Source organism: Manihot esculenta, chromosome 2 (genome assembly GCF_001659605.2).
Source record: "Manihot esculenta cultivar AM560-2 chromosome 2, M.esculenta_v8, whole genome shotgun sequence".
In the NCBI taxonomy this organism is placed as follows: domain Eukaryota; kingdom Viridiplantae; phylum Streptophyta; class Magnoliopsida; order Malpighiales; family Euphorbiaceae; genus Manihot; species Manihot esculenta.
The window spans coordinates 17,340,851-17,412,939 of NC_035162.2; the positions used below are offsets into that span (position 1 = coordinate 17,340,851).

The window sequence follows — 72,089 nt, forward strand, 5'->3', positions numbered from 1 at the left end:
AGCAGTAGTAGATGTATGTCATTATAATATTCCAGTCTAATTTTGTAAAGTCTGATTTTGTAATATATATTTGAACAATTATGACATATTATCGAAATTATGCTTTTAATTTCATTTGCGCAACTCCAATTTTATTCATTGTACATTTATAAGATTTGTTTGTACTTGATATTAAGTTATAGTTGAATAAATATAATATTATCACTCTTCTATTATTTTTAATTTTATAATTTTTTAGTTCATTTATTTAAATATTTAAAATTACTCAGTCCCTTAAGTTTTAAAGTTTTCAATTATTCAGTCCTTATATATTCAATTTCAGAACTATTCAGTCCTCCAGTTTTGAATAATTAAAATTGTTTAGTCCTCTATTTTAACCATTTACTTATAAGAAATCAATCTGCTAAAATTCCAATCGCCTAACTTAGATAAACGATAATAAATAATGTCCAAAAGAGATAAAATAGAGAAAATAGAATATATGCATATATAAAGAATAGAGAATACATAATACATTCTATGTTAAACTAGTATTCCATCTGGGTCAAAATAACTTTAACATTTTGCAGCTTTTTATAGTGCTTTTACAACAACTTTTTATAGTGTTTTTACAACAAACACTATCAACATAGTAAGAACATAATTATCACATAATTCTTCATCTGATTCAAAATAACTTCAATTTTCTATAGCTTTACATATAATTTTTTGGTCTCTTCATTCATCTTCATAAACTCTTCTTTAGTCTCTATAATCGTCCTTGATAAATTAGCCTTGAATACCTCTAATGCTTCACCTGTATTGTTTAATGTTGGAGAATTAACATTTGTTGGAATGCACCACTCAAGAAATGACCCACATTTGTTATCTCGACAATAATAATACAATTTGTTTGGATTACTAACAGATTCAGATATGTGAACCCCTACTCTTTTCCTGCAGAAGCAATTCACATTTATGTAACCACTATCCTAACTTCCCATCGATCCGCTCATATCAGACATTCTCGTGAAGATAGAGTGAATCCTTTCAGTGCTTAATCATTGAGTATTATGAAAGCGGGTGAGAAAGTTTAGATTTTATGGAAAATATATGTTTAAATAAAAATCAAAGAGGGTAAAATTGGATTTTAAAAATGTTATCTCTCCTTTTTCATTAGTTTTAATGGAAAGAAGAGTTATGATGGACGAAAGGACTGACTTGTTAATGATTTGATTATATAAGGACGTTTTAATACGTTTCTTAAAACTAAGGAACTGACTTGTTAATAATGAAAAAATTCAGGAATTAAATAGTAAATCTCTCTTTTAAAAAATACATTAAAGTATATCTGATGTTAGTTATTTATTTTAAAAATTTATTAGTTAATCCCTTAAATTTTTAAAAAGTTTACTCATTAGTTCTTTCATATTAGGGGTATTTTTATATTTTTTACAATATTTAATAACTAAAATTAATGGAAAGAAAATGTCATGATATTTTAATATATTTTTAAAAATAAAAAAATTAATTAGTGAGTTTTGCCTGGAACAAAATAGTTATTTTCTTTTAATTTTAATATAATTTAAAACTAAAAGTTACCCTCTAAAAAAAAAAACAAAACAAAGAAGAAGCAGAAACGCTTGGCCAGCAGCGGGGAAGGGTTTGGATGAAACAAAGATAAAGAAGGGAAGAAAGGACGGAGGAAAGAGAGGAAGGGAGCAAGAGAGTTTATGCACTCATTTTTCCTTTTTGGCCTTTCTACGTAAAACTACAAGTAAATCCCAAACATTTAGGTTTGTATAAATAAGTTCTAAAACTCCTTCATTCGGTACAATAATTTTAGAACTATATATTTTTTATTTTAATTTGGTGGATTTCTTTTGGATTAGAAATTTTTTTTAAAAAGAAACTAAAAATATATTTTAAATGCAATTTAAAATAATTTTTACCAAGACAAATAATTCAATTATGATTTCATAAAAATATGGTTTAGTCTATTCAAAGTAAGGATAATTTTATCTATAATCACTCAATTCTAATGTTTATTTCGTTTTAATCATTTAACTTTAATTTATTTTAATGAGAAAATTCAACTATCATTTTATTTAAAAAAAATTATTTTAACACAAGTTTTAAAATAAATAATCTCGCTCTCTATTATATTCATTCATTTTCATGATTTTTGTTAATTTTATATTTTTATAAAAATTAAAAAATAATAATTATTTTAAATAAAGGTAAGTAAAAATAAAAAAAAATAAAAATTAATATTCAATTATATTCAATTATTTTAAATAAAGTTAATAAAGGTAACTAAAAATATGCATGGAGTTAAATAATTATTATTTTTTAATTTTTATAAAAATATAAAATTAACAAAAATCATGAAAATGAAAATAAAAATTGAATATAATTTTGTTGGAATGAAAATTGAAGAGTAAAATTTGAAATCTTTCGCATTTATTTAAATACACTTACCATTAAATATGGTAAATTAAGCTTGCGAGTACATTCCATGCATCACTTAAAATTGTTATTAACTATCATCTTAATAATAATTAAGTATTAGAGATAATTTAATTAATTTTTATTTATTTTTTGACTTTAAACTTGTTTAAATTTTTTTATTTATACTTATTTTAAAATATTTATTTTTATAATAAAAATAAAAAAAATCTATCTTTCATTAAGTAGTCTATTAATTACAATAACTTTTGCCTCAATAAAACATATTTTTATGAACTTAATTAAATTTCAAGGCAAAAAATGAACATGAATATACTTTTTGTTTTTTCAAAGAACATGAACATACCTAGTAGCCATTGAATCCCACCTAGATATATTAGCTAAGAAACTCTACACCACTCCACCTTGTCTACTTTCTCTTGTTCATGTTTAGCAAATGCAGCTTCAAAGCTTCCACTTTAATATCTTCTTACATGCATAGGATCAACTCTATAGAACACTGGTATGATCAATTCTCCATTCAATTCATCAATAGCCAAAAAGTTAAATTCGCTTCTAAATTATATAATAAAGGTTAAAATTGATTGATTAAAGTGTGTTGAGAATCGATAGAATAGAATCTGAGATCTCTCAAATTTACTTAAATACACTTACCACCATGCTAAATCTGTATGATTTACATTTTTAAATTTTAATTATTAATGATTTTATTTAACATTTTAATGATAATATAAACTCATTGTTAAATAAAAAATTAAATTTAATATTTTAAGCAGATGTTGTATAATCATTAATCTGGAGTACATTTGATTTTTGTGCCATTGATCAATGGACCGAGTATAAAGACTATTCTTGCTCAATTGACCAAGGCAGCGAGAATTCTTGTTGAATTTCATCTCTGTGCTTATTATGGAGATTCGATTTATTTTCAAACTTTTATTTCCATTGATAAAAAAATTTTAATTTAAACTTAAAGTTAGGTAAAAAAATCTATTTTTTTTAATTTTAAATTAAATACTTTTATTTCATCCATTTTTTAATTTATTATTTTTAAACTAAATTAAATTTAAATAGAAAATTTTAAATTAATTTAAAAAAAAATAAAAATGAGACATAAAAAATTTTCAATTAGTATGGGTAAAATATATATAATAAATGTTATAAAGCTAAGTTTAAAAATAAGCTAATACAATATTTCAAAGTGTTGATCTTATGCTTTAAATTGATTAGTCTCATTATTACCATTTTTACTATCCTAATAATTAATGTAAAATTTTAAATTAATGTTCATCAATAATTTTTGAATTATTATTGTAAAAATATATATTGATTAATAGTAATAATTATAATAATAATAATAAATATTTTTATATATAATACAATTCATCAGTCTAATTAGCGTTGTTAATTAATAATAAATATTCATTAGTACGCTTATTCAATTTTTTAATTTATACCTGTATAAATATCTATATAAATTGTCACCTACATAAATATTATACAATTAAATTATTAAATAAGACTACATACTATAATTTAATTATAATAAAAAGATAAATAAGCTAATGACAAGTACAAAAAAATAAGTAATAAATATAATAATACTATATAAAAAGCAACAATCATGAAAATAGAAACATACAATAAATATCAATAAAAATTATTATGTTGCATAATATCCACCTAACGAAAATGAAGTGCGTGATAGGAATTTGATAAGTGAAAAATACAGTTTTATTACAAAAAAGAGACTCGAACACTTTTAACACTCAAAATATCGTTAAGGCTCACCCTCCTCTGATAAGTCGAGTTTGGTACAAAATTATTATTATTAAACACATTTCTATTTCGCCTGTGATCGTAAGACTATCCATTGCATTGGTTGATGATATCCATTATTGAGCAGCCGGCTAGCCACATAATAGAAAAAGGAGAACAATTTCAGAAATTGACACACGTTATTCTTTAACACAAAAATTATAAAAAAAATTCATTGTATTCTCTTCTCGTCACAATGATGATTTAGTGTCGGAGTGGCTAGGTATTCATATTTTTTTTTTTATAAATTCTAACTAATTATAACATAATTCTATTTTGACCGAGTTATACATCTACAATAAAAAAAAATCTATAAAATTTTTAATAGCACAAAGAAAATCTATATAAATCTATATTTATCATCAAACCTTAAAAGGTATTTAAAGATGATAAATGGAGTTCTAAAAAACATTTATTAACGCATATTCTCAAATTTGGATTTGTATATTTTAATATTTTCTAAATTTATATAGTATATTTTTATTATTTATTTTATAAATAATTTAAAAGTTGCCTTTCATTTCACGTCAAATAATTTGCCTCTCTGACTTAAAGAAAAAATTTTATCCTTTTAGTTTTATTTTTATTCAATCCATCTTTTTAATTTTTAATTTAAAAATACAACTCAATCTCTAAAATTGGAAGTTGATAGTATTTGCTTTTACGTTATTGAGATTAAGTTGTGTCATAAATTAAAAGTTGAAGGATAAAATATGACGGAAATGAAAACAGATTGAATAAAGGTATTTTTTGTGAAAATTTAGGAGTGAAAATCTGTTGGAATTATAAAACCACTACCTCTTTACTGGTTTCGTAGCAGAAGATAGAATTTGCATAGTTAGAGTTGTGGCTTTTTGCTGGACAACCTGTTTCAAAGGACTTCCCATTGTGAAGTAAATCAGAAGATTCAAGAACTTGCTATTTCCATTTGTTGCCCACACCACTGCCAAGGATTTAAACCACAAGCAGCAGTCCATCATGCAAATTGTTTGCAAACTTGCACCACTGAAATTGGGATCAGATTAAAAGTGGCTATTTGCATTATTACCTTGATACTATTAAGACACAGCTTGACAGTAATTTTAATGGCGTTTTTTATTTGTTTATGCTCAGTTACAGTTTTATAAGGCAACAATTTAATCATGCAAATCCTAGCTCAAGCAGGATTATAAACAAATTTAGTTTTTTGCAAATTTAGTTTACAAAACAAATTAATCATTAATTAATTATTGAATCATCATCAGTTTTTTGCCACTTTCATGAAGTTGAAAGCTGATTGTGAGTCCTCTTCACCAAATCCAGTAATGATATCCAAAATAAAGAAAAACAAAAAGGTCCTGATGATTGTATGTGAAAGATTGCTTCAAAAGAAGTTAATTCATTATTCTAATTGATTGATATTCAAATTGAGACATTACAGTGTAGCTGGTTCTATCCCTAATATGAGAATCATCCTAACCCACTACTTGTAATACTGCACACTAACAAAAAATGAGACATTAGCATCTCCCACCATAATGGTGTGCAAACCAGACGGCAAAACCTTGTAACCTTTTTTATCCACAATTGCTAAGCTCTTGCATACATTAAATCTAAACTTCGTCTTGGTTTCCCCTCCTGCTTGAACGAATACCCTTTCAAAACCAATCACTTGTTTGGCATGAGTTTCTGTGATCCCCTTTGGAGGCTTTGAGTAAACTATTACCACTTCACTCCCATCCATTTTACCTACATTTTTAACTGTAATCGCAACTCTAAACTCTTGTTCACAAGAACAGTCATCAACCAAAACAGCTGGACAATATGGCTTATCATCATTGTATTCATAATTCAAGTTGCTGCAATGTTGGTACTTGTTCAATTTTATCTTGATTAAAGTCTTAGAGGGTGCTATCTTGTAGTTGAAGTTGGTGTAGCTAAGACCATACCCAAATGGGTAAACTGTTGATCCATTGAAGAATTTGTATGTTCTTCCAGGGTAGCTCAAATTAGCAACTGGGTTAGCAATTGGCCTTAGTGTCATAGATGTCATGGGTACCAAATTAGCATATTCGGCTTCATACCATGTGAGTGGTAATCTTCCGCCTAACAATATAAATCCAAATGTTAGTTAAAATGAAAAAGAGAAATCCAATTGAAACATAAGATTCAAATTCTCACCAGGATTGTGTTTTCCAAAAACAATATCAGCAATGGCTCGACCACCTTCTTGGCCGGGATATCCAGCCCACAAGATGGATTGTATGTTTGTACTCTCCTTGGCAAAAGAAATATCAACTCCACCTGCTGTCATAATTACAAGGATCACTGGTCCTTTAGAGGCTTTAGAGACTTGATTGATCAAGAGATTCTGGTAACCTGGGAGGAGGAGATCCACCCTGTCCCTGCCTTCAGATTCAACAGACAAGTCCAAGCCCACCACTAAAATTGTGGCATCTGCTTCACGTGCAGCTTCCATTGCTGGAAAGATCAAACTATCATTTTTGCAAGCAACATCTCCGCATCCCATTTCGTATTTGACCTCTCCAAATGCAGAGAATCCTTCAATTGGAGAAACATACCGGCAAGGAACACCTATACATAAGCATGTCAAACCAAGAATATGAACAACATTTAAAAAAACAAATTGCAAACAGTATTTACTATTCAAATAATTAAATATGGGATGATTGGAAACCTGCATAATTTCCAATCATTGCTTTTGTAGCATTGCCATGTGGTCCAATTACAGCAAGTTTCTTGTATTTGGAAGAATTCAAAGGCAAAGTTTCATTGTCATTTTTAAGAAGAACAATTCCTTGTTTAGCTGCTTCCGCTGCTAATTCAAAATTCTCATGAGTGCAAATATCCTTCTTGCCAAGTGAATTGAAACGACTCCCATCAAAGTATCCTAGCCTCATTAGGACAACATATAGATATTTTAATGATTTGTCAACCTCTGCTTCACTAACTTGTCCTTGCATCACAGATTTCTTTAGAGACTTGGGATAATAATCTCCACAGTCAAGATCCAATCCTGAATAACACAAATAATTAATTTCCAAATCATAAAAAATATGAGGTTAAAATATAAAAGGGAAAATAGCAAGAAAAACATCCATTTTGTAACACTTGCCTGCCTTGAGGACTTGTGAAACAGCATCCTCTTGAGTGTCCCCAAGCCATTTATGGCCATCAACCATCACCTCAATTGAATCACAGTCTGAAACTATGTACCTATCAAGAGAGAAATAATGCCATAAGTGAATGGAGCTCAAACAAGCTTCAGTAATCAGAGTTTAGAAAAAATTTAAATATATACCCATGAAGATCCCAGTCTCCTCTAATTGTGTCTTGCATAAGTTTCTTATCAGCACAAACAGGGACACCATTAATACGATTAAAAGAGCACATAACACTGCTTGCATCACCGTCTTTAACACACATTTCGAATGGCTTTTGAAACGTCTCCAACATATCTTGCTCAGTCACCTTCAAAAACATTAGAAAACAAATCTAAGTAACTTTACTAAACATTCAAGTAAAAAACTTATTTTTTAAAAATGAAAAAAACTTTACCCTTGCATCAAAATGGAATCGATCAACTCCCATCCAGTCTTCGATATCATAAGCAGTATAATGCTTACAACAAGCAGCAACTTTGAGAGGTCTAGAGTTCAAATCTGTGATATTTTCGGTTCCTTCAATGTCTTGAAGCCCTCTTACATAAGTCGAGGCATATGTTCCAACAATATATGGATCCTCCCCTGGTGTCTCTTGAATTCTTCCCCATCTGGGATCCCTTACCACATTTATATTCGGGCTCCAATATGTTAATCCAGCTCTCCCTAAGTTGTACATTGCTCTGGCTTCAGATGAAACAACCTGCAATCAATATAGTAGGACTTAATACAAAATCAAGGCGCAAGTATTTTTTTTTTTTAATGATTACCTGGCCAATTCTTTTCCAGAGAGATTGGTTAAAGGATGCAGTTGTAAGTAAAACAGTAGGGAAACTTGTTGCACCGGGAACAGTTTCATCAAAGAAGGTCCCTGGACCGGTATTAGAGACACCATGCAAGGCCTCAGACCACCATTCATAAGCTGGTAATCCTAATCGAGATGCACCGGCAGCAAAATTTCCCAACTGTTGTACCTTCTCCTCTAAAGTCATTCTATCCACTAAATCTTTAGCCCTCATGTCAAATGATAGGGAAGAGTCACAATAGCCAAACTCAGCCATTTTCAGACCTTGTACAGCAAATCTTGTAGGCTCACAAACATGGGTGTAGTTAGTAGGGATATCAGTGATTAATGCGGGTCTAGCATTGCAAACAACTAAGAAAGCAACAAGAGAAAGCAGGGTATAAGCAGCTCTTGCCATTGTTCCTTTTCTAATACGACTCATGTAAATGTAAAATCAACACCCTTATTTATATGCATGGCACTGGATAAAAAAGTAACAGAAAGATTATTAAGATTTTAATGAGATTTTAAATGATCATCATCTGTTAAAAAAAGGTGAAACAAAGATGTCGAAAGATCCTTTTATCCAAATATAACAACGTTATACTCAATGGAAGGGCTGAGACTTCTGCTTACATTTTTTTTTTCAAAATTCAATATAATATTTACTATTAAATTTACAGACTTTGGTTAATTTACATTTTTTTATTTATATTCTTCTTTCTGTTTAATATTATATTATTTATTTTATTTTAATTTTATTTATATATTTTACTTAAAAAATTCATATAATTTTATATATTTACTCTAAATATTTATATATTTTATATTTTCATCTAATTATAATATATTTTGAATTAATATATATTGTTCAATTATAATATATGTGTCACTTTATTTATTCTATATAATATATTATTTAATTATTAATTTATTTATATTATTCTATATAATATATTATAAATAAATTAATTTATTATAAATATTATTTATAATTGTGAATATATTAATTTAAATTAAATTTCAATAATTATAAAAATATAAAATAAATTAAAAATATAATAAATTATGAGAGTGAAAAAAAAACTTAATTGAAAATATATATAAGTTTTGATTATATTATAAATTAAAAAAAAATATATATAATTTTAAATTATATTATAAATTAAAAAAAAAGAAAATAGCGCTATTTGGCGTGACACTATAGCGCAACACCAAAATCCCGCGGATTTTGGCACTGCATTGAAGGGTTATCTTCAATGCCAAAATAAAATTTAGCATAGCGTTGGAGATGACCTTACATATTGATGAATTTCTACATTTCTTTTTTAATTGAGTCAGCTTTGGATTGGACAAATAGGGTACGAGACTTTTTATATTTATTTCAATACGCTGATTTTAAGTTAAGTATGTACATGTTTGGAGAGAAAAATAAAAAAGTAAGAAAATGGCTTTTTGCCTATTCAAGACTAAAAGAAATATATTTCCATAGAGTTTAGTATAAAAAAAATTAAAATCATACTTATAAAATACAGTAATAGTTACCGCGCTTTATAAGGAGGTAATATTTAAAAGTTTAAAAAAAATTAAAAAAATTAAAAAAATTTACAGCATATTTGATATCCATTAAATTATATCTATATCCCCTTCAAGCATAATTAATGTGTAGTGTGGTAATATATTTTTAAATATTTTTAAATATTAAAATATAATTATATTATAATTCTTGTAAGTTTAATTTACAACTTAATTTCTATATTTTTTTAAATAGCATATAATTCAATTTTAAATTTTTATTTTATTAATAAAATATATATTCTCTTAAATTTTATTATTAATCATAAAAAAAAAAACTCTGAACTCTTAACTTTAATTTCTTTAATTTTTAATGCATATCAAAATATTTTATAGCACTCTTATATTAAATGTTTTCTTTGCTTTATTGAAATAAGTCAATTTGATACAACTCAATAAATTATTTTTATAAAACTTAAATATTATAATAAGCAAATGTATGAAATAAAAATAAAATACAAACACTTAAATTAAATTATTTATATTAACATAATGAAGAAAATACTTAATGGAATACTGATATAATATACAAAAGAATTTAGTTCTAAAATTTTATTTTGTTAATATAATAGTTATTTCATTAAAATTTATTGTTGGACTATAATAATTTAGTTATTTAAATTTTAGTTTTATGATAATTTAGTTTTTATAATTTAAAAAATTATATAGATTTTATAAAAGTAATCGTTACTCTAAATACGTCAATAAAATATTTAATATAAGTCTGTAATAAAATATTTTCATATATATTGAAAATTAGGAAAGTTAGAGGTTAAGGGTTTAGATTTAGATAGTGAAGAAAATATTTAACACACAATTGTTATAAATATTTTAATATAAATTAAAAGTTAGAGAATTTAGAGTTTGTACGTTTAGGGGTGTATATAGCATATAAAATATTTAATATAAAACTGGTATAAAATATTTTGATATATATTAAAGATTAAAAATATAAAATTAGTGATTCTTTTTCATAATATCCTTGCTTTCTTAGTACTTGTAAGGTCTAAGATTTTGTCTGACAAAAATTGATCCGAGTGATATAATAATACCTTGATGAGTTTTCGGACTCTTTCTAGCCATGGTTGTGTACAATGATCTTTTCCAGTCTTATCGAGCTTCCAGGCATTTTCAGTCTTGACGACTCCCGAGCATTTTCTTGTCTCGACTAGCCCTGATGGGCTTCTAGGCGTTCTCCCGCCTTTGCAAGCTTCCTGGCTTTTTATAGCCATGCGGACTTATGTGTATTTTTCTAGCCATGATGATCTTCTGTGCATTTTTCCAGTCTTAACAAGCTTTCGAGCATTTTCTCAACTCTGTCGAGCTTCTTGGCTTTCCACAGCCTTAGCAGTCTTTCTGGCATTTTACAGCTACGGTAGGTTTTTGCTTATTTTTTCAGCCCTAATAAGGTTCTGAGCATTTTCAAGCTCTTTGGCTTTTCACGGCCCTAATTGTAATACCCGGCTAGACTCCGGTATCAGAATTCCTACCGTCCGGTGGAATCTCGGATGTCGGAAGCCTCTAGTAGGGTAGAAACATGTTTTCATAAAATGTTTTAATGTATTTCATGATTTTAAGTAAAAAGGAAATGAGTTTTTGCATGAAAACAACCTTGGAGGAAAACTCAGGTTCGGCCGCCGAACCTCAAGTTCGGTCGCCGAACATGCATGCACTTCGGGAGTGCTTTAGGCCCCCAAAAGCATAAGTGAGGGAAGTCCAGGTTCGGCCGTAGAACATGGCATGCATGCGGAGGCACTTTCGGCTCCCGAACGTGGCCTGGCCAGCCACCTATAAAGGGGTCCCTTAGCCGAAAACGGGCGAGCTTTTTTCCCCATTTTCGGCCAAGGTGAGCTCTCTGCCGTCCCTCACCGATCTTGAGTTTCTTCCTTCCATTCTTCATGATTTTTATGAGTTTGCAACTTTGTTTTGAAGGTTTTGAGCTTTTGAGCAAGTTTTGGAGCTTGGAGGTTCAAGGAACTCTCTCTCTCCCATTTTCCGAGCTAGAGTCGTTCTTCTCTCGATCTTCAAGAGGTAAGGACCGATCTTGAGCTTATGGCATGTTTTAAGTAAGTTTTAAGTAGATCTATGGGGTAGAATGCATGTTTAGCTCATAGTTAGGTTTATGGGTTTTTATGTGTTTATGAGCAATGTGGATGCTTGATGTGTTGTAGATGGGGTTTAAGGTAGTTTGATGCCCCTAGGAACGTGCATGCTTGAGTATGTATGTTGTAGATTAGGAGAAATGCATGTTTGGATGATTCTGAGAGGAAAATATGCATGAGGAACCAAGTTTCTGCCCTTTGGCAGAAACCAGGTTCGGCAGCCGAAGGACTTTCGGCCGCCGAACCTGCCTGGGAGGCAAGTCTTTCGGCTGTCGAAGCCTGCCCCCGAAAGAGGACTTTCGTCTCTGTCTGGGAGTTTCGGCCGCCGAAAGTGCCGCCGAACATGCATGAGTTTCGTCTCTGTCTGGGAGTTTCGGCCGCCGAAGGTGCTGCCGAACCTGCCTGACTTTCGGCTCTAGAGGGACTTTCGGCCGCCGAACCTGCCGCCGAAAGTGCCCTGTCCAGCCTTCCTTTGCATGTTTTTGCATGGATGTTTTGAGGAGTTTTAGAGGGTTTTTGGGGGATGTTTTTAGAGTTATGTCCTAGTTGTTTGGTCCCTCATTTGAGTCCACCTGTGTAGGTTCGGACCCGAGGAACCGAGGACCTCAGCAGTGAGTCAGCTGCTTCAGTCAGTGTCAGAGCTAGCCAGAGGTGAGTAGAACTAAACTAAATCTTTTTATTTTACAAAATTAAATGCTTAAAGCATGTTCATGCATCATGTTTATATGTAATAGGTTGATTGCACTAGTTACACGAATATGTTGCATTGCATAATATGTTGTTGATGTGGATGAAGGTTGAATGATCCATTAGCCCTCATATGTTATGACGTGATGATATGATATGGAAGTCCAGGTGTGGCCTGCACTACGCCCCTGGCACTACGTAAGAGAAAGACCGGATGTGGCCTGCACTACGCCCCCGGCACCATTGGTTATGTATGTTATATTATGTATAAGAGAAAGACCAGGTGTGGCCTGCACTACGCCCCTGGCATGATTAGAATATGTAGAGGGCTAAATGGTGACAAGTTCATCCTTGATATGATTAGTTGTGATGTGACGCATTCCATGAACTTTTAATATAAATGTTTTATTATTCTGCTCACTGGGCTCTTGTAGCTCACCCCTTTCCCCTTATCCCCAGGGTTGCAGGTACAGGGTAGACCAGGAGGTCGGCAGGAGTAAAGTCTGATTCATGTAATAGTTAGAAGTTGTGGACATGATGAAATTGTAATGTAATGTCTTATGTAGTCATGTCTTGTAATAATGATATTGAGGATTAGAGATTGTGCTTGACTCTATGTGTAAGGTATCCCTTTTAATACATGATCTTAGATGTTTATGTCAACCAACTCAACATATATTGTATCGCCCATTGGGGTATTGATGAGATCCCACAGAGGGGTCATGGATATGATTATGATTATGTTTAGTGCATGCACAGGTTGAGTTTGGCGTATGAATGTAAGGAAAAGTTTTAATTTTTATGTATGTCGTTGATCATGTATGGGATTAAACAGGTTTACAGGTTGCATGTCAGGCTTGCTACGGGTCCCGGCGGCCTTAAGCCGACCTAGATCCTAGCGCCGGTAGCGGTCCGATTTTCGGGTCGTTACACTAATAGCCTTCCTGGACTTTTACAACCCTTCCGAGCATTTTTAAGCTCTTTGGCTTTTCACAGCCCTGATAGCCTTGTTGGACTTTTACAGCCTTGACGGGCTTTCGTATATTTTTTTAATCCTGACAATCTTCCGGACATTTTCCAACCCTTGCGAGTTTTTACTTGTTCACTTAGCTGCCCGTCTTCACCAATCGTTAAAAAGTCTCGCCCGCCTATAAAAATTGTTATGTTTTTTGGAGATTCAATGAGTTGATTATGGCCATTTCATGAGAACATAACTAACAAGAGTATGGTCATTGTACACAACCATGGCAGGTAAATATATTGCTGATAACGAAATAACCGGAACATAAAGTTCAATAGTGGTTTGGTGATTTTCCTATTCTAAAAAGTTTGTGGATTGGATTGTAATAATATTATTTGTCCTTCAAACTCTCTGCTAATTTTGGTGATGACAGTAATTGATGGGTTAGCAGGAAGGAGGTCTCACCAAGCTAACCAATTAATGATGTTGCTGTAAAAATTTCCTATATGAAAATATTTTTTATATTATATTGAAGCCTTTAAACTTTAAATGTATTTATCTGACAGTCTTGTTTGTTCTCTTTGAGAATTGGTACTTTTTTTTTTTTTGGTGCCTAATTATTCTTCACTTTTTGGTGTCTTTTTTTATAGCTTTTTTTAGTTGTAGAGGATGTCATTTTTCACTTTATTTTGAGCCTATTTGATATCAGCACTTCAAAAGTTTTAACCAATATCGTTTAGTTAAGACGATATAAGAGAAAAGATAGGCTGAAAAATAAACAGTATTATTGAAATTTTTCAAAAATTGCAAAGTGAGTTTCTAATAAATAAGGGAGACTATTTATAATTATTGAAAGTCATGCTGTAATACCCGGCTAGACTCCGGTATCGGAATTCCTACCGTCCGGTGGAATCTCGGATGTCGGAAGCCTCTAGTAGGGTAGAATCATGTTTTTATAAAAAGTTTTAAGGTATTTCATGGTTTTAAGTATAATGGAAATGAGTTTTTGCATGAAAACAACCTTGGAGGAAAACTCAGGTTCGGCCGCCGAACCTCAAGTTCGGCCGCCGAACATGCATGCCTTCGGGAGCGCCTTTAGGCCCCCGAAAGCACAAGTGAGGGAAGTCCAGGTTCGGCCGCCGAACCTCAAGTTCGGCCGCCGAACATGGCATGCATACGGAGGCACGTTCGGCCCCCGAATGTGGCCTGGCCAGCCACTATAAAAGGGTCCCTTAGCCGAAAATGGGCGATCTTTCTCCCCATTTCCGGCCAAGGTGAGCTCTCCGCCGCCCCCTCACCGATCTTGAGTTCTTTCCTTCCCATCTTACTCGATTTTAATGAGTTTTTACTTGGTTTTGAAGATTTTCAAGCTTTGAGCAAAGTTTTGGAGCTTTGGGGTTCAAGGACTCAAAACCTCCCACCTCCGAGTTTAGGACGTCTCTCCCTCGATCTACAAGAGGTAAGAGTCGATCTTAAGCCCATTTTATGTTTAAAGAAAGTTTTATGCAAGATCTATGGGTAGAATGCATGTTTAGCTCATAGTTAGGTTTATGGGTTTTATATGTGTTTTGAGCAATGTGAGTTGCTTGTGTGTTGTAGTTGGGGTTTTTGTTGGTTTGATGCCCCTAGGAGCTTGTATGTTTGCTTGTGAATGCTTGGGAATGTTGTAGAATAGGTGTATGCATGATTGGTTAGTTTTGGAGGCATAAATGCATAAGGGAGCTAAGTTTCTGCCCTTTGGCAGAAACCAGGTTCGGCAGCCGAAGGAACTTTCGGCCGCCGAACATGGCTGGGGAGGCAGGCCTTTCGGCTGCCGAAGTTGCCCCCGAAAAGGAGACTTTCGTCTCTGTCTGGGACTTTCGGCCGCCGAAGGTGCCGCCGAACATGCATGAGTTTCGCCTCTGTCTGGGAGTTTCGGCCGACGAAGGTGCCGCCGAACCTGCCTGACTTTCGGCTCTGGAGGGACTTTCGGCCGCTGAACCTGCCGCCGAAAGTGCCCTGTCCAGCCCTTTCTTGCATGTTTTTCTATGATTATTCCATGATGTTTTAGGGGGTTTTTGGGGGATAGTTTAGAGTTATGTTCATGTATGTTTGGTCCCTCACTTGAGTCCACCTGTGTAGGTTCGGACCCGAGGAACCGAGGACCCCAGCAGTGAGTCTGTTGCCCCAGTGTCTGGTCAGAGCTATCCAGAGGTGAGTGGAATAACTTATTATGTTTTAAAGCAAAGAATGAACTTTTTAGCATGTTTCACGCATCATGAATGCCATGTGATGAATTAGGTTGCTTGCATTAGAATTCACGAATATGTTGCATTGCACATTTTTATGATGATGTGGATGAATGTTGGATGATACATAGCCCTCGATCTATGATATGACGATGTGATATGTACGGTACGGAAAGTAAGACCAGTGGGACCCATTCTACGTTCGCTGGCACTATGTAAGAGAAAGACCAGGACCCATTCTACGTTCTGGCACAGTTGGACACTGTTATGTTATGATATGTAAGGGAAAGACCAGGACCCATTCTACGTTCTGGCACAGTTGGACCATGTAGAGGGCTATTGGTGACAAGTTCATCCTTGATGTGATTAGTTGTGATGTGATGCATTCCATGATCCATATGATTTAAATGTTTTTATTATTCTGCTCACTGGGCTCTAGTAGCTCATCCTTCTCCCATTTTTTCCCCAGGTTTGCAGGTACAGGGTAGACCAGGAGGTTTACAAGAGTAATGAAGTCTGGTTTATGTAATAGATAGTGTGGACATGATAAATGTATTAATGTTATGTAAAAGTATAGTTTCAGTCATGTAATGATATTGAGGATTAGATATTGTGCTTGACATTGTGTATGAGGAATCCCTTTTATTACATGATCAAAAATGTTTTATAATGTTTATGAAAGCCAACTCATCTCATGTTGTATCGCCCGTTGGGGCATTGATGAGATCCCACAGAGGGATCATGATTATGATCATGACTATGTACATGTATGTTCAGGTTGAGTTGGATGATGGAAGGAAAAGTTTTAAATTTTTATGTATTTTCTTGATCATGTATGGGACTAAACAGGTTTCCAGGATGTATGTTTGGCTTGCTACGGGTCCCGGCGGCCTTAAGTCGACCCGGATCTTAGCGCCGGTAGCGGTCCGATTTTCGGGTCGTTACAGAATGGCTAAATACTCTGTTCATGAGATCCATGAATGCTGCAGGGGCGTTGGTTAACCCATGAATGCCCATATCTGGTCCTGAAAGCTGTCTTTGGCACATCTTCATCCCTTATTCTTAGCTGATGGTACCCCGATCTTAGATCTATTTTGGAGAAACAACCCGCTCTTGCTAGCTGGTCGAATAGATCATCGATCCTTGGCAGAGGGTACCTATTTTTGGTAGTGACTTTGTTCAACTGCCTGTAGTCGATACAAAGTCTGAGGGACCCATCCTTCTTTCTCACAAACAAGACCGGAGCACCCCAAGGTGAGGTACTCTGTCGGATGAAGCCCTTTTCTACCAGCTCTTGCAACTGCTCTTTCAATTCCTTCAACTCGGCTGGGGCCATCCTGTAGGGAGGGATAGAGATCGGTCTAGTTCCAGGCACCAACTCTATCTCGAACTCTATCTCCCTAGCAGGTGGTAAACCTGGAAGCTTGTCTGGAAAGACATCCTGAAACTCTCTAACAACTGGCACCGAGGCTGGCTCCCTGACCTGACTGTCTAGCTCTCTCACATGAGCTAAGTACCCCTGACATCCCTTCCTAAGCAACCTACGAGCCTGAAGAGCTGATATCAGACCTCTAGGTGTACCCCTTTTGTCTCCTCTAAAGACGACCTCTGACCCGTCCTGATCTCTGAACCTGACTACCTTATCCCTGCAGTCCAAGGTAGCACCATGGGTAGATAGCCAATCCATCCCTAGAATGACGTCAAAGTCTGTCAAATCTAGAACCACAAGGTCGGCGGAGAGGCATCTTCCCTCAACAAAAACTGGACTGTACTGGCAGACTGACACTGCCACTGACGGGTCACACTTGGGTCCACTGACCCATAGGGGACACTCTAACCCAGAGACTATCAGACCCAACCTCTCAACGGCTCTCGGAGCAATAAAAGAATGAGATGCACCCGGGTCCATTAATGCATACACATCAGAACACCCAATGACGAGATTACCTGACACCACGGTGTTGGATGTGTTAGCCTCCTGCTGAGTCATGGTGAAGATCCTGGCTGGAGCTGATGGACCTTCACCTCGGGAACCAGAAGAAGAGGCTGCCCCTCTCCCTCTACCTCTGCCACTGCCCTGAGTTGTGGCTGGAGCTGCTGGCTGTGCCACACTACCAGAAGCTGTCTGCTGGGGCTGGCCCATAAAAGGTGCTCTAGGACACTCCCGAGCTATGTGTCCCTCCTGTCCACATCTGAAACATGTATTTGTCCCAGCTCGACACACTCCCCTGTGCGGTCTTCCACATCTCTGGCATTCTGTACCATCTGAGCCTGAGCTCGAGCCACCGCCAAATCCCAGACCGGACTTCAGCTTATTCCAAAACTTATTCTTCTTCGGCTTCTTGGTGGTGTTATCCCACCTCTTCTTACTTGAGCTCTGAGAAGAGAGACCTAGCCCTCCTCTGCCTGGGGTCTTAACCCCTGAAGACTGGGTCATTGACTGCTTCACTGACCCCTCAACTATAGCACTTGCCTCCATTCTTCGAGCCATATCCACCACAGTGTGGAAACTTTCCCTCTCAACTGACTGAATCAACGAGGAGTACCTGGAATGCAGCTTCATAACATACCTCTTGGCTTTCTTCGTATCTGTATCTAGAGCTTGCCCTGAAAAAGGCAATAGCTCCAAGAATTTATCCGTGAACTCCTCTATACCCATGTGCTCTGACTGCCTCAGTTGCTCAAACTCAATCATCTTCAGTTCTCTGGAACTGTCTGGAAAAGCCCATCCAGCGAACTCATTCGCAAATTCCTCCCATGTCATACCGTCTAGTCTTGGGTCCACATAACACTTGAACCATTCCCGTGCCTTCTTGCACTTTAAAGTGAACCCTGCCATCTGAATGGCTCTGCTATCACTCGCCCCTAGCTCATCAGTTATTGTCTTCATAGATGATATCTTAGTGTATTCTAGGAATGCAGAGGAGCATGCCCATCATCTGAGGTTGGTTCTACAGACCTTGAGGGAACATGGCTTGTATGCCAAGTTCTCTAAGTGCGAGTTCTGGCTGAGGAGCATTTCATTCTTGGGGCATGTTGTGTCAGAGAATGGGATAGAGGTAGACCCCAAGAAGACAGAAACTGTGGCTAACTGGCCTAGACCCACTTCAGTGACAGAGATTAGAAGTTTCTTGGGTTTGGCAGGTTACTACAGGAGGTTCGTTCAGGACTTCTCAAAGCTTGCAGCTCCTCTGACCAGACTAACCAGGAAGAATTAGAAGTTTCTGTGGATCGACCAGTGCGAGGAGAGTTTTGAAGAGCTTAAGAAGAGGTTGACTTCAGCACCAGTTTTAGCTCTGCCATCTAGTGATGAAGACTTTACGGTCTTTTGTGATGCGTCCCGTGTGGGACTGGGTTGTGTACTAATGCAGAATGAGAGGGTGATCGCTTATGCTTCTAGGCAGCTGAAGAAGCATGAGTTGAATTACCCCACGCATGACCTTGAGATGGCAGCAGTAATCTTTGCACTCAAGATGTGGAGGCATTACCTCTATGGGGTTAAATGTGAGATCTTTACAGATCATAAGAGCCTGCAGTACATCCTGAGTCAAAGAGATTTGAATTTGAGACAGAGAAGATGGGTGGAGCTGCTGAGTGACTATGATTGCAAGATTCAGTACCATCCGGGTAAGGCGAATGTTGTGGCAGATGCCTTAAGCCGGAAATCACTCGGCAGTTTATCCCACATATCGGCAGAGAGGAGGCCAGTGGTGAAGGAGTTCTACAAGCTTGTTGAGGAAGGTCTACAGATGGAGTTGTCTGGTACAGGTGCCTTGGTGGCCCAGATGAGAGTGGCACCCGTGTTTCTGGAGCAGGTGGCTCAGAAGCAGCATGAGGACCTGGAGTTAGTGAAGATTGCCAGGACTGTTCAGTCAGGCAATGATAGTGAGTTCATATTCGACAGCAAGGGGATCCTCCGCTATGGGAGCAGACTATGTGTACCAGATGACATAGGGCTAAAAGGAGACATTATGAGAGAGGCTCATAATGCAAGATACAGCATTCACCCCAGAGCCACCAAGATGTATCAAGATCTAAAGAAGGTTTATTGGTGGCCAGCGATGAAGAAAGAAGTGGCACAGTTTGTGTCAGCCTGCGAAGTGTGTCAGAGGGTGAAGCTGGAACATCAGAAGCCGGCTGGAATGCTTAACCCGCTACCTATTCCAGAATGGAAATGGGAAAATATAGCTATGGACTTCGTAGTGGGGTTACCGACAGCGTCCAATAGATTGGACTCCATATGGGTGATTGTGGACAGACTCACTAAATCTGCTCACTTCATTCCTGTCAGGAGTGGCTATTCCGTGGACAAGTTGGCGCAGGTGTATGTCGATGAGATCGTCAGACTGCATGGGGTTCCTGTTTCGATAGTGTCAGATAGAGGGCCCCAGTTCACCTCCAGGTTTTGGCGGAGTCTGCAGAATGCCATGGGTACTAGGTTGGATTTCAGCACTGCCTTCCACCCCCAGACGGACGGACAATCAGAAAGGACTATCCAGACTATCGAGGATATGCTTAGAATGTGTGTGATGGACTTTGGCGGTTCTTGGAGGCAGCATCTACCTTTGGTGGAGTTTGCCTACAATAACAGCCATCATGCTAGCATCGGGATGGCTCCATATGAAGCTTTGTATGGGAGGAAGTGCAGATCACCTGTTTGCTGGGAAGAAGTGGGAGAAAAGGCCTTGGCAGGGCCTGAGCTAGTTGAGATTACCAGCAGAGTAGTACCCATAATCAGAGAAAGGATCAAGACTGCTGCAAGCAGACAGAAGAGTTATGCAGACATCCGCAGAAGGCAGGTCGAGTTTCAGGAGGGGGATCTGGTATTGCTCAAGGTGTCTCCTATGAAGGGAGTGGTTCGCTTCGGAAAGAAAGGTAAACTAGCCCCACGATACATCGGACCCTTTGAAATCTTGCAAAAGATTGGGAATGTGTCGTACAAGCTGGATTTACCTGCTTCAATGGAAAGAATCCATCCGGTTTTCCATGTTTCAATGTTGAGGAAGTTTGTGTCAGATCCGAGCAAGGTTCTTAGTGAGCCTGATATGGAGGTCCGAGAGGATCTCACCTATGTTGAGCAGCCAGTACGGATGATAGACACCCAGATCAGAAAGCTAAGAAACAAGGAAATCCCGATGGTGAAAGTCCTGTGGAACCACCACAATTTGGAAGAATGCACTTGGGAGACACGGGAGTCCATGCTCCAGCAATACCCTTATCTTTTCTAAGGTTAGTTCTTGTATGTTTCATGTGTGCTATGTATGTATGTTATGTTTTATGCCATGCTATGTGCTAGTTGAGGAACATTCGGGGACGAATGTTCTTAAGGAGGGGAGAATGTAATACCCGGCTAGACTCCGGTATCGGAATTCCTACCGTCCGGTGGAATCTCGGATGTCGGAAGCCTCTAGTAGGGTAGAATCATGTTTTTATAAAAAGTTTTAAGGTATTTCATGGTTTTAAGTATAATGGAAATGAGTTTTTGCATGAAAACAACCTTGGAGGAAAACTCAGGTTCGGTCGCCGAACCTCAAGTTCGGCCGCCGAACATGCATGCCTTCGGGAGTGCCTTTAGGCCCCCGAAAGCACAAGTGAGGGAAGTCCAGGTTTGGCCGCCGAACATGGCATGCATGCGGAGGCACGTTCGGCCCCCGAACGTGGCCTGGCCAGCCACTATAAAAGGGTCCCTTAGCCGAAAATGGGCGAGCTTTCTCCCCATTTCCGGCCAAGGTGAGCTCTCCACCGCCCCCTCACCGATCTTGAGTTCTTTCCTTCCCATCTTACTCGATTTTCATGAGTTTTTACTTGGTTTTGAAGATTTTCAAGCTTTGAGCAAAGTTTTGGAGCTTTGGGGTTCAAGAACTCAAAACCTCCCACCTCCGAGTTTAGGACGTCTCTCCCTCGATCTACAAGAGGTAAGAGCCGATCTTAAGCCCATTTTATGTTTAAAGAAAGTTTTATGCAAGATCTATGGGTAGAATGCATGTTTAGCTCATAGTTAGGTTTATGGGTTTTATATGTGTTTTGAGCAATGTGAGTTGCTTGTGTGTTGTAGTTGGGGTTTTTGTTGGTTTGATGCCCCTAGGAGCTTGTATGTTTGCTTGTGAATGCTTGGGAATGTTGTAGAATAGGTTTATGCATGATTGGTTAGTTTTGGAGGCATAAATGCATAAGGGAGCCAAGTTTCTGCCCTTTGGCAGAAACCAGGTTCGGCAGCCGAAGGAACTTTCGGCCGCCGAACATGGCTGGGGAGGCAGGCCTTTCGGCTGCCGAAGTTGCCCCCGAAAGGAGACTTTCGTCTCTGTCTGGGACTTTCGGCCGCCGAAGGTGTCGCCGAACATGCATGAGTTTTGCCTCTGTCTGGGAGTTTCGGCCACCGAAGGTGCCGCCGAACCTGCCTGACTTTCGGCTCTGGAGGGACTTTCGGCTCTGGAGGGACTTTCGGCCGCCGAACCTGCCGCCGAAAGTGCCCTGTCCAGCCCTTTCTTGCATGTTTTTCTATGATTATTCCATGATGTTTTAGGGGGTTTTTGGGGGATAGTTTAGAGTTATGTTCATGTATGTTTGGTCCCTCATTTGAGTTCACCTGTGTAGGTTCGACCCGAGGAACCGAGGACCCCAGCAGTGAGTCTGTTGCCCCAGTGTCTGGTCAGAGCTATCCAGAGGTGAGTGGAATAACTTATTATGTTTTAAAGCAAAGAATGAACTTTTTAGCATGTTTCACGCATCATGAATGCCATGTGATGAATTAGGTTGCTTGCATTAGAATTCACGAATATGTTGCATTGCACATTTTTATGATGATGTGGATGAATGTTGGATGATCCATAGCCCTCGATCTATGATATGACGATGTGATATGTACGGTACGGAAAGTAAGACCAGTGGGACCCATTCTACGTTCGCTGGCACTATGTAAGAGAAAGACCAGGACCCATTCTACGTTCTGGCACAGTTGGACACTGTTATGTTATGTTATGTAAGGGAAAGACCAGGACCCATTCTACGTTCTGGCACAGTTGGACCATGTAGAGGGCTATTGGTGACAAGTTCATCCTTGATGTGATTAGCTGTGATGTGATGCATTCCATGATCCATATGATTTAAATGTTTTTATTATTCTGCTCACTGGGCTCTAGTAGCTCATCCCTCTCCCATTTTTTCCCCAGGTTTGCAGGTACAGGGTAGACCAGGAGGTTTACAAGAGTAATGAAGTCTGGTTTATGTAATAGATAGTGTGGACATGATAAATGTATTAATGTTATGTAAAAGTATAGTTTCAGTCATGTAATGATATTGAGGATTAGATATTGTGCTTGACATTGTGTATGAGGAATCCCTTTTATTACATGATCAAAAATGTTTTATAATGTTTATGAAAGCCAACTCATCTCATGTTGTATCGCCCGTTGGGGCATTGATGAGATCCCACAGAGGGATCATGATTATGATCATGACTATGTACATGTATGTTCAGGTTGAGTTGGATGATGGAAGGAAAAGTTTTAAATTTTTATGTATTTTCTTGATCATGTATGGGACTAAACAGGTTTCCAGGATGTATGTTTGGCTTGCTACGGGTCCCGGCGGCCTTAAGTCGACCCGGATCCTAGCGCCGGTAGCGGTCCGATTTTCGGGTCGTTACACATGCATCTCGAAATTCTCTTTTCGAAAAGCTATCATAGGTCTCTATCGGACGTTGGTAACAAAAGTTAGGCTCGGTTCAAGTCTGTCATAAAGTTCAAAGCTAATTGCTCCATGTTACTATTATTTATAACATACAAGTTGATTTCTTTTTTTAATTAACAAATTTGATGCAACTTCTCCTGAAAAGTTTGAAGATGATGTTGAAGGACAGACATCTGGTAAGACTGTGATTTTATATTAGTGGGCAATAATTTGATGAAATGGTGTAACTTACCCATAAAAGGCACCAAAAAATGGTTAGAATCATCAACCTTTGTTGTTTTCATTTCCTCCTTATCTTTTTCTTCACCATCCCTCTCCCCATTTGTCCTTCTAATGTTTGTGTCTGTATATATAGGATATTGGACTAATGGATCATTTCAATCTTCATCTGCTTTTTTAGAGCTTGAATGGGCTTATGGATCAAATGCACCATCAATTCCTGGAAATCCAATAACTAGTGGAACTTTGACAACCTGAAGCTTTAATTTTGTGCCTCCTATCAACAAGGTCTCAAGTAACTAAAGGTATTATTTTTTCATGTTCTTTCTTTGTACTTTCTTTCTTCCTCTTTTATCTCTTCCTACTAAAATAATATTATAATCATTTAGTAAATTTTTAGATGATATGAGATTAAGTTAGTAAAAAATTGCACATAATTGTTGCTACAGTAGTAACAACGAAAGCCCCCAAGGGCTTGGCAAAATAGTGAAATAATTGATAGAGAAGATCAAAGAAAGCCAAAAAGAGGTTAGTGTAACTTCCTAAACTTTGAGCTTGGGATATGAAATTATAAAAATGTGAATACTGCATCCTTAAACAACAAAATTATAAAGATTAAAAATAAATAAAGATGCCTTCTTGTGAATCTAAGATATATTTGTAGTTTATTCTAGGTATTGTGCCTTCCTTCAATTCCAATGGACATGGCTTTAAATTGAAGCAAAATTTGGGCTTTATTCAGGTCTTTGTTTATTAAAAAATCAATACTCTTCTATATTATACATAATCCAAGAGATGTCTTATCATAGAATATGGTGTTCTAAAATTTAAATATTTCGACATATCCCCATGGAGCTGATGGCTTGGTAAAATGAATGTAAAAGTTTAATAAGTTAACACTGTTTGACCTCTCCATTTTATCTCATAATGCTGTTATGAAGTCATAGCACTTGCATTATTTTATTCTGTTTGAAAATATCCTATCTTTATGTTCTCCCGTGCATGATATTATCTTTGTCAAAAATGCAGTTATGCCAAGTGTATAGCTTCAATAGCAATGTCTTTGACTCCAATATCACTTGTCATCTTCAAAGATTGAAATAGATGGACCCAATAAATTTGGAAACATAATGTCATTTTATAATTTTTTTTGAACTTTTATTATTGTTTATATTAAAGATGCTGCTAAAGTTTAATAGGATGAGACCCACCCCACTTTATCCATATTATACATTTATTATTAAACTGTATTAAATTGTTTTACTTTTTAAATAATTGAATATCTTCACACTATTTGAATCTATTATGTAGTTTCAGTATTTATAATTTCAATATCAGACTATATTTGTGTTTTTACTATTTTAGATTGCAGAATTATAAATTGAAATATATGTATATATTGTTATTATAATAAATTAATGAATATATTAGAAAAAAATCAGAGAAAAATTAGCTTTAAAGTAGCGATCAATGAGTGACTAAATTGTAAAAAGTAATCCAAATAACAAATACATGCATTGATTTGACTACTAATTAGCGACTAAATTGTGACCACTTAACAACTATATAGCGACATTAAGCAACTATAAAAGCTTTAAAAAAATAAAAAGAGATAGTTAGCTTTCATATAGCAACCAAATAGTGGCCAATTTAGCGATCGTATAGCGACCATTTATTAACGACCAATTTGCAATCTAATTAGCTACCATAATTTATTAAAGCAAACCTGTTTTAGCACTCGATTAGCGACCATATTTTGATAGCTGATTAGTCGCTAATTTAGTGACCAAAAGCTAGTTGGTCGCAATTCTTTTAGCAATTGGCTAAATGTCGACTTTTTTATTTAGTCACTAATCAGTTGCTATTATCAAATAGTGACTAATTTTTCTCACTTAGCAACTAAAATTTTGTAGTATATCATTTGATTTAGATGAATAAGGAGGAGTAATTTTATGAATTATTTTTTCTTTTTCACAAAAGTCAATAAGTAATATATATTCATCCCTTTATATGATCTAACCCTTTTAATCTTTTTTGTTTAGTTTGTTTTCTACTTCAGCTTGTATATAAGAAACATATTAAAGGCTTTATTTTTGTTACATATTAAAAGTTTTATCTTTGTTTATTAATAAGTAGATTTTAGTATATTTAGAAAAATCACTTATAAAAGTTATATAATATTTTTTACTACCTCTAATTAAAGTTTATTTTAAGTATCTTAAATCAATATGAATTAAAGTTTAATTCTAATTCTCTAACAATTGATGCACAAGATTTTTTAGTTTTCTTAAATTCAGAACATACTTCACATTTTGCATATTTGTATAATTATATTAGAAATAATACTAATAGATTGCATTTTCGTAATATAAAACATATTAACATGTCCTAGTCCATCATGCCATAATTTAAAAGAATCAATTAAGTAAACAGAAGAACTAGCATTTTCATGCATGATTTTAGAAATATTAAGTACAAATAAACCATGGTTACAATAGCCTTTTCCTACAAATACACTATGTTTTATCGTTGCAACTTGGTTAGATTTAAATTACACTTTAACCCTAACCTTTTTTGATAAACCTACAAAGGTCAAATCGGTTTGCATATTAGAAACATTTAGCACCTCATCTAAAGCTAGAGCCTTGACATATGTGAGTTTGATAAGGATTTTTCCTTTTCCAATGACTTAGTTGTTATTGAATCACTAAGATAGACAATTCTTTTCCTTTCTCCAATGGAGTGTAAGACACAAAAATATTTTTATTTGTACAAATATGCCTAATAGCACCAGAGTCTGTCACCCACACATTCACACTGGCTATAATATTCACTTGAGAAATAACCATAATAATATTATTATTTGCTTTGGCCAAATTTGCTTTTTGCTTAGCATAATTGTCATTTCTTTCCATTCTCTTTTTACATTGAGGTGTATGATGGTCTGGTTTGCCACGAACATAATAATTAACTTTTTTCTTAAAGGTGGGGTTATTCATTTTGGACTTATAATCATGTTTATTATTGTACCTTTTATTTTGCCTTGAACAACTTGTCTTGCACCAAATTGGCTTTAGAGGCAATCTCTTTTCCTTTGAAAAGTTTGAACTCTTTTCTGTTGGTGTCTTTAATTATGATGTGAGTGATTAAATCTACAAGTGAAAGTTATTTATGTTTATGCTTAAGTTGCTATTTGCAGCCACTCCATCAATGTGGCAGGTTTTCTATGAGTATTCCTACAACAATTCCTGTTACAAAGTAATATTTTTAAATTTAAGAGTCTTCTATTAATTTGTGATATTCATTAATCTAAACTTTAATATCCTTTTCCTTAGTAATTTTCCATTTGCAATATTTTCCAATGATAAACTTCTGTTTTTCAGTATCTCCAATGATATATTTGGTAACCATTGATTTCCATATGTCTTTCACTTCCTTGTAAGAATAGTGAAAATCAAATAATTCATTATAAATGGTGTTTATAATAGTGTGCCTACTTATCTTATTTGCATAAATCTATAGCTCAAATTAATTATCTTAGGTAGCTTAGAAGTGGTAACTGCAAAAGCCATTCCATGCATGTCAAGGATTATAAAAACACATTCCTGCTAGCGCTTGAAATTGTCTGCTCCAAAAATTTGGATTTTGGAGGTATTAAGGAAAATGTTTTACAAATAGGACAATAGGTAGAAGTGAAAGAGCAACAATTGGGACAATGTTGTTGGCAGCAACTTACTGTGATAATGTTATTGACAACATTGTTGGCACTTGTAGCATTTTTGTTGGTAGAAGTATTAACAATAGTTGGTTTCATATTAACACTAAGATTGTCGGAACAAATTTAGAAAAGGTGGAATAGAAATTTGATTAAAAGTTTGAGACGCGTTTAGAAACACCGTCCTTAAGGTATTACTCATCAATGGTAGATAAATAAATTGACGAGCACCTCCCAGAAGTTAATAGGTCTATTGGTAGAAGACTAGTATAGAGCAATAAGATTATTTCAAAACAGCTAATCCAGTAATTAGACGAAAGAACTTATAAGTGAAGAGAGCATAGTATAAAATTGGAGTGACTAAAAGTGTTGTGGACTATTTATAATTGAAAAATATAGTCGTTGGAGAGATTGAGAAAAATAAGATGGGTGTTGAAGAGATTGAAAGAATATCTCAGATGGTTGTTAGAGAGGTCGAGAGAAAATCTCAGAATAATTATTTTAAGATTTTAAACAGGTAAAAATGACAATTTTCAGATAAAATATAAAAATAAAAATAAAAATAAATAGACTCATATAAAAAATAAAAATTCTACTAATATTGCATTTAACTCGGGAGAGGATTTAATGATTTGTATATGCAAGCCCAATCCTTTTACTTAATCTTTACAAGGCCCAATAAGAGATTTTATTTATAAACTAACGTGAATTTCTTGTTTTTACCCGATGTGAAATTTAAAACTTTTGAAATAGTAAATATTTTACAACATTTTATTTTAAATATAGTAAGTTTATGTTTATACACAGAAATAAATTTGTAATCGAGAACTCAAGTCGTTTACATATCAAGCAAAAGTAAAGCTTCAAAAACAAAAATTTTATGTTGATGGTGCAAATGACTCTTTACAGTTCATTTGAAGTTTGAAACTCATTAATGCCTTTATTTCTAATTAGCCTCATTATTTTCGTTTATTTTCTATTTTGTAGTTGTCTCAAAATTATTGTTCACTTTTCTTTTTTAGACTATAGTAATATATAAATTGTCTATTATAATTCTATTTAATTTTATCTTATTTCCAAGAAATCTCTCAAAATATCTTTTAGCATTCAATAAAATTTAATTTATTTAAAAGGGGTATAATTAAAAAGTTAATAAAAAAATTATATTTTTAATATGTGTGAAAAAGCAAGGTGAATAAAAATTATGGGACAGACGGAGAATCTATTAGGGATAAGTAATATTCGCTTTAAACTAAAATAATAGACTGAATCAAATTAATTCAAAATTTTAATTTAGTTTTAGAGATAATTACAAAAAAATACTCTGTGATTAATGCTATTTTTAAGTATGATCTTGTAATTTAATTTATGAGAAAAAGAGTCACGTGATTTCATTCCGTTAACAAAGTAAAACTTTTCTCCCTTAACTTATAAAATTTTCTTTTATAATAAAATAGGTTTTTTAGTTATAATCCACCCTTATATTTTTATAAATTGGTCCTAAATATTATAACTATTTAGAATAAAATACTTATTTTTTTAGGTTAATTTTACATGTTTATTAAATTTAATATATTATATTTAGAAATAAATTAATAAAATAAAACTAAATAAAAATTCTTAGCACAATATATATCTAAATTCAAGTCCAAAAAATTCTTTCTTATCTAATTTTCCTTTCTCAATGATTTATTTTTTTATTTGATTAGGACAAAAAGGAGAAGTCATATTTTTTATTTAATTGTTATTTTAATATTTTTCACATATAAAATATTAAAATTTAATAAATACATAGATTAATTTGTAAATATAAGGCTTATTAGTAATTATAATATTTAGAGATCCATCTATAAAATTAGAGGGATTAATTTTAATTAAAAATATTTATTAATAAAATAAAACTTAAAAAAATTAAATTTAAAAATACAAGGACTAATATATAATTTTCAGTAAATATCATGAAATAAATTTAATAAACCAAAAAAATTTAAAAATATATATTTTTCAGTAAATATCATGAAATAAATTTAATAAACCAAAAAAATTTAAAAGTATTAAGAAAAAGCCTCATTTTACTAACGGTGAAAGTATATAACCCTTTTTATATAGAAACTTATTTAGAAATACATTAAAGCATATGATAATTTTTTATAATTATCTCTTAGTTTCATATTCATTTTGATTTGGTTCAGTTTAATTTTTATTTTTAAAAAATTTAATTATTTTGATTTGATTTAATTTTAATTAAAAAATCAGTAAAATTAAATTGAATAGATTAATTAGCAATACTATATCTTTTTTATAATATAAAAAAATTAGACCATAAGAAATATTTCAAATAAATCTTAGAATATAAAAAATATAATTTAAAAAATAAAAATGACAATCAATCAAACTGAACCGAATTAAAATATACCAATTCTATTCAGATCAGTTTTCTATTCGATTTCTATAAATTTTTAAATTTTAATTTACACTTCAATTTAATTTTAAATCGATTTGATCAAATGTTTATTACTATTTATAAGTCTATAATATACTTATTTAATTATTTAATTTTAAAAAAATAATTATTTAATCATTGTAATTTTAAATAACAGTTATTAATTCATTTAATTTTAAAATAATAATTTTTCATATTCAATAATTTTTATTCACTTTATTTTTTATATATATTAAAAAAATATTTTAAATTAATTTTTTATTTATATTTATTTTAAAATATTAAATTTTATTAAACACTAAAAAAATATTTTAAAAATAAAATAAAATTAAAGTAGAATATAATAATTAATTTATATGTGATTATAATTTTATAAATAATAATTTTAAAATAATAAAAAAATAACAAAAATTACAGAAAATTGGCTGAATGGTAGTTCTTTAAAAAAAAAAAAAAAAAAAAAAAAAAAAAAAAAAAAAAACCTTGTATCAGGATGAAAAGTCACTCTACTGCACTTTTATTTTAAAGTGTGGTAGAGCCAATAAAATCTACCGACACTTTTAAAATACAGTAGAATAGAATAATTAAAAATAAATTTAAATAAAAATATAGTAATACAGGAGTGCCTTATAGAGCCAATAAAATCTACCACATTTTTAAAATACGATAAAATAGAATAATTAAAAAAAATTTAAATAAAAGCGTAGTAATACATGAGTGCGGCAGAGCCGCACTCAATTAATTTAAATTATAAATTTAATTAATTATTATATTTTATAAATTTAATTTTTTTTTAATTATATATTAAATTTATAAAATATAATTATAAAAATTATATTAATACTATTATAAATATTAATTGTTTTAATATATTTACGATAAAACATTATATTTTTTATATTTATCATTTTATTTTATTATTTTTATTATAATTAATTTATAAATATTTAATATAAATATTTATAATTATAAAAGTTATAAAAAATTAAAATTTATTTTATTTCATATTTTTTTCATAATTTTTATCTATTCTCTCGTACTTCTTTCAAAATACTCTATAAATATTAATTTTTAATATTTCTGTAATCTCTTAACTGAAAGTGACATTCTCAGGGAAGGCACGTACATATAGCACGAGAGAACATTTAATCATTTTTAGTATCATTTTTTAACTTAATCATTTGTATATATATTAACTTATTTTTATTATATTCCACTATTTTTAAATATTTACATGTATTTTTTTAAAATTTTTTATACTTCTTTACATTGATAAATATGATTAATAAAATAAATTATATATATCCTTAGCATTAATTAATACATTTGTAAAATAAATTATATTAATACATTTATATATATTCTTAGCATTAATTAAATTATATAAATTAATAAAATAAAATGGTAAATATGATAAATATAATATTATATTATAAATAATTTAAATTAATTAATATTAATATTAATATAATTTTTATAATTATATTTTATAAATTTAATATATAATTAATTAAATTAATAAAATAAAATAAAATAATTAATTAAATAAAAATTAATTAATATTAATATAATTTTTATAATTATATTTTATAAATTTAATAGATATATAATAATTAATTAAATAAAAATTAAATTTATATTTTCATTGATTGAACGCGGCTCCGCCGCACTCATGCATTACGTAGAGTCATTACCCTGATCCGGGAAAAAAATTTTCCCGGACCACGATTTGAGAAATTCTTTTTTTTTTTTTTAACTTGAAAAAGCAAAAAGCCGTTGTTAAGAGAATCTTGGAAATGCACGCAACCCTTTCACTTTCCCTTCTCACCGCTCTTGAAAAATTCAATCGTTAAGTTAAGGTCCCTGTGAAGCAAATGATCCAGTGCAAGGCAGTCTGAAAACAGAACAATACACACAGTTTCCATGGAAAAAAGCTTGGTTGATAAGGTCTTCTCTTGGTCTTTAAGTGACGTTCTTAATGAAGAACTCTACAAAGAGAAGGTGCTAAATTCGTAGTACTGTTCTTGATTGTTTTGGCCTTACCCAGTTAATTTTATCATTTCTTTTTGTGGATTCCCACCGATTTCATGCTCCTAAATTTAGTTGTTAATGCTGGAAAAAGATTATACTAAGCCATAGCTTATGGGTAGTTAACTTGATACATTTTTCTTGTAGGTTAAGAAGATCCCTGAATCGTTTCAGGCAGTGGATCAGTATTTTGAGTCATTTGTTTATCCATTACTGGAGGAAACTAGGGCGGAGCTGTGTTCTTGTCTGGAGAACCTATCTAGAGCACCTTACGCTCATGTGACATCCTTTAAGATTATTAAACAAAATGGAAAACTGTTTTATGATATTGAGGTTGATTACTGGAGAAACAAATATGGAGTTGATGGAGAAAGACCTTACAGGACATTTGCAGGACATTTCTTTGTTTTTACAGATGCTAAACCCGATGCTGTTTCTGATTTGCGACAGCTTGAAAATAGATGGGCTTTATTGTCTAATATTACAGACACTAAGAATGAGCATGGTCTTAGTGTTACTTGTCTTGGAGTCCAGACTAATAAAGAGATTCAAGACAAGTTGTCATCAGGGAGGCCATTGTTCATTGTTTTCTTGATGAACATGAGGACCAATGAGAGAATATGGAATTCATTGCAAATGGGTGGAAATATGAATGTAATTAAGCAAATCTTGTGCTCTGATACGCAGGTACGCCTTTCTTTGTCATGCATAGAACATCCGTTGACAGTAAAGTTTGATTTGCATATCAAAAACTAATTGATATCTCTATTTTGAAAAATATATTAAACTTTTTAAAAAGTCTATTGCAATAAAAATGTCTGGAGGGAGATGGACTAATTAGTAAATTTTTAAAAATTTGAGATACCAATTAATAATTTTTTTTAAATTATAGGATTAAATAATAAAAAATTAATGAAAGAAAAGGTCTAAGTATTAATTTTTTCTTTTATTAATTTACTATCAATTTTTGTCTTATTCTTCTATCTCATACACACCTTACACATAGAGGATAGAAATTCACTGTGATTCTAAATTTTAATATCGAGTTATTGTTAGCAGCAGGATGAGAAGAACTGTGCCCTCTGTCGTGCTCGAGGAGATTTCCTTGTATTTGAAGAGTCTAGTAGGATTTTGCCTTCCGAGCTGAACAAGTCTCAAAGGAAAGTGGTCACTGACATTCTCTGCAAAATTGAATGTAATCACAGATCCTTTGTGGAACTTATCCTGGGCCTTCCAGGAACAGGGAAAACGAGAACATTGAGTATTTTAATCTATATTCTCTTAAGAATGAATTGTAGGACTCTTATCTGTGCCTCAACAGATGTTGCAGTTGCAGAATTGGCATCTCGTGTTTTGAAGCTTGTAAAGGAGTCATCTGAAGCGTCGTACTTATTGGGCAGGGTTCTTTATTTTGGGGATGAAGGCTTGTGGAGAGTTAATGCAGACATTGGAGAAATATATATGGATCATCAAGTTGAAAGTCTTAATAGTTCACAATTATTGACTGCTTCCCTAATATTTTGCACTGCTTCAAGTTCTTTTGCACTGCATTCAGTTCTAGAAAATACATTGGACCTGTTAATGGTTGATGATGCAGCACATATGAGAGAGTGTGAATTATCCATACCATTACAACTACCAGGTGTTAGGCATATTGTTCTTTTTGGTGATCCATGTCAGCTAACTGCAACCGTAACTAGCAATGTAATAACACTATGTTGATTTGTTTTGTTAAGAAGGATGCTCTTGCAACTACTTTTTTTTCTTTAACTTTTTTTTTCCCTCTTTCTTTCCTCTTCTCCTGATAGGTGTCTGCTAGAGCTGATTTTGGAAGAAGTTTATTTGAAAGGTTGAATTCAATCGGCCATTCAAAGCGAATTCTGGATATGCAGTACAGAATGCATCCTCTTATCAGTTTGCTTCCTAATTCAGAATTCTATGGCAACCAAATTTTGGATGCTCCAAATGTTAAAAATAAAAGATACAGAAAGTACTTTCTTTTGGGTCCATTATTTGGTCCATACTCTTTCATAAATGTTTCTTGTGGAAGAGAGGAAACTGTTAGCTTCACATATAGTTATAAAAATATGGTTGAAGCTGCAATGGTGACAAAAATTATCAGAAAATTGTTTAAAGGTGTCTAAAGTTTATTTCTCTTTCCTTTCCTTTTCATGAAGAAATAGATGGTTTTATGCTGCTTCATATTTCTTGTTTTAATTGTTTGTTTTGAAGCATGGGGCGAATCCAAAGAGAAGCTTAGTGTTGGCATACTTGCTCCATACACTGCACAAGTTGTTGCAATCAAGGAAAAAGTGGGACAGAAGTATGATAGCTTTGGTAGATTTTCACTGAAAGTGAGTACAATTGATGGATTCCAGGGTGGAGAAGAAGATGTAATAATATTGACAACTGTAAGATCTAATGCTGAAGGATCGGTTGGGATCATTTCTGACTGGCAGATAACTAATGTAGCCTTGACAAGGGCCAGGTATATAAGAATTATTTTTAAAATGTAGCTCATCAGTCATAATTAAATATAAAGCAATGATCAGCTTTTGTTTTCCTTTCAGATGCTGCCTTTGGATTGTGGGAGATGGGAGAACTCTTTCCAGTAGTAACACTGTTTGGAAATCAATAGTCCAAGATGCTAAGCTGCGTAATTGTTTCTATAATGCTGAAGAAGATGAAGATTTGGCAGATGTTGTGCTAGAGGTGAAGAAAGAAACGGATCAGATTGATGACTTCCTAAATGCTGATAGTTTGCTTTTTAAAAATGCCAGATGGAAGGTACCTGTGATGCTAATTTCTTCTAATATGGTTTATTTCCTCTCTTAATGTTTTATTTATTTATTTATTCCCTCAAACACTATCAGGTTTTGTTCAGTGAGAATTTCAGAAAGTCATTTGAAAAGTTGAAGTCTTCTGAAACAAAGAAGTTGGTTATGAATTTATTACTGAGGCTTTCTTGTGGCTGGCGGCCAAAGTGGAGGAATACAAACTTAGTTTGTGATAACTTCTCTCAGATGTTGAAACAATTTAAGGTTAAAGATCTGCATATTATTTGCTCAATTGATGTTGTGAAGGATTCATGCTACATCCAAGTATTGAAGGTGTGGGATATGTTGCCTTTGGAGGACATACCATTGTTGGCTGTTCGTCTTAGTGCTGTATTTCAATCATATACTGATGATTTTGTCAAACGTTGCAAGCAGAAGTGTCTTGAGGGGTATGCACATTATGCCTTCTAGCACAATCTAAATCTCAGTAATCATGTTGCTATCAGGTCCTCAATTTTATTTTGTTTCTGTAGTAGAACTTTTTGTGAGAAACTGTGGAATTTGACGAAAAATTCTGGAGATTCATCTGTAGTATATATCCTTTTTTAGTAGGCATACTTAGCTTTTAAAATTTCAAACCTGAATAGGCACAAAGTTAGATTGGTTAGACTTGTGATTATGTACATAGATATTACAATGTACACATACAAAATACTAATGGCTAAAGTATTTTGCAACAGTAGCTGCAAGTTAATAATTTTACTTGCTCTCTCTCTTTCTCCAGGGATCTGGAAGTTCCAATGAGTTGGGATACATTTATTGCTCGTTTTAAGAAAGACTGTGTGCAGGGTGGGAATACTTCAAGTACTTTTGATGAAATAGGCTGCGTTGAGAGTTGCAAAACAAGTGACAGTTTTCTGCTTATGAAATTCTACTCCTTGTCTGCTGGTGCTCTAAGTCACTTGCTTTCTTCTTGTGATGGAAATGAAATTGATCTTCCTTTTGAGCTAACAGATGAAGAAAAGGATATTATCCAATTATGTGGAAGCTCTTTTATTCTAGGCAGATCAGGTACTGGTAAAACTACTGTTTTGATTATGAAGCTATTTCATAAGGAGCAGCTTTATCATTTAGCTTCAGAAGGATTTCATAAAGTTGAAAGCAGTTCCTCCATAAGTAATGAGAATGGTGGAAGTGAAGTTGAAAACAAGGGAAATATTTTGCGACAAATCTTTGTTACAGTCAATGTTAAGCTGTGCTATGCTGTTAGACAATATATTTTGCGCTTAAAAAGGTAAATAATTAGTATCAAGAGATAATTCTCTACTTCTATATGAATTTTATACAATTTATGTTTTGATTATGCAGATCAACATGTGGCTGGAATTCTTCAGCTGAAGTCCCTCAATCTGATTTGGATGATGTTGATGAGGGATCACAATTTTCTGACATTCCAGATTCTTTTTCTGATATTCCACTCAGTTCCTATCCCCTTGTGATAACATATAACAAATTCTTAATGATGCTGAATGGAACAGTTGGCAGCTCATTTTTTGGAAGATTTCCTGAATTTAGGGAACATTCTCAGTTAAAGAGAAGAAGTTCTAGATCCATGACCTTGAAAACTTTTATTAGGACAAAAGAGGTTCATTACGACAAGTTTTGTTCAGCTTACTGGCCCTGTTTCAGTATACAGCTAACAAAGAAACTTGATCCATCCACAATATTTGCAGAGATAGTTTCTCATATAAAGGGAGGTTCCAGTGTTTGTGTCCAAGATGATAAACTAAGTAGGGAGGAGTATATTTCCTATTCTGGGCGTAGGTTATCCCATCTAAGTGAACAAGAAAGGAGTACAATTTATGATATTTTTCTTCAATATGAGAAGAAAAAGAAAGCAAGAGGGGAGTTCGATATATCCGACTTGGTAATTGACCTTCATAACCGGCTTAGAGATGAGAAATACGAGGGTGAGATAATGGACTTTGTGTATGTAGATGAAGTGCAGGATTTGACAATGAGACAAATTTCTCTTTTCAAATATATCTGCAGAAATTTTAAGGAAGGGTTTGTGTTTTCAGGTGATACAGCCCAGACTATTGTAAGAGGGGTTGATTTTAGGTTCAAAGATATAAAAGCTCTTTTCTATAGAGAGTTCATGGCATGTGAGAGAAATGGGAAGGGACAAATTTCTGATATCTTTAATTTGAGCCAGAACTTCCGTTCCCATGCTGGTGTTTTAAAGCTAGCTAACAGTGTTCTGAACCTTCTTTATCATTTCTTTCCTTTCTCTGTTGATAAATTGCAACCTGAGACAAGTCTTGTGAATGGAGAACAACCAGTTTGGGTACAGATGAGAAATGAGGATAACACATTATGCTCGTTCTTCAAGAGCAATGAAAACTTTGACCGTGGAATTGTTGGTTTTGGAGCTGAACAAGTTATTTTAGTGAGAGATGATAGTCTGAAGAATGAAGTTCTCAGTCATCTGGGAAAGCAGGCTCTTGTCTTGACAATAATGGAGTGCAAAGGCCTGGAGTTTAAGGTGAGGTTCTCTTTACTGATGTGTTTTTGGTGTAGTAGGTGGTTGGTTTTGCAGTTGTTTTGTAGGTGAAAGATTCCCTTATAAATTATTTTCAACAGTTTATGCTCCCAATTATAATTTTCCCTGATACAAATTTCCTGCTTTTGTTGTCTTATAATTCTATTGCCTTCACATTGATACATTCTTTAATCTACTATTTAGGATGTGTTGTTGTACAACTTTTTTAGCTCTTCCCCTTTGAAGGATCAGTGGGACGTTATATATGGATATATGATTGAGCAAAATTTGTTTCATTCCCCTCATCCGAAGTCCTTTCCAATATTCAATGAGGGAAAACATATCACCTTGTGTTTGGAGCTAAAGCAATTGTATGTGGCAATCACTCGCACAAGGGAAAGGTTGTGGATTTTTGAGAATCAATTATGCTCTATGTTTAACTATTGGGAGAAGCTACACCTTGTCCAAATTCGCGAATTTGAATACAATTTTCTACATGAGATTCAAGTTCAAAGCAGCCAAAGGGAGTGGAAAGATCGTGGTATGAAGGTTAGTTTGATTTTGCAGCAGGGAATAATATTTTAATATATAATCATACCATATTATTTGTCTCCAAATAGCTCTGTCTCTAACTTAGAATCTGCCAGCATATTTCTTTGGGACAGGCTTGATAAGCTTTGGCAAATTTGTTTTTTGGTTATTTTGCAGTTCTTTTATCAGCAAAATTATGATAAGGCAAGATTTTGCTTTGAAAAGGCAGCGGAATCTTATTTGGAAAAGTGGGCAATGGCTGCTGGTCATGTTTCTACTGCCGATCAAATGAGGGATTCAAATCCCAAAATGGCGGACAATCATCTTACTGAGGCTGCTCATATTTATGAGACCATTGGCAAGAATGAGTCTGCTGCCCAATGTTTCTTTGAGTTACATGAATATGAAAAAGCTGGTATACATGCATGTACATGCTTTTTTTTTATTGTATATTTGATTTCAACTATCAAGTTAATTTTTCTGTTTTCTCTTAGAAATTCAATAGATAAATACATCAGAATCCCAAATCTATTTGCAGTCTTAAATAGGTTCAATTTACTTTTATTTGCAGGCATAATTTACTTGGAGAAGTGTGGGGCATCTAAGCTTGAAGAAGCTGGTGACTGTTTTTATCTTGCAGGATGTCATGAAAGAGCAGCTAATATTTATGCTAGATGCAGCTTATTCTCAGAGTGTTTGTCTGCTTGTGCTGATGGGATATTATTTAAAGTGGGATATGACTTTATCCAATTATGGAAAGAGAATGATTTTCTAATTGGAGAAGGGTTTCTTGGAAGTATAGAAATTCAGAGTTTCTTGGAGAGAGGCGCTCTTTATTTTCTAAAGCTTCAGGATTCTGAATCCATGATGAAATTTGTGAAAGAATTTCAGAATGAGAAACTAATGCGTACTTTCTTATTCTCAAAGTGTTTGTCTGCTTGTGCTGATGGGATATTATTTGAAGTGGGATATGACTTTATCCAATTATGGAAAGAGAATAATTTTCTAATTGGACAAGGGTTTCTTGGATGTAAAGAAATTCAGAGTTTCTTGGAGAGAGGCGCACTTTATTTTCTAAAGCTTCAGGATTCTGAATCCATGATGAAATTTGTGAAAGAATTTCAGAATGAGAAACTAATGCGTACTTTCTTGAAGAATGTAGATTGCCTTGACGAACTTATGTTGCTTGAAAAGGAAAGCGGCAATTTTTTTGAGGCAGCAAAGGTTGCAAACCTGAAAGGTGATATTCTGCTTGAAGCTGATCTTCTAGAGATGGCAGGAAGATTTGAAGCAGCATCCAAGGTTATTCTTTTCTATGTGACATACAACTCCATTTGGAAACACAGAAGCAAAGGCTGGCCCTTGAAGCAGTTCGAGAATAAACAGGAGCTTTTGATAAAGGCTAAAACTTACGGTAAGGAAGTCTCGCAAGAATTCCACAATTTTGTTTGTATTGAGGCAGACATTTTATCACATGGAAAGGGCAGCTTATCTATGATGAAAAAAAATTGGATGGATTCTTCAAGACTTGGAAGTTTCACAGGTAAAATATTAGGTGCACGAAAAATTCTTGACGCTTACCTGTGTGCAAGTGCATCACAGCATGAGAGGGAGATCCATTTGGTTAAGGATCTAATAGAATATTCACAGAAAAAGATATCCTGGGAACAAACTTCTGTAGAAAATATGCTTTACTACTGGTGGTTTTGGAAAAAAGAGATGGAGAATGTTTTGAGTAGTCTACAGGGTAGCGAAGTAGATTCTTACAGTGAATTCTGTTTTAGCTACTTTGGTATAAGTAAGCAGTTGAAGAATGAGAAGACTGTGTGTCTTTTGCTTTATCCTGATGCAGAATGGATTAAGGGCATTCATCTTCAAAATGTTAAGAGAAATGGGAATCAAATATGGATTGATGCTGACCAGTTTGCTCGTGCTGCTACTCGTTACTGGTCATCCGAAATGCTTACTGTTGGTGTGAAGGTGCTTGAAATTTTAGAAGCTTTTTATGTGTTTTCATTAGATAATGCTTTATGCTTGAATTGCCAAGCCATGCTACTAATTCAGATTTTCAAGGTTTCAAATTCTCTTATCAAGTCGAAATCCTTGAACTGCAGTGACTTTAGTAACATTCTGCGGAGATTCCTTGAGATTCCTATAGAGAACTTCTTTGGACTTGTCTGTCCACTGGATTGTCGAATGCCAATGACAAAAGATATGATTTATCTCAGAGAGACATGGTCTTCGAGGAATTTATTGAAGGAAGTTATCGAGAGAATCATTCGATCAAGGGCTATTACTAATGGGCAACTTGGAATGCTAATGACAATTATTTTGTCTGGAAAATTTTCAATTGACCTGTATGTGCAGATTGCAGCAAGCCTTTGCCGTAGTGTATCTTGGCAAGAGTTCATGGAGATTTTCATTTTAACTTTAAGTAATGATAATCCCTTTGAACATCCAGGTGAATCGGCGTTGGTTTGGAAATTCTATATAGCTTTAGCAAATACTGATTATACAGACTTCTCACCAAGTTTCTATTTGTACCTTGTGGATCGCCTGGTTATCCTGGTATCCTACTTGAAAGGTTACTTCTTCACAACTAAGTCTCCTTTGGTTGAATGGCTTATGTGCAGCGGATGGAACACACTCCCAAATTTGGATTATTTGTCTGATGTTCAAATGCAACCACTGCTTGAGGAAACTGTTGGCTTTGTGGCCGACACGGTTAATAAAATCATTTGCAATGAGCCTCAGAAATGGCTCAAAAGATTCAATCTGAAAATGGACTTCTACCCTCATCTAGTGCTAAGATTGATCGTCACACTTTGCCTGTTGTGCATCAATTTTGATGGGTGGTATTATGGTTTGTTATTCACTTTGCTGGATAAGAGAGAAGTTACCTCTTTATTACCATGGAAGTTCTACAAGTCCCTATGGAGGTTAAGGGAAAATGATGAAGAACATATAAAAATTAGAGTTGTTTCAGAAGCGCTAAAATGTATTGGTAACCCTCTTGTAGTGGTCAATCTTGGAATACATTGTGCAGAATTTTCATTTCCAGATGCAATTTTTCTGTACTTGACTGTTGAGCAAGGCAGACAAAGCATTCTGCGAAGATTATTTCTAAAGAATGATTTGGTTTCCTCGAAACGAACTCGCAGTTCTAAGAGAGTAAGGGAAGACTCATTTGGCAGAGCCATTTTGAGTCCTTCAGCTTCCAGTTTTATCAGTGTATCTGACCCTGTGAATGCACAACAGTCCAATAGGAACTTTTGGGTTTTGCTTGGTACTGTTGAGTTTGACCTTCTGACTGATGCTCCATGGTTTAAGGTAACAGTTTGCTGCATTTTTCATTTTCTGATGTCAACTGAGGATACCAGATGAAAATTTTCTTTCTACTTTTCCAGGAAACTATTTTGGAACACATTCTCCTTGTAAATGCTGCAAAGCAAAGTTTCTGTGAGAGTAATCATTGTCAAAGTAGTGGAAATGCTGTTGGGGATGTAAATGAATTCCTTGATGAATTGCAGCAGCTATATTCAGCATTGGATTCAAGGTCAGTTTATAGCCTCTACATCCATTATTTCATTTTTTTTATTTTATCCATTCGATGTCTCTAGTGATTGAACAAGTCTCAGCACACACTCGAGTCTCCTGGGAAGAACTCTCCTGTGAAACAGGATTGATCATTCATTACATTTCCGAAAATGGTCTGCTTGGTTTTTAGTAGTGATGACCGCTGGATTTCCCTACCCCCAATCCTGGGCCTAGATTACGGCCACGGCCCATGAAAGGAAGGCCCACACGCCCTCTCAACACAAGCCCAGATCATCAGACTCCTGAGGCCGAACTCCGCCAGACTCTTCCACATCGAGATCGGCCCAGCCCGTATAACCTTTCCATGGATTCCTTCTCTTCCTGGGTTCAGCGTCCAACCCAGCTCTCGGTCCAGCCCAGAATCCAGAACGAGACTCATCATACAGCCTGGCAGATCCGCTCGAGCGTACGCACGGGGAAGAATCAGAGGCCGTTACGCATGGAGCAGGCGCCTGATATCCTCGTACGCCCATATCTGTATGGCAGAGACGCGTGGCCCAATCATAGGCTAGCCGTTATACGTCACCAGCAAGCAGAAAGAAAGGATAAAAGGGATACCCCTATAGAGAGATGGACCAAGCTTTATTCTTCAATATCAAAACCCTTGTAAAACTCTATTTTATTGGATCTCAGATCATCAATTGGCGCCGTCTGTGGGAAACGACAGAGATCTTTTCATCACCGGAGTTTTCACTCTTAACAAAACCCACTGAGATCCACGATGGCCAATCACCAAGAAAGTAACCTTAACGTCCCAAATGACCTAAGTTCTGCCCAAGAGGGGCAACAATTCTCCTTTTCTAGTCCTACGACATTAAACAACCAAACATCTGTTCCTCTTAATCCCTCGCCAAGTTTGGCAGGGAATACTCCCGCTGTTACCTTGTCTAACCAAGATCTTCAAAACATGGCTTTCCAGTTACAAAATACCGCCCACTGGTAGGGGCAGATAATGCAACAGAGAGGCCTCAACACCCCAGTAAATACACTTCCGGTTGTAGAGGAACCTCAGACAATGACCCCCGACATGCACCTAACCGTCTTCAAGCCAGCAGCTGCGATATTGAAGAAAGAGGAAGAAAAGCCGGCGAAGAGGAAGGACTGGAGGCCTGAATCCATGCGAAGAGGGCAAGAGAGATGATAGAAAATGAGGAAGTGGATAACTATTCCGCCGAAATAACCGGGTGGACGGGAACTGAAGCAGAGGAGGAGGAATACCACCTGGAGAAAAAACCCAGCCCAGAAGACGAGAAGGTGGACCAAAAGTTGAGAAAATTGAGAGAACAGCTCCTAGCCGAGCTAGGTAAGAAAGATCAAAGCCAAACCTCTTTGCCTATTTTTTTCCCTTTCTCAAAATGGGTGCAGCAAGAGACTGTCCCTAAGAAGTTTATGATGCCATCAATGGCGGCTTATGATGGGACTGGTAACTCGAGGGAGCACGTCATGAACTATAAGACCTTCATGGAGTTGCAAACTCTGTTAGATGCATTAATGTGTAAAGTATTTCCAATGACGCTCTTGGGACCAGCGCGGGCGTGGTTCAACAGCCTTGAGGCCGGAAGTATCAGAAGTTTCGGAGACCTAGCCATTCGCTTCATCAATCGATTCATAGCCGGGGTGCCAGCAGAGAGGAAGACGAGTTATTTGGAAACAGTAAGACAGAGAGAGGGTGAATATCTCAGAGAGTATGTCGCTCATTTCAATACGGAGGCCCTGCAGATTCCCGATCTCGATGAAGGAAGGGCGGTAGAGGCAATGCAAAAGGGAACGACCTCTGCCGAGTTCTTCGGTTCCTTAAGCAGGAAGCCTCCGACCTCCCTGGCCGAGCTGATGCAGAGAGCGGAGAAGTATATAAGGCAGGATGACGCCTTAGTAACAAGCCGATTTGCCAAAAGGATGACAGGAAAAGAAAAAGCCTCAGAAGAAAAGAGGTCGGAGAGACATGAAAAGAAACACGGCAAGAGGCTCGAGCCGTACAAGCAGGCCTGGGAGCGAAGGGATCAAAGGCCTCCCCCTCCACGGGTCCTTGAGCCAAGATTGCCTCCCCCTTGGGTCCCTGAGAAGCCGACTCCACTAAATGCGTCCAGAGCCGAGGTGCTCATGGCTGTCCAGGATAAGGAGTTTCTCCAGTGGCCCAAACCTATGAAGTCGGAAGCAGACCAACGGAATCCTGACAAGTATTGTCAATATCATCGGACGCATGGCCACGATACCAACAACTGCTTCCAGTTGATAGCAGAGATCGAGAGGTTGATAAAGAGGGGGCATCTTAAGAACTTTGTGAAGAAATCAGAGGGACAAAAGCCTCAATCCAGTTCGGCGGTTCAGATGCCGAGGAGAACAGGAGCTGGACCAGTGAACGATGGATCCAGTGGAACCATCAACATGATTGTTGGAGGAACGGGAGGACGGATGGGCCGCCGAGGGAAAAAGAGAAATCGGGAGGGAGAAAGCAGCAGTACTGAGGTCATGCAAATCGTGGACCACTCTCCCCTGACCATCACCTTCTCTTCAGAAGATGCCCAGGGTATTCAGATGCCCCATGATGACGCGCTCGTCATTGAAGCCGTTATTCATAATTATCGGGTAAAGAAGGTCTTAGTGGATGACGGGAGCAAAGTCAACTTACTACCATACCGGGTTTTTCAGCAGATGGGAATTCCAGACGAACAGTTGGTCCGAGACCAGGCACCAATCAAGGGGATCGGAGGAGTACCGGTGCTCGTAGAAGGGAAGGTGAAGCTGGCTCTCACCTTAGGTGAAGCACCCAGGACCCGCACTCACCACGAGGTATTTTTAGTGGTCAAACTTCCGTTGAGCTATAATGTAATCCTGGGGAGGCCTGCGCTGTTCAACTTCGAAGCTGTCACCAGTATCAGGTATTTGGCGCTTAAATTTCCAACAGAAGAAGGAGTGGGAATAGTCCGGGGCAGTCAGGAAGAGGCAAGAGCAGTATACTTGGCCACAGTAGCTGAACCGAGCTCCACTGGAAAAACTCTGGACCCAGAAGTCCTAGAGGTTCGGGATGAGAAAACAGAGGCCAGGACAGAATCGATGGGGGAGCTGGAGATTTTCCCTTTATCAGAAGCAGAGGAAGAAAAAGTCTTCAGTCTCAACGCCGACCTCACTGAAGAACAAAAAGCCTAAGTCATGGCCCTGATCCGAGGTCATGCGTCTAGTTTCGCCTGGAAGCCCTCCGACATGCCTGGAATTGACCCTAAAGTAATGACACACAAACTGAATGTACTCCCCGAAGCCAAGCCGGTAAAGCAGAAGAAGAGAGTAGTAGGGAGAGAGAAGCAGCAGGCCACCAGAGAAGAGGTGCAGAAACTCGAGGAAGCAGGCTTTATTAGGGAAGTTATGTACCCACAAGGGCTAGCAAATCCTGTATTAGTCAAAAAAGCCAATGGCAAATATAGGATGTGCATAGATTTTACTGACCTAAATAAGGCCTGCCCTAAAGATTGTTATCCACTTCCTGATATTAATAAAATGGTCGACTCTACGGCCGATTTTGATTATATGTCTTCTTTGGATGCTATCTCTGGTTATCATCAAATCCCAATGGAAAGGTCGGATGAGGAAAAAACCTCGTTTATAACTGAAGATGGAACTTATTGCTACAGAGCTATGCCATTCGGATTGAGAAATGCCGGGGCAACTTACCAAAGATTGATGAATAAAATCTTCAAAAACCAGATTGGCAGAAATGTAGAAGTCTATGTAGATGACATGGTGGTCAAAAACCCAAATTTCCAGCAGCACGTAGCAGACCTGAAGGAGGTATTCGGGGTATTAAACCAGTACAGAATGAAGTTGAACCCAGCAAAATGTGCTTTCTTTATTAGAGGAGAAAAATTCTTGGGATTCATGGTGAGCGGAAAAGGCATCGAGCCTAATTCGGAGAAGGTAGAAGCCATATTGAAAATGCCAGAGCCGACCTGCTGTGTAAGGGACGTCCAAAGACTAACCGGAAGAGTAGTAGCACTCAACCGATTCATGTCAAGGTCAGCAGAAAAATGCTTACCATTTTTCAAAAAATTGAGGAAGGTGTCAAACTTTGAATGGACAGAAGACTGCCGAAAAGCCTTCGCAGAGCTTACGGAATATCTCAGCTCGCCCCACGTGCTCAGTAGTCCTATGCAAGGAGAAGAACTTCTGATATACTTGGCAGCCTCGGAACAAACAGTCAGCGCAGTGTTAGTAAGGGTGGAAGACGGGGAGCAAAAACCCGTTTTTTATGTCAGCAAGGTACTCAGAGATACCGAGGTCAGATATTCGAACATTGAAAAAGTGGCCTACGCCCTATTGCTAGCAGTCCGGAAATTCAAAGTTTATTTGGAAGGCCACCAAGGAGTTGTGATGACAGACCAACCCTTAAAAAAGATTCTGCGCAGGCCGAAAACTTCAGGTCGGATGTTGGCTTGGTCCGTAGAGATCAGCCCTTATTGTCTAGAGTATCGACCCAGGACAGCTATAAAATCTCAAGCCTTGGCTGACTTCATAGCAGAATGTACATTCAACGGGGAGCAGAAAGGACCATCCTCAGGAATAGCAGGAAAGGAACGTGAGGGGGAGCCTCATCCAGAATTTAACTGAAAGTTGTATGTAGACGGAGCATCAGGCACCGAGGGCAGTGGTGTTGGAATAATGCTTAAGGGGCCAGAGGATTTTAAGGTATGCTACGCCTTACGTCTAGAGTTCAAAGCCTCGAATAATGTAGCAGAATATGAAGCCCTGATAAATGGGATGTTGGTAGCGCTGGAAGTGGGAGTAACCGATCTCGAGATAAACAGCGATTCTCAGCTGGTGATCAACCAAGTAACAGGAATGTATCAGGCTAGAGACCCTATTATGCAGAATTACCTGGCTAAAGTAAAAACTTTAGAGGCCGAGCTCACAAGTCGAGGAGTAACCATTAGATTTCAAAGAATACCCCGAGAAGAAAATGAGGAAGCAGACCTACTTAGCCGGTTATCCAAAGAAGAATTGGAACAACTTCCCGATGAAGTGTATATACAAGATGTCCATATACCTGCTTTTAATAAAACTAACGCGATATTGCAGGTGGAACAGAACCCGACTTGGATGACCCCTTACTTAGAATACCTGGAGAAAGGTAAACTCCCCGAGGATAAAGATGAAGCCAAAAAGATAGCAGCTCGTGCCGCTAACTACCAAGCGATAAGGGGGACCTTATACAGAAAAGGAAAGTCCAGTCCGTGGCTCCGATGCGTGAGCCCGGAAGAGGCTGCGAAGGTGTTGGAAGAGATACATAAAGGCATGTGTGGAGCCCACGAGAGAGGAGGGACATTAGCTAATAAAGTATTCAGGCAAGGGTATTATTGGCCCACTGTTAAAAAAGAAGCATAAGAGTTCGTTCGAAGGTGCGACGTATGCCAGAGATTTGCTAATGCCATCAAAACTCCAGCCACTCCTCAAGCCAGCATATCCAGTCCATGGCCTTTCTCGCAATGGGGAATTGACATCCTGAGACCTTTCCCCAAGACTACGAGGCAGAGGAAATTTGTAGTGGTGGCAGTAGAGTACTTCTCAAAATGGCCAGAGGCGGAAGCAATAGCCACCATCACAGCTCGAAAGATGATAGATTTTGTGTGGGGACATATCATCTGCAGATTTGGTGTACCCAGAGTGCTTATTTCAAATAACGGCAGACAGTTTGATTGCAGCACCTTCAGAGCTTTCACCACGAACATGGGTATCTGGCATAAATTCTCCTCTGTGGCTCATCCTCAAACTAACGGCCAAACGGAGGTCACCAACAGAGCCATCCTACAAGGATTAAAAAAGCGACTAGATAGGGCAAAAACAAATTGGGCAGAAATACTCAACAGCATCCTGTGGGCACTCCGAACCACCCCTAGAGCACCCACTAAAGAAACGCCCTTTGCACTTGCCTATGGTACAGAGGCCGTAGTCCCAGTTGAGTTGCAGATTCCTACTCATCGAGTCCAATTTGCTAGTGAGAGCACTAACGACGACAAACTAAGAAGCAACCTGGATGCCCTTGAGGAAATCAGGGAAGAAGCTCAAATCCGAACTGCCGCCTATCAACAACGGGCAGCACGATACTACAACCAAAAGGTCAGAGAAAGAAGCTTAAAAGTGGGAGACCTGGCTTTAAGAAACCTGGAAGCCACAGGAAAAAGGGCGGCAGCTGGTAAGCTAGCACCGACCTGGGAGGGCCCGTTCAATGTAACAAAAGTAGTCCGGCCAGGAGTATACCGGATTGAAGATATGCAAGGGAATCAAGAGCCCCACGCTTGGAATATTCAGCACCTCAAGAGGTATTTCCCCTGATATAGTTGTAAAGAAAAACATTGTATTCTGATAAATATGAAGGAAACAAGTTATTTACACAATGAGATTATCTTTATTATCACGAATAATATTCCTCCATGAAAAAGAAAGGTAGGTGTACAGGATCCCCTAGATTTCCTGACACCACAAACCAAGTTGAGAGCACAAACAGCCGGCGGGGCCCCGAGGTCACCCCGGAACAAAAATGACCAGGATCCCGTAAGATCTCCTGGAACAAAAACAGTCGGCGAGGCCCCGAGGTCGTCCCGGAAATACAAAGAAGACCGGGATCCCCTAAGAACTCCCGGGAAAACAAAGCAAAAAACAGCCGGCGAGGTCCCGAGGTCGTCCCGGAAATACAAAGAAGACCGGGATCCCCTAAGAACTCCCGGGAAAACAAAGCAAAAAACAGCCGGCAAGGCCCCGAGGTCATCCCGGAAACACAAAAATGACCAGGATCCCGTAAGATCTTCTGGAACAAAAACAGCCGGCGAGGCCCCGAGGTCGTCCCGGAAATACAAAGAAGACCGGGATCCCCTAAGAACTCCCGGGAAAACAAAGCAAAAAACAGCCGGCGAGACCCCGAGGTCGTCCCGGAAATACAAAGAAGACCGGGGTCCCCTAAGAACTCCCGGGAAAACAAAGCAAAAAACAGCCGGCGAGGCCCCGAGGTCGTCCCGGAAACACAAAGAAGAACGGGATCCCCTAAGAACTCCCGGGAAAACAAAGTAAAAAACAGCTGGAGAAGGCTTTAAGACCATCTTTAAGCAAAAATTCCTCATATCATATGCAGGGACAATGCATAAAAATACAGTTCTGACCTCACAAAAAGATGCGTCCAAAGGCATCAAAGGCCAAACTTCGATCTCCCAACGGAGCTCGGAGCACTATGGCCAAAAGGTACTGAACTTAAAAAGTGATCACTGACGCTAAGCTCAACTCACAAAGAAGTCTAGACAGCAAATAGCCCGGAAGATACCCAGGGATATACGAAGCATCACAAAGCCATAGGCGTAAAAGCCTAAGTGAAGAGTAAAGAGCCGAGCTCTCTGCTCGGATATAAAAAGAAAAAAAAAAATTCCATATGAAGCTGAAGGACCGCGCTCATAACTTGAGTCCGTCAAATAGACATCCGAGCTCATAACCAGGGAGCAGGAAAAAATTATTTACTCCCTCAACACTCATGTAATGAAAGGTTGAGGAGGTCAAGGGGGCAATTTGGGAAGAAAGGACCTCAGCTTCATTCCCTGACAAGACAGAACTAAAAGCAAAAAGGCAGCCCTGCTAATCACCATTAGAAGGTATGTGATCTGACTTATAAGTTCACAGTTAGTTAAGAATCAAGCTCATAACTAAAGGCTAATCTAGTTCAGAAAAAACTTATGAATAAAAATATACAATGTCAGCATTACAGTTACGAGAAGGAGAGAGAAATTATAAAGCAAAAAATAATTCAAGTAAAAAGAAATTAAAATTTCATTAAGAATACAGGGCTGTTACAATCTACTTATCGGACGAGGTTGAAGGAAAGATAGTCTTTAAAGGACTTACATTTGTAAGAACATCCTCGCCTACATTATGTTTATTTACAACTATATCTGGAGGAAGCCCGGCATTCTTTGGGTCAGATGTCTTAGTATCAACAACAGGGGCAACCTCCAACCCTGGATTGAGGTCCTCGCCTTCAGATTCGGGGTCGCCTCCTTCAGACTCAAGGGCTCCCAGGTCCTCCCCATCCGACTCGGATTCTTCTTCGGAAGATACAGCTGAAGGACCTCCAACGCGACAGTCCCCTCTGGGCATAGGGAAATCATCCTCTCCATACAATACCGGCTCACCATCAGAGTCCACTTCGGCCATACGAAGCTTTGCCAGAGGAGTATCAGGAGCGTGTCTAGCCTCTCTTATACCGCGATTGTAACCCGTTACATACATGCGGAAGGCTTTATGAAGAATAGCAGCCTTCATGTCCGCAGAGGCTTTGTATTCATTAAGATGTGTTTCACAGGCCTCAGCTATAAATGCCTTCAACTCAGGAGAATCTTTGTAGTCCTGAAGGTGAGCTTCACAGGCCTGCTCGACTTTTCTTTTTAGCTCTTCCGACTCCTGATATTCCGCTAGACACCTCTCGCGTTCTAGCAGGACCTTGCCTTCAGCATGTTTCACCACCTCGAGCAGGGCTGAACATTTACGTTCCAAAGTCCTGACTTCATGGTTAAGCTATTGATGGCGAAGTTGGGACTCCTCCGCCGATGAAGCCAGGACTCTGATACGTTCAGAGCTCATGCTCAGCTCCTGCTCAAGGACTTCCACCCGAGCTAGGGCCCTCTCCTTCTGAGCATTCACCTCATTCAGGCGAACTTGAAGTCCTTCATAATCAGCCTTTAAGGCTTCATATTGGCACTGGACTTCATTCCTCTGACTTACAGCCTCATCCCTTTCCTGAAGAGCCGCTGTCATAGAAGACAGCTGCTTTGAAACTTCCACACAACGAACTTCCACCTCAGCTGCCCTCTCATCAGACTCCTGGAGAACCCTGCGAGTATGAGACAACTCTGCTTCCAGGGATTTGGTGTGCTCTGCTGCCTCAGCCGCTCTGCCTTCAGCTCTTTTAAAGGCCTCCAACGCAGAGTGCAACTCCACCTGGAGGGACTGGGAATGTTCCCGGGCAGCTAGAAGATTCCCTCTGGCGTCATTGGTGGCAGAGACATTCTCCTCCAGGCGCGCCTCTTCAATTCGGCGATCCACGGACTCCCGGAGGGAGTGGTCGCGCGCGTCCACCTCCATAAAAAGACCCGTCACCTAGTAAGGGAGGACAACCGTCAAAAGAAAGAAATAAAGAAGACCAAAAGAGAGAGAAATATAATTTACCATCAAAAGCATCTCCCTGATTGTATTCCCGAGCTCTTCACGAGATCGGGATCGGAAGGACACTTGCTCCTTGGTAAAACTGGCTAAAAAACCAATAAGGGCAAGCAGGCGTGGATCCGAGGCTTCTGTAGCTCCGCCAAACATCCATTCTCTAAGCAGTTTGGCGACGGCATTGGCCGGAGATTGAGAGGTGATGTCCGCTACGATCGGAGTGTCGCGGTCGGTAGAAGACAATAGAGGTACAACAGGAACATTTTTTCCCTTCCCAATAGGAGGAAGGGCAGGAGAAGATCCTTTGGAAACCCTGGGCTTCTTCTGGGCAGGAGGAGGGGCAGGTGTTCCATGAGGCGCTGGACGCTTGTCCCCGGTTTTCCCTACGGAGTCTCCAGACTCAAACCTGACCCCCACAGGGGCAGGGGCATCTTTGGCAGGCGCCTCCAAAACGTCATCCTCCACAAGGACGATCTCTTTTCCCTTCCCAGGGACCTCCTCATCCTCGGTAATGGGGGACTTAAATTTTCCCCCTGACACCTCTTCAAAAGAACGAGCAAGACCCAACTGTGCCTGTTCAACGACCCCGGTCTGCTCCACAATGGCTAGAGAAACTTCCCTCACACCCTCTGAAGAACCTTGAGCAGACTTAGACTCTTCAATAGGCTTAATAGTCAAGGCCGACTTGCCACGACTAGAGGGCCGAGATGACTTAGAGCCTCGAGAGCTCAGCTTAGGATCTCGAGAGGAAGCCTTGGTAGGAGGTCGGCTAACTTTCTTGGAAGAAGCAACTTGAGCCACCTCTGCAGCGACCTCAGGCACTGAACGCCCAGCCCGAAGGGCATCGAAAATTGCATGCATATTATCCCGAGACAGGACTAAGTTCTTCGGATACCTGATCTCTTCCATTTTAACGTCAGAAGCTGCAAAAACACGAAACTATAAAGAATTAGCGCATTTTATAATATCATTTACAAAGAAGAAACGGAATCGCTGGACGAGGCACTATACCCGTGTCTCGGATATCCCTAAGATTAGACACGAACATACACTTCTCGACGTCATACTTCCTCTCAACAGAAGTCAGTCGAAGCAACCCCACCTGCTCAATAAGGCTCAATCGGGGCAAGTCATTGCAACCCGGAGGAACATCCTCCCAACTTAGATCCACTTCCCACGATAAGGCGGATTCTAATTTCAGCTCCGCCACAAGGAAACTCTCAACCCATCCCTTTATGGAATCCTTGTAGCCCGTGAAAAGAGACAACCCACTACGGGGGGAAAAATAATAGAAATTCTGAACCGCCCTAACAAGGCGAAAAAAAGTGACGAACAGACAGGCCGTGGGTGTGAAACCCCAACTTCGGCAGATGGACTCAAAGCAACACATGAACAGAATGGAATTCGGAGATAACATCCGGGGGGTTACTCCGAAATATTGGAAAACCGCGATAAAGAAAGGGGTAAAAGGGAGAGGTAGACCAAAATCTCTCTGTTTAAGAAAAAAGACTATACAACGCCCCCTTTGAGGATCCATCAAACCAGGAGGGGGAGGGTTTGGAAGAACTATCCTTTCATTTTGAAAAGGAGCTCGAATAAGATAAAGTGGAGTATCTAAATACCTCCGAGAAATGTATTTAGTTATGGTAGAGGAAGTAATATGCGACCTAAGATTAGCAACGTCAGGGAGCTTTCGACCCTCCATGGAAGAACAAAGAAACGTACCTGGAAACGCAATAGGGTGGAAAAAGCAGAAGAGGTTGCAGGAAAACAGAAAGCAGAAGAGAGCCAGTTTCTTCAGAAGACAGGGAGAATTCGAAGTGAAAGACAATAATGAGATGAAGCGTTGTTCTGAGCAGATTTGTCTTGGAGCGGCGCGATCATTAATTACTCTCGAAGTTTACCCTCTCAACGGTTAGATAATAACCGGCGAGAAGGTAAAGGGGCAAAGAGATGACCGCTGGGCTTCTCCACCCCTACAAAGGGCCAGGCCCATGGCAATAGCCCTTCAGCTGAAAGTCCACACGCTATCTACATAAAACAAGCCCAAATTGTCAAAACTTAGAGACCGAGCTCCAATTGAATCTCTCGCTCAAGACGACCTGACATGAAAAATGCACACCATCGCCACTCAGGCAGCAAAAACTAAGGAAAAAGAGCAAGTCATAGAAAGACCTAAGGAAACAACCAGGGGGAAACATGACAAAGGTCAGGCTTACTTATCACTTAAAAAGGTACAGGATTTGATTCATCATCATTAAGCAGAGGCTACGAGCTCAGAACGAAGCAATAAGGACGCCGCGGAATCATACAAAGTTATGGGTCAGAAGCTCAACCCACTGATTAAAAGCAAAGCTCACAGGTCGGTTAGTCCAGCTCGGAAAAAGTGAATTGAAAGCTAAGGGAACTTAGAGCTCGGCTCATTAAACGCAGACAGAGCTCACGGGTCGGTTAGTCCAGCTCGGAAAGAGTAAACTGGAAGTTATGGGTTAAAAGCTCAACCCCTTGATTAAAAGCAGAGCTCGCAGGTCGGTTAGCCTCGCTTGGACAAAGAAAACCGAAAGCGAGCTCGCAAGACGGTGGGTACAGCTCGGAAATAGTAAACTGAAAACTCAGACTGGCTAAATGGATTCTGGGTTGGATTAATTAAAAGGCGAGAAGGAAAAAACAATATCGTAGACTTCTCAGAGAAAACCACGAAGAAAACAGTCTCATCTCATTCATAATAAAGAAGGAGCAGTTCGGATATGAACGAAAAAACGAAAGTTTCATTACAACGCGTTACAAATACCTACATTACAGAATAAAAAGCTATCCTTAGAGGATTTACATAACCAGATACATCGTCTACGTTTACATCACTATCGCTTATCACACTATCCTAGTTTTCGATACAAAGAAACTCTTGAATACGGAAAACGAGCTCTGTAGGTCGGCCGAGCCCTGCTTCGTTATTATAGGGGAACTGAATAAGTTGATTCCCATAAGCATTTCTCACTGTTCCCCTATAGGTAAACATTCGGTTGCCCAAATGTGATGCACGGTACATACGAACAAGCTCAGATATTATGTGCTGTTCGTATGTCACGCATGAAAAATATAAGCCTTCGAGTTATGGCTTCAAGAAGATCGCAGAGCATATATTTGAAGGCATCGACGGAAAATTGACTGAGTGCAGCAGATCTCAGCCTCTCATAATACAGGTACTCCACACCAAAGGGGACAATAAATTGATCATTTTCGCCACCTCCATTTATATCAAAAGCAGACAACATGGACATCGAGGAAATTTCCTTCTCGAAGGAAGGTAAAGTCAAAACAGACCTCCCAACAGCCTATAGCCTCTTTGGAGCTCGAACAACAACCAGAGGAGGAGGCCAGCCAGACGATCTGGGTAAAACAGTTTCAACGACCTGCCAAATGACTCCACCCATCAACCGCCCTGCTAGGAGGACCTCAGAAGCAACCTTCAGACTCCCTCGAGGTAATATCAGATTGTCAAGAGGTTTAGACTGACCCATCTTTATCTCAGGTACTGCAAAAAGTTCCAAACAGAGACAAGTCAAGATAATCTTTTGTCAAGATAATGAAAGCAAGATTAAAGCAAACCCCTGGGGCAACAAAACAATGAAGCCCCAGGCTCACCTCAATCCGTTTGAAGAAGGCGTCAAATGGATCCTTTGCAGAAAAAACAGGAGAATCTTGCTAGAAGAAGGAAACAGACAGAGGGCGGGAAGGAAAGACTCCTTTTCTCCGACAAAGGGCCTAGAAGTGAAGAGGAGTCAACACTGATATATATTCAAAATCTGAAGTCTTAGCGCAAAGTAACTCTAAACTCTAAGCCCACGATGTCAGGATCTTTAAAAGATATTCATGGAAAAGGAAAAAAGAAGCGTGTCCAGGCGATAATGACAGGAAAGTAGAGAAGGGCAGAGTATTTGAGAGGTAAGGAGAGGCCAGAAAGGAAAAGAGGCAGATAGGATTCAAGAAATGAGGAATGACAAAAAGATGAAAGGGAGTTATGAAGGCATCTGTAAGCGAACATGCACGGTCATAATGGTTCTCGATATTCACCCCCTCGACAGTCAGAATAATAACTGCCAAGAAGGTGAAGGGGCAATTGATGACCGCTGGATTTCCCTACCCCCAATCCTGGGCCTAGATTACGGCCACGGCCCATGAAAGGAAGGCCCACACGCCCTCTCAACACAAGCCCAGATCATCAGACTCCTGAGGCCGGACTCCGCCAGACTCTTCCACATCGAGATCGGCCCAGCCCGTATAACCTTTCCATGGATTCCTTCTCCTCCTGGGTTCAGCGTCCAACCCAGCTCTCGGCCCAGCTCAGAATCCAGAACGAGACTCATCATACAGCCTGGCAGATCCGCTCGAGCGTACGCACGGGGAAGAATCAGAGGCCGTTACGCATGGAGCAGGCGCCTGATATCCTCGTACGCCCATATCTGTATGGCAGAGACGTGTGGCCCAATCATAGGCTAGCCGTTATACGTCACCAGCAAGCAGAAAGAAAGGATAAAAGGGATACCCCTATAGAGAGATGGACCAAGCTTTATTCTTCAATACCAAAACCCTTATAAAACCCTATTCTATTGGATCTCAGATCATTTTCATTTTCTGAAATTTACAAGTTTCTTGGGCATGTAGTTACACTTGATTTACCCTTAAATTGAAATTAATCTCTGTTGTCTTTCCTGGTGGATCAGGGAATGGGAAGTTCAAGAAAATAGAATGGTTGAAGCGCTTTTGAAGAAGTTGCTGTTAAAAAGGGAAAGGATGGAAAGTCTTCTGGATGAACTGCTGATGTGTGATAATAACAAGAGAAATGAGAGTACAAGTTGCTAGAAAGAACGTCAAGACAGTGTATGGTTTCAAAAATTTTACTTGTTTTTGGTGGTTGATGACCAATTCCAGCTGTAAAATGCGTAGTATTGGATGTAATTTTATAATGATAGTGTATTATTATTAGTAGTAGTAGTTTTGTGGGATAATTAAGTTGTGATAAATTTTTATGCTAAAAAATTGCCTACCGAAAATTCAAATCTTCACTTTTATATAAAAAAAATTCAAAACTCAAAAATCAGTCCAAATTAAAAGATAAAAACTAAAATCAAAGAAGCAAAGTAAAGAAAAGAAAAACTCAAACCATCCAAAAAAACAAATCGAACCAGAAAATAAATACGAAACACAAGAGACCGACTGAGCACCGACATCGCCGAACATCATTGTCACAACCCTCTCTCCTGCCCGAAGACGGGGGAAAGAAACAACACCGAAACGCAACCATCAAGCCCAAAGGAACTCGATAAATTCAGATGAAGGCGAGGACTCTCGCCGAATACAATTTCGAGCCGTTCAGCGACTTCTTCCTCCCTGCTCGCCTTTCGCATCTCCTTTCTCCCCTTCTCTCTTCTTACCTTTTTATACATTCGATAACAAAAATAAAATTAATTGAGTAAAAGGAATTATATTTTTTTTTGAAGAAATAAAAGAAATTATATTTAAAAGTTTTTATTGTAATATTATAAAATTATTTCTTTACTTTTTATTTAATATTATATTTGTTAAATTAATGTTATATAAAAATGTGATTTTTACTAAAATTTTCAAAGTTTTTATTTTGGAATAATTTTTTATAAAACATAATTCAAAATTTTTAAAAATTGAAAAAAAATAAAATTTTAATTTAAAAGGTTGTACTTTTTTTTAATAAATTTTTTTTAAGTATAATAACATTTTTTAAATTAATGATAAAACTAATTAGCAATTAATTTCAAATAGAACTAAGAATTTAAAAATATATTAATTAATTGTAAAACTTATTTAAATATGTAGATAACTTTTGGTAGAATAAAATTTGATTTAAATAAGGAATTAATTTAATTAACTAATTCAATTAAAAAATTTTAATTAGTAATAATAATTTTTTTAATAAATTAAAATAAAGAAAAAGAATTATAATTAAGGTTCCACATTTATAATATTGGATAGAAGAAGATTCCCACAATCCTTGAAGCCATTATAACATTTATTATTATTATTATTATTATAAGGCATGAAGCTTTTGTAAATTCACCCAGGTGTACCACTTAATTAAAAAAGAAAAATTCTTATTTTGTAAACTAAGTGTATCTAAATAAATTTAATAGATTTTAAGTTTTATTTTTTTAATTCTAATGAAAAAATTTAAAAATCTCAAGTATCAGTAAATTTCATAGTATTAAATAAATTAAAAATTTTAGTATTTATTATTATATATTATTAATATTTAATAACAAATTTTATGCAAACAAGTATATTTATAGGAAGATAAAATTTATTAAATTAAATAGTAATGGATAGCGGTCGCAGTAGTGGTGGTGGCAGATTTTCTATGAGTATTCCTACAACAATTCCTCTTATAAAGTAATATTTTCAAATTTAAGAGTCTTCTATTAATTTGTGATATTCATTAATCTAAACTTTAATATCCTTTTCCTTAGTAATTTTCCATTTGCAATATTTTTCAATGATAAACTTCTGTTTTTCAGCATCTTCAATGATATATTTGGTAACCATTGATTTCTATATGTCTTTCACTTCCTTGTAAGAATAGTAAAAATCAAATAATTCATTATAAATGGTGTTTATAATAGTGTGCCTACTTATTTTATTTGCATAAATCTATAGCTCAAATTAATTATCTTAGGTAGCTTAGAAGTGGTAATTGCAAAAGCCATTCCAAGCATGTCAAGGATTGTAAAAATACATTCCTGCTAGCGCTTGAAATGGTCTGCTCCAAAAATTTTGATTTTGGAGGTATTAAGGAAAAGGTTTTACAATGTTGGCAGCAACTTACTGTGATAATGTTATTGACAACATTGTTGGCACTTGTAGCATTTTTGTTGGTAGCAGTATTAACAATAGTTGATTTTATATTAACACTAAGATTGTCGGAACAAATTTAGAAAAGGTGGAATAGAAATTTGATTAAAAGTTTGAGACGCGTTTAGAAACACCGTCCTTAAGGTATTACTCATCAATGGTAGATAAATAAATTGACGAGCACCTCCCAGAAGTTAATAGGTCTATTGGTAGAAGACTAGTATAGAGCAATAAGATTATTTCAAAACAGCTAACCCAGCAATTAGACGAGAGAACTTGTAAGTGAAGAGAGTATAGTATAAAATTGGAGTGACTAAAAGTGTTGTGGACTAATTGAAAAATATAATCGTTGGAGAGATTGAGAAAAATAAGATGGGTGTTGATTGAAAGAATATCTCGGATGGCTGTTAGAGAGGTCGAGAGAAGATCTCAGTATAATTATTTTAAGATTTTAAACAGGTAAAAATGACAATTTTTAGATAAAGTATAAAAATAAAAATAAAAATAAATAGACTCATATAAAAAATAAAAATTCTACTAATATTGCATTTAACTCGCGTAGAGAGAGGATTTAACGATTTGTACGTGCAAGCCCAATCCTTTTACTTAATCTTTACAAGGCCCAATAAGAGATTTTATTTATAAACTAAAGTGAATTTTTATTTTTACCCGATGTGAAATTTAAAACTTTTGAAATAGTAAATATTTTCCAATATTTTATTCTAAATATAGTAAGTTTATGTTTGATATACAGAAACAAATTTATAATCGAGAACTCAAGTCGTTTACATATCAAGCAAAAGTGAAGCTTCAAAAACAAAAATTTTATGTTGATGGTGCAAATGACTCTTTAAAGTTCGTTTGAAGCTCATTAATACCTTTATTTCTAATTAGTCTCGATATTTTTATTTATTTTCTATTTTGTAGTTGTTTTAAAATTATTATTCACTTTTTTTTAGACTATAATAATATATAAATTGATTATTATAATTTTATTTAATTTTATCTTATTTCCAAAAAACCTCTCAAAATATATTTTAGTATTCAATAAAATTTAATTTATTTAAAAGGGATATAATTGAAAAGTTAATAAAAAAAATTATATTCTTAATATGTGTGGAAAAACAAGGTGAATAAAAATTATGGAACATATGGAGAATCTATTAAGGGTAAGTAATATTTGCTTTAAACTAAAATAATAATTGACCGAATCAAATTAATTCAAAATTTTAATTTAGTTTTAGAGATAATTATAAAAAAAAATACTCTGTGATTAATGCTATTTTTAAGTTTGATCTTGTAATTTAATTTGTAAGAAAAAGAGTCACGTGATTTCGTTCCGTTAACAAAGTAAAACTTTTCTCCCTAACTTGTAAAATTTTCTTTTATAATAAAATAGTTTTTTTAGTTTTAATCCACACCTATATTTTTATAAATTGGTCCTAAATATTATAATTATTTACAATAAAATACTTATTTTTTTTACAGGTTAATTTTACATGTTTATTAAATTTAATATATTATATTTAGAAATAAATTAATAAAATAAAACTAAATAAAAATTCTTAGCACAATATATATCTAAATTCAAGTCCAAAAAATCCTTTCTTATCTAATTTTCCTTTCTCAATGATTTATTTTTTTATTTGATTAGGACAAAAAGGAGAAGTCATATTTTTTGTTTAATTGTTATTTTAATATTTTTCACATATAAAATATTAAAATTTAATAAATACATAGATTAATTTGTAAGGCTTATTAGTAATTATAATATTTAGAGATCCATCTATAAAATTAGAGGGATTAATTTTAATTAAAAATATTTATTAATAAAATAAAACTTAAAAAATTAAATTTAAAAATACAAGGACTAATATATAATTTTCAGTAAATATCTTGAAATAAATTTAATAAACCAAAAAAATTTAAAAGTATTAAGAAAAAGCCTCATTTTACTATCGGTGAAAGTATATAACCCTTTTTATATAGAACCTTATTTAGAAATACATAATTTTTTATAATTATCTCTTAGTTTTATATTTATTTTGATTTGATTCAGTTTAATTTTTTATTTTTAAAAAAATTAATTAATTATTTTAATTTAATTTAATTTTAATTAATAAATTAATAAAATTAAATTGAACAGATTAATTAGCAATACTATGTTTTTTTTTATAATATAGAAAAATTAGACCATAACGTAGATTGAAATACTTCAAATAAATCTTAGAATATGAAAAATATAATTTAAAAAATAAAAATGGCAATCGGTCAAACTGAACCGAACTGAAATATACCGGTTCTATTCAGATTAATTTTCTACTATTTAAATTCAATTTCTATAAATTTTTAAATTTTAATTTACACTTCATTTTAATTTTAAATCGAATTGATCAAATGCTTATCTTTATTTATAAGTATATAATATACTTATTTAATTATTTAATTTTAAAAAATAATTATTTAATCATTGTAATTTTAAATAACAGTTGTTAATTCATTTAATTTTAAAATAATAATTTTTCATATTCTATAATTTTTATTTACTTTATTTTTTATATATATTAAAAAAATATTTTTTTATTTATATTTATTTTAAAATATTAAATTTTATTAAACACTAAAAAAATATTTTAAGAAATTTTTTAAAATAAAATAAAATTAAAGTAGAGTATAATAATTAATTTATATGTTATTATAATTTTATAAATAATAATTTTAAAATAATAAAAAAATAACAAAAATTACAGGAAATTGGCTGAATGGTTATGGTAGTTCTTAAAAAAAAACACAAAAGGAAACTTGTAGCCAAACAATTCCCTGTTCCCCCGTGGACACGTAGCTTCATGCTTCCTCTAGCCTGAGACTGATAGTACAGCATGCCAAAGCCTGCATGGCGCCTCTTCCACTTCTACACGTTATAAATAATACTTTGAAATTGGCCATTAATGTTTGTTAAGAAGGCTTTTTGCTTTTTCCAAGTAAAAAAAATATTTTTTTCTCAAATCTTAATTCAAAAAAAATTTTTTTTTTTAATTTAAATAAAAAAAATTTTATTTAAATAATTTTTTAAATACGTTAACATGGAATAATTAAAAAAAAAAAATTAAATACGTTACCGCGCATAATTAAAAAAAAAATTTAAATACGGCGCGATAACGTAGGTGTGCGGTAACGCAGCACCCGATTAATTTAAATTATAAATTTTATTAATTATTATATTTTATTAATTTAATTTTTTTAATTATATATTAAATTTATAAAATATAATTATAAAAATTATATTAATATTAATATTAATTAATTTAAATTATTTGTAATTTAATATTATATTTATTAATTTATATAATTTCATTAATTATATATTAAATTTATATAAATTTAATTTTAAAAATTATATTAATATTATTATAAATATTAATTGTTTTAATTTATTTACTATAAAACATTATATTTTTTATATTTATCATTCTATTTTATTATTTTTATTATAATTAATTTATAAATATTTAATATACATATTTATAATTATAAAAACTATAAAAAAAATTAAAATTTATTTTATTTCATATATTTTTTTATAATTTTTATTTATTATCTCATACTTCTCTCAAAATACCTTATAAATATTAATTTTTAATATTTCTATAATCTCCACAAATATTGATAACAGAAAGTTATATCAAGCACATTTAATATTTTTAGTATTAATTTTTTAATTTAATCATTTGTATATATATTAACTTATTTTTATTATATTTCACTATTTTTAAGTATTTACATGTATTTTTTTTTAATTTTTTATACTTCTTTACATTGATAAATATGATTAATAAAATAAATTATATATATCCTTAGCATTAATTAATATATTTATAAAATAAATTATATTAAAATATTTATATATATTCTTAGTATTAATTAAATTATATAAATTAATAAAATAAAATGGTAAATATGATAAATATAATATTATATTATAAATAATTTAAATTAATTAATATTAATATAATTTTATAATTATATTTTATAAATTTAATATATAATTAATTAAATTAATAAAACAAAATAATTAATTAAATAAAAATTAATTAATATTAATATAATTTTTATAATTATATTTTATAAATTTAATAGATAATTAAATAAATTAAATTAATAAAATATAATAATTAATTAAATAAAAATTAAATTTATATTTTCATTGATTGAACGCGGCTCTGCCGCGTAGAGTCATTTTTTACCCTGATCCGGGAAAAAAAATTTCCCGGACCACGATTTGAGAAATTTTTCTTTTTTTTTTTAACTTGAAAAAGCAAAAAGCCGTTGTTAAGAGAATCTTGGAAATGCACACAACCCTTTCACTTTCCCTTCTCACCACTCTTGAAAAATTCAATCGTTAAGTTAAGGTCCCTGTGAAGCAAATGATCCAGTGCAAGTCAGTCTGAAAACAGAACAATACACACAGTTTCCATGGAAAAAAGCTTGGTTGATAAGGTCTTCTCTTGGTCTTTAAGTGACGTTCTTAATGAAGAACTCTACAAAGAGAAGGTGCTAAATTCGTAGTACTGTTCTTGATTGTTTTGGCCTTACCCAGTTAATTTTATCAATTCTTTTTGTGGATTCCCACCCATTTCATGCTCCTAAATTTAGTTGTTACTGCTGGAAAAAGATTATACTAAGCCATAGCTTATGGGTAGTTAACTTGATACATTTTTTCTTGTAGGTTAAGAAGATCCCTGAATCGTTTCAGGCAGTGGATCAGTATTTTGAGTCATTTGTTTATCCATTACTGGAGGAAACTAGGGCGGAGCTGTGTTCTTGTCTGGAGAACCTATCTAGAGCACCTTACGCTCATGTGACATCCTTTAAGATTATTAAACAAAATGGAAAACTGTTTTATGATATTGAGGTTGATTACTGGAGAAACAAATATGGAGTTGATGGAGAAAGACCTTACAGGACATTTGCAGGACATTTCTTTGTTTTTACAGATGCTAAACCCGATGCTGTTTCTGATTTGCGACAGCTTGAAAATAGATGGGCTTTATTGTCTAATATTACAGACACTAAGAATGAGCATGGTCTTAGTGTTACTTGTCTTGGAGTCCAGACTAATAAAGAGATTCAAGACAAGTTGTCATCAGGGAGGCCATTGTTCATTGTTTTCTTGATGAACATGAGGACCAATGAGAGAATATGGAATTCATTGCAAATGGGTGGAAATATGAATGTAATTAAGCAAATCTTGTGCTCTGATACGCAGGTACGCCTTTCTTTGTCATGCATAGAACATCCGTTGACAGTAAAGTTTGATTTGCATATCAAAAACTAATTGATATCTCTATTTTGAAAAATATATTAAACTTTTTAAAAAGTCTATTGCAATAAAAATATCTGGAGGGAGATGGACTAATTAGTAAATTTTTAAAAATTTGAGATACCAATTAATAATTTTTTTAAAATTATAGGATTAAATAATAAAAAATTAATGAAAGAAAAGGTCTAAGTATTAATTTATTCTTTTATTAATTTACTATCAATTTTTGTCTTATTCTTCTATCTCATACACATCTTACACATAGAGGATAGAAATTCACTGTGATTCTAAATTTTAATATCGAGTTATTGTTAGCAGCAGGATGAGAAGAACTGTGCCCTCTGTCGTGCTCGAGGAGATTTCCTTGTATTTGAAGAGTCTAGTAGGATTTTGCCTTCTGAGCTGAACAAGTCTCAAAGGAAAGTGGTCACTGACATTCTCTGCAAAATTGAATGCAATCACAGATCCTTTGTGGAACTTATCCTGGGCCTTCCAGGAACAGGGAAAACGAGAACATTGAGTATTTTAATCTATATTCTCTTAAGAATGAATTGTAGGACTCTTATCTGTGCCTCAACAGATGTTGCAGTTGCAGAATTGGCATCTCGTGTTTTGAAGCTTGTAAAGGAGTCATCTGAAGCATCGTACTTATTGGGCAGGATTCTTTATTTTGGGGATGAAGGCTTGTGGAGAGTTAATGCAGACATTGGAGAAATATATATGGATCATCAAGTTGAAAGTCTTAATAGTTCACAATTGTTGACTGCTTCCCTAATATTTTGCACTGCTTCAAGTTCTCATGCACTGCATTCAGTTCTAGAAAATACATTGGACCTGTTAATGGTTGATGATGCAGCACATATGAGAGAGTGTGAATTATCCATACCATTACAACTGCCAGGTGTTAGGCATATTGTTCTTTTTGGTGATCCATGTCAGCTAACAGCAACCGTTACTAGCAATGTAATAACATTATGTTGATTTGTTTTGTTAAGAAGGATGCTATTGCAACTACTTTTTTTCTTTAACTTTTTTTTTTCCCCCTCTTTCTTTCCTCTTCTCCTGATAGGTGTCTGCTAGAGCTGATTTTGGAAGAAGTTTATTTGAAAGGTTGAATTCAATCGGCCATTCAAAGCAAAATCTGGATATGCAGTACAGAATGCATCCTCTTATCAGTTTGCTTCCTAATTCAGAATTCTATGGCAACCAAATTTTGGATGCTCCAAATGTTAAAAATAAAAGATACAGAAAGTACTTTCTTTTGGGTCCATTATTTGGTCCATACTCTTTCATAAATGTTTCTTGTGGAAGAGAGGAAACTGTTAGCTTCACATATAGTTATAAAAATATGGTTGAAGTTGCAATGGTGACAAAAATTGTCAGAAAATTGTTTAAAGGTGTCTAAAGTTTATTTCTCTTTCCTTTCCTTTTCATGAAGAAATAGCTGGTTTTATGCTGCTTCATATTTCTTGTTTTAATTGTTTGTTTTGAAGCATGGGGCGAATCCAAAGAGAAGCTTAGTGTTGGCATACTTGCTCCATACACTGCACAAGTTGTTGCAATCAAGGAAAAAGTGGGACAGAAGTATGATAGCTTTGGTAGATTTTCACTGAAAGTGAGTACAATTGATGGATTCCAGGGTGGAGAAGAAGATGTAATAATATTGACAACTGTAAGATCTAATGCTGAAGGATCGGTTGGGATCATTTCTGACTGGCAGATAACTAATGTAGCCTTGACAAGGGCCAGGTATATCAGAATTATTTTTAAAATGTAGCTCATCAGTCATAATTAAATATGAAGCAATGATCAGCTTTTGTTTTCCTTTCAGATGCTGCCTTTGGATTGTGGGAGATGGGAGAACTCTTTCCAGTAGTAACACTGTTTGGAAATCAATAGTCCAAGATGCTAAGCTGCGTAATTGTTTCTATAATGCTGAAGAAGATGAAGATTTGGCAGATGTTGTGCTAGAGGTGAAGAAAGAAACGGATCAGATTGATGACTTCCTAAATGCTGATAGTTTGCTTTTTAAAAATGCCAGATGGAAGGTACCTGTGATGCTAATTTCTTCTAATATGGTTTATGTCCTCCCTTAATGTTTTATTTATTTATTTATTCCCTCAAACACTATCAGGTTTTGTTCAGTGAGAATTTCAGAAAGTCATTTGAAAAGTTGAAGTCTTCTGAAACAAAGAAGTTGGTTATGAATTTATTACTGAGGCTTTCTTGTGGCTGGCCTCCAAAGAGGAGGAATACAAACTTAGTTTGTGATAACTTCTCTCAGATGTTGAAACAATTTAAGGTTAAAGATCTGCATATTATTTGCTCAATTGATGTTGTGAAGGATTCATGCTACATCCAAGTCTTGAAGGTGTGGGATATGTTGCCTTTGGAGGACATACCATTGTTGGCTGTTCGTCTTAGTGCTGTATTTCAATCATATACTGATGATTTTGTCAAACGTTGCAAGCAGAAGTGTCTTGAGGGGTATGCACATTATGCCTTCTAGCACAATCTAAATCTCAGTAATCATGTTGCTATCAGGTCCTCAATTTTATTTTGTTTCTGTAGTAGAACTTTTTGTGAGAAACTGTAGAATTTGATGAAAAATTCTGGAGATTCATCTGGTTTCTCTCATTACGAATAACAGTATGTATCCTTTTTTAGTAGGCATACTTAGCTTTTAAAATTTCAAACCTGAATAGGCACAAAGTTAGATTGGTTAGACTTGTGATTATGTACATAGATATTACAATGTACACATACAAAATACTAATGGCTAAAGTATTTTGCAACAGTAGCTGCAAGTTAATAATTTTACTTGCTCTCTCTCTCTCTCCAGGGATCTGGAAGTTCCAATGAGTTGGGATACATTTATTGCTCGTTTTAAGAAAGACTGTGCGCAGGGTGGGAATACTTCAAGTACTTTTGATGAAATAGGCTGCGTTGAGAGTTGCAAAACAAGTGACAGTTTTCTGCTTATGAAATTCTACTCCTTGTCTGCTGGTGCTGTAAGTCACTTGCTTTCTTCTTGTGATGGAAATGAAATTGATCTTCCTTTTGAGCTAACAGATGAAGAAAAGGATATTATCCAATTATGTGGAAGCTCTTTTATTCTAGGCAGATCAGGTACTGGTAAAACTACTGTTTTGATTATGAAGTTATTTCATAAGGAGCAGCTTTATCATTTAGCTTCAGAAGGATTTCATAAAGTTGAAAGCAGTTCCTCCATAAGTAATGAGAATGGTGGAAGTGAAGTTGAAAACAAGGGAAATATTTTGCGACAAATCTTTGTTACAGTCAATGTTAAGCTGTGCTATGCTGTTAGACAATATATTTTGCTCTTAAAAAGGTAAATAATTAGTATCAAGAGATAATTCTCTACTTCTATATAAATTTTATACAATTTATGTTTTGATTATGCAGATCAACATGTGGCTGGAATTCTTCAGCTGAAGTCCCTCAATCTGATTTGGATGATGTTGATGAGGGATCACAATTTTCTGACATTCCAGATTCTTTTTCTGATATTCCACTCAGTTCCTATCCCCTTGTGATAACATATAACAAATTCTTAATGATGCTGAATGGAACAGTTGGCAGCTCATTTTTTGGAAGATTTCCTGAATTTAGGGAACATTCTCAGTTAAAGAGAAGAAGTTCTAGATCCATGGCCTTGAAAACTTTTATCAGGACAAAAGAGGTTCATTACGCCAAGTTTTGTTCAGCTTACTGGCCCTGTTTCAGTATACAGCTAACAAAGAAACTTGATCCATCCACAATATTTGCAGAGATAGTTTCTCATATAAAGGGAGGTTCCAGTGTTTGTGTCCAAGATGATAAACTAAGTAGGGAGGAGTATATTTCCTATTCTGGGCGTAGGTTATCCCATCTAAGTGAACAAGAAAGGAGTACAATTTATGATATTTTTCTTCAATATGAAAAGAAAAAGAAAGCAAGAGGGGAGTTCGATATATCCGACTTGGTAATTGACCTTCATCACCGGCTTAGAGATGAGAAATATGACGGTGAGATAATGGACTTTGTGTATGTAGATGAAGTGCAGGATTTGACAATGAGACAAATTTCTCTTTTCAAATATATCTGCAGAAATTTTAAGGAAGGGTTTGTGTTTTCAGGTGATACAGCCCAGACTATTGTAAGAGGGGTTGATTTTAGGTTCAAAGATATAAAAGCTCTTTTCTATAGAGAGTTCATGGCATGTGAGAGAAATGGGAAGGGACAAATTTCTGATATCTTTAATTTGAGCCAGAACTTCCGTTCCCATGCTGGTGTTTTAAAGCTAGCTAACAGTGTTCTGAACCTTCTTTATCATTTCTTTCCTTTCTCTGTTGATAAATTGCAACCTGAGACAAGTCTTGTGAATGGAGAACAACCAGTTTGGGTACAGATGAGAAATGAGGATAACACATTATGCTCGTTCTTCAAGAGCAATGAAAACTTTGACCGTGGAATTGTTGGTTTTGGAGCTGAACAAGTTATTTTAGTGAGAGATGATAGTCTGAAGAATGAAGTTCTCAGTCATGTGGGAAAGCAGGCTCTTGTCTTGACAATAATGGAGTGCAAAGGCCTGGAATTTAAGGTGAGGTTCTCTTTACTGATGTGTTTTTGGTGTAGGTGGTTGGTTTTGCAGGTGTTTTGTAGGTGAAAGATTCCCTTATAAATTATTTTCAACAGTTTATGCTCCCAATTATAATTTTCCCTGATACAAGTTTCCTGCTTTTGTTGTCTTATAATTCTATTGCCTTCACATTGATACATTCTTTAATCTACTATTTAGGATGTGTTGTTGTACAACTTTTTTAGCTCTTCCCCTTTGAGGAATCAGTGGGACGTTATATATGGATATATGATTGAGCAAAATTTGTTTCATTCCCCTCATCCGAAGTCCTTTCCAATATTCAATGAGGGAAAACATATCACCTTGTGTTTGGAGCTAAAGCAATTGTATGTGGCAATCACTCGCACAAGGGAAAGGTTGTGGATTTTTGAGAATCAATTATGCTCTATGTTTAACTATTGGGAGAAGCTACACCTTGTCCAAATTCGCGAATTTGAATACAATTTTCTCCATGAGATTCAAGTTCAAAGCAGCCAAAGGGAGTGGAAAGATCGTGGTATGAAGGTTAGTTTGATTTTGCAGCAGGGAATAATATTTTAATATATATTCATACCATATTCTTTGTCTCCAAATAGCTCTGTCTCTAACTTAGAATCTGCCAGCATATTTCTTTGGGACAGGCTTGATAAGCTTTGGCAAATTTGTTTTTTGGTTATTTTGCAGTTCTTTTATCAGCAAAATTATGATAAGGCAAGATTTTGCTTTGAAAAGGCAGGGGAATCTTATTTGGAAAAGTGGGCAATGGCTGCTGGTCATGTTTCTACTGCCGATCAAATGAGGGATTCAAATCCCAAAATGGCGGACAATCATCTTACTGAGGCTGCTCATATTTATGAGTCCATTGGCAAGAATGAGTCTGCTGCCCAATGTTTCTTTGAGTTACATGAATATGAAAAAGCTGGTATACATGCATGTACATGCTTTTTTTTTATTGTAAATTTGATTTCAACTATCAAGTTAATTTTTCTGTTTTCTCTTAGAAATTCAATAGATAAATACATCAGAATCCCAAATCTTTTTGCAGTCTTAAATAGTTTCATTTTACTTTTATTTGCAGGCATAATTTACTTGGAGAAGTGTGGGGCATCTAAGCTTGAAGAAGCTGGTGACTGTTTTTATCTTGCAGGATGTCATGAAAGAGCAGCTAATATTTATGCTAGATGCAGCTTATTCTCAAAGTGTTTGTCTGCTTGTGCTGATGGGATATTATTTAAAGTGGGATATGACTTTATCCAATTATGGAAAGAGAATAATTTTCTAATTGGAGAAGGGTTTCTTGGAAGTATAGAAATTCAGAGTTTCTTGGAGAGAGGCGCTCTTTATTTTCTAAAGCTTCAGGATTCTGAATCCATGATGAAATTTGTGAAAGAATTTCAGAATGAGAAACTAATGCGTATTTTCTTATTCTCAAAGTGTTTGTCTGCTTGTGCTGATGGGATATTATTTGAAGTGGGATATGACTTTATCCAATTATGGAAAGAGAATAATTTTCTAATTGGACAAGGGTTTCTTGGATGTAAAGAAATTCAGAGTTTCTTGGAGAGAGGCGCACTTTATTTTCTAAAGCTTCAGGATTCTGAATCCATGATGAAATTTGTGAAAGAATTTCAGAATGAGAAACTAATGCGTACTTTCTTGAAGAATGTAGATTGCCTTGACGAACTTATGTTGCTTGAAAAGGAAAGCGGCAATTTTTTTGAGGCAGCAAATGTTGCAAACCTGAAAGGTGATATTCTGCTTGAAGCTGATCTTCTAGAGATGGCAGGAAGATTTGAAGCAGCATCCAACGTTATTCTTTTCTATGTGACATACAACTCCATTTGGAAACACAGAAGCAAAGGCTGGCCCTTGAAGCAGTTCGAGAATAAACAGGAGCTTTTGATAAAGGCTAAAACTTACGGTAAGGAAGTCTCGCAAGAATTCCACAATTTTGTTTGTATTGAGGCAGACATTTTATCACATGGAAAGGGCAGCTTATCTATGATGAAAAAAAATTGGATGGATTCTTCAAGCCTTGGAAGTTTCACAGGTAAAATATTAGGTGCACGAAAAATTCTTGACGCTTACCTGTGTGCAAGTGCATCACAGCATGAGAGGGAGATCCATTTGGTTAAGGATCTAATAGAATATTCACAGAAAAAGATATCCTGGGAACAAACTTCTGTAGAAAATATGGTTTACTACTGGTGGTTTTGGAAAAAAGAGATGGAGAATGTTTTGAGTAGTCTACAGGGTAGCGAAGTAGATTCTTACAGTGAATTCTGTTTTAGCTACTTTGGTATAAGTAAGCAGTTGAAGAATGAGAAGACTGTGTGTCTTTTGCTTTATCCTGATGCAGAATGGATTAAGGGCATTCATCTTCAAAATGTTAAGAGAAATGGGAATCAAATATGGATTGATGCTGACCAGTTTGCTCGTGCTGCTACTCGTTACTGGTCATCCGAAATGCTTACTGTTGGTGTGAAGGTGCTTGAAATTTTAGAAGCTTTTTATGTGTTTTCATTAGATAATGCTTTATGCTTGAATTGCCAAGCCATGCTACTAATTCAGATTTTCAAGGTTTCAAATTCTCTTATCAAGTCGAAATCCTTGAACTGCAGTGACTTTAGTAACATTCTGCGGAGATTCCTTGAGATTCCTATAGAGAACTTCTTTGGACTTGTCTGTCCACTGGATTGTCGAATGCCAATGACAAAAGATATGATTTATCTCAGAGAGACATGGTCTTCGAGGAATTTATTGAAGGAAGTTATCGAGAGAATCATTCGATCAAGGGCTATTACTAATGGGCAACTTGGAATGCTAATGACAATTATTTTGTCTGGAAAATTTTCAATTGACCTGTATGTGCAGATTGCAGCAAGCCTTTGCCGTAGTGTATCTTGGCAAGAGTTCATGGAGATTTTCATTTTAACTTTAAGTAATGATAATCCCATTGAACATCCAGGTGAATTGGCGTTGGTTTGGAAATTCTATATAGCTTTAGCAAATACTGATTATACAGACTTCTCACCAAGTTTCTATTTGTACCTTGTGGATCGCCTGGTTATTCTGGTATCCTACTTGAAAGGTTACTTCTTCACAACTAAGTCTCCTTTGGTTGAATGGCTTATGTGCAGCGGATGGAACACACTCCCAAATTTGGATTATTTGTCTGATGTTCAAATGCAACCACTGGTTGAGAAAACTGTTGGCTTTGTGGCCGACACGGTTAATAAAATCATTTGCAATGAGCCTCAGAAATGGCTCAAAAGATTCAATCTGAAAATGGACTTCTACCCTCATCTAGTGCTAAGATTGATCGTCACACTTTGCCTGTTGTGCATCAATTTTGATGGGTATTATGGTTTGTTATTCACTTTGCTGGATAAGAGAGAAGTTACCTCTTTATTACCATGGATGTTCTACAAGTCCCTATGGAGGTTAAGGGAAAATGATGAAGAACATATAAAAATTAGAGTTGTTTCAGAAGCGCTAAAATGTATTGGTAACCCTCTTGTAGTGGTCAATCTTGGAATACATTGTGCAGAATTTTCATTTCCAGATGCAATTTTTCTGTACTTGACTGTTGAGCAAGGCAGACAAAGCATTCTGCGAAGATTATTTCTAAAGAATGATTTGGTTTCCTCGAAACGAACTCGCAGTTCTAAGTGGGTAAGGGAAGACTCATTTGGCAGGGCCATTTTGAGTCCTTCAGCTCCCACTTTTATCAGTGTATCTGACCCTGTGAATGCACAACAGTCCAATAGGAACTTTTGGGTTTTGCTTGGTACTGTTGAGTTTGACCTTCTGACTGATGCTCCATGGTTTAAGGTAACAGTTTGCTGCATTTTTCATTTTCTGATGTCAACTGAGGATACCAGATGAAAATTTTCTTTCTATTTTTCCAGGAAACGATTTTAGAACACATTCTCCTTGTAAATGCTGCAATGCAAAGTTTCTGTCAGAGTAATCATTGTCAAAGTAGTGGAAATGCTGTTGGGGATGTAAATGAATTCCTCGATGAATTGCAGCAGCTATATTCAGCATTGGATTCAAGGTCAGTTTATAGCCTCTACATCCATTAGTTTATTGTTTTATTTTATCTATTCGATGTCTCTAGTGATTGAACAAGTCTCAGCACACACTCCAGTCTCCTGGGAAGAACTCTCCTGTGAAACAGGATTGATCATTCATTACATTTCCGAAAATGGTCTGCTTGGTTTTTAGTAGTCTTAGAAGTTCTTTCATTTTCTGAAATTTACAAGTTTCTTGGGCATGTAGTTACATTTGATTTACCCTTAAATTGAAATTAATCTCAGTTGTCTTTCCTGGTGGATCAGGGAATGGGAAGTTCAAGAAAATAGAATGATTGAAGAGCTTTTGAAGAAGTTGCTGTTAAAAAGGGAAAGGATGGAAAGTCTTCTGGATGAACTGCTGATGTGTGATAATAACAAGAGAAATGAGAGTACAAGTTGCTAGAAAGAACGTCAAGACAGTGTATGGTTTCAAAAATTTTACTTGTTTTTGGTGGTTGATGACCAATTCCAGCTGTAAAATGCGTAGTATTGGATGTAATTTTATAATGATAGTGTATTATTATTAGTAGTAGTAGTTTTGTGGGATAATTAAGTTGTGATAAATTTTTATGCTAAAAAATTGCCTACCGAAAATTCATATCTTCACTTTTATATAAAAAAAAATTCAAAACTCAAAAATCAGTCCAAATTAAAAGATAAAAAATAATATCAAAGAAGCAAAGTAAAGAAAAGAATAAC

General features: G+C 35.5%; 3 protein-coding genes across 7 annotated transcripts; 2 read left to right on the forward strand and 1 right to left on the reverse strand.

Moving 5' to 3' along the window:
• Positions 1-5,557: 5,557 nt before the first annotated feature.
• On the reverse strand, positions 5,558-8,503 carry LOC110608876 (probable beta-D-xylosidase 5). Its single transcript, XM_043951945.1, has 7 exons — positions 8,198-8,503; positions 7,825-8,130; positions 7,568-7,737; positions 7,382-7,482; positions 6,944-7,282; positions 6,427-6,840; positions 5,558-6,351 (listed from the first exon to the last, which is right to left on the reverse strand). The coding sequence occupies exons 1-7, from the start codon at positions 8,486-8,488 to the stop codon at positions 5,729-5,731; spliced, it is 2,244 nt and encodes a 747-aa protein (XP_043807880.1). The 5' UTR covers positions 8,489-8,503; the 3' UTR covers positions 5,558-5,728.
• Positions 8,504-31,616: 23,113 nt separating this feature from the next.
• On the forward strand, positions 31,617-55,542 carry LOC110609057. 3 transcript variants are annotated; one of them, XM_043954362.1, is made up of 14 exons: positions 31,617-31,831; positions 32,006-32,545; positions 32,918-33,562; positions 33,667-33,994; positions 34,091-34,346; positions 34,429-34,645; positions 34,732-35,084; positions 35,420-35,929; positions 36,004-37,180; positions 37,382-37,726; positions 37,886-38,123; positions 38,280-41,038; positions 41,116-41,264; positions 55,213-55,542. In XM_043954362.1, the coding sequence occupies exons 1-14, from the start codon at positions 31,754-31,756 to the stop codon at positions 55,349-55,351; spliced, it is 7,734 nt and encodes a 2,577-aa protein (XP_043810297.1). In that variant the 5' UTR covers positions 31,617-31,753; the 3' UTR covers positions 55,352-55,542. The 3 variants fall into 3 exon arrangements, with proteins under 3 accessions (XP_043810297.1, XP_043810298.1, XP_043810299.1); XM_043954363.1 differs by having other exon boundaries at positions 32,921-33,562; XM_043954364.1 differs by having other exon boundaries at positions 31,618-31,831; positions 33,667-33,772.
• A 6,138-nt stretch (positions 55,543-61,680) lies between these two features.
• On the forward strand, positions 61,681-71,984 carry LOC110608878. Of its 3 annotated transcripts, none has more exons than XM_043954365.1 (15): positions 61,681-61,921; positions 62,097-62,636; positions 63,009-63,653; positions 63,760-64,087; positions 64,184-64,439; positions 64,522-64,738; positions 64,825-65,177; positions 65,533-66,042; positions 66,117-67,293; positions 67,492-67,836; positions 67,996-68,233; positions 68,390-68,510; positions 68,745-71,145; positions 71,223-71,371; positions 71,655-71,984. In XM_043954365.1, exons 1-15 carry the CDS (start codon positions 61,844-61,846, stop codon positions 71,791-71,793), a joined length of 7,497 nt encoding a protein of 2,498 aa, XP_043810300.1. In that variant the 5' UTR covers positions 61,681-61,843; the 3' UTR covers positions 71,794-71,984. The 3 variants fall into 3 exon arrangements, with proteins under 3 accessions (XP_043810300.1, XP_043810301.1, XP_043810302.1); XM_043954366.1 differs by having other exon boundaries at positions 63,012-63,653; XM_043954367.1 differs by having other exon boundaries at positions 61,682-61,921; positions 63,760-63,865.
• The last annotated feature ends 105 nt before the right edge of the window (positions 71,985-72,089 follow it).

What these genes read in the sequence shown, in the direction of transcription:
- LOC110608876 (XM_043951945.1), bottom strand. Translation starts at nt 8,488, where the DNA reads ATGGCTGAGTTTGGCTATTGTGACTCTTCCCTATCATTTGACATGAGG. An exon ending in AATGATTGGAAATTATGCAG is followed by an intron (nt 6,841 to 6,943) that starts GTTTCCAATCAT and finishes GCTTATGTATAG; the next exon opens with GTGTTCCTTGCCGGTATGTT. An exon ending in TTTTGGAAAACACAATCCTG is followed by an intron (nt 6,352 to 6,426) that starts GTGAGAATTTGA and finishes TTATATTGTTAG; the next exon opens with GCGGAAGATTACCACTCACA.
- LOC110609057 (XM_043954362.1), top strand. Translation starts at nt 31,754, where the DNA reads ATGGAAAAAAGCTTGGTTGATAAGGTCTTCTCTTGGTCTTTAAGTGAC. An exon ending in AAGCAGAAGTGTCTTGAGGG is followed by an intron (nt 35,085 to 35,419) that starts GTATGCACATTA and finishes CTCTTTCTCCAG; the next exon opens with GGATCTGGAAGTTCCAATGA. An exon ending in GCAAAGGCCTGGAGTTTAAG is followed by an intron (nt 37,181 to 37,381) that starts GTGAGGTTCTCT and finishes TCTACTATTTAG; the next exon opens with GATGTGTTGTTGTACAACTT.
- LOC110608878 (XM_043954365.1), top strand. Translation starts at nt 61,844, where the DNA reads ATGGAAAAAAGCTTGGTTGATAAGGTCTTCTCTTGGTCTTTAAGTGAC. An exon ending in GTAGCCTTGACAAGGGCCAG is followed by an intron (nt 64,440 to 64,521) that starts GTATATCAGAAT and finishes TTTTCCTTTCAG; the next exon opens with ATGCTGCCTTTGGATTGTGG. An exon ending in ACATGAATATGAAAAAGCTG is followed by an intron (nt 68,234 to 68,389) that starts GTATACATGCAT and finishes TTTTATTTGCAG; the next exon opens with GCATAATTTACTTGGAGAAG.